Genomic DNA, 72,089 nt, shown 5'->3' on the forward strand with positions numbered 1-72,089 from the left:
TAGACAGCATATATAAGGGTCTTGTTTTTGTATCCATTCAGCTAATCTGTGTCTTTTGGTGGGAGCATTTAGTCCATTTACATTTAAGGTAATTATCGATATGTATGTCCCTATTCCCATTTTCTAAATTGTTTTGGGTTCGTTATTGTAGGTCTTTTCCTTCTCTTGTGTTTCTTGCCTAGAGAAGATCCTTTAGCATTTGTTGTAAAGCTGGTTTGGTGGTGCTGAACTCTCTCAGCTTTTGCTTGTCTGTAAAGGTTTTAATTTCTCCATCAAATCTGAATGAGATCCTTGCTGGGTAGAGTAGTCTTGGCTGCATGTTTTTCTCCTTCATCACTTTCAGTATGTCCTGCCACTCCCTTCTGGCTTGTAGAGTTTCTGCTGAGAGATCATCTGTTAACCTTATGGGGATTCCCTTATGTGTTATTTGTTGTTTTTCCCTTGCTGCTTTTAATATGCTTTCTTTGTATTTAATTTTTGACAGTTTGATTAATATGTGTCTTGGCGTATTTCTCCTTGGATTTATCTTGTATGGGACTCTCTGTGCTTCCTGGACTTGATTAACTATTTCCTTTCCCATATTAGGGAAGTTTTCAACTATAATCTCTTTAAATATTTTCTCAGTCCCTTTCTTTTTCTCTTCTTCTTCTGGAACCCCTATAATTCGAATGTTGGTGCGTTTAATGTTGTCCCAGAGGTCTCTGAGACTGTCCTCAGTTCTTTTCATTCTTTTTTCTTTATTCTGCTCTGCAGTAGTTATTTCCACTATTTTATCTTCCAGGTCACTTATCCGTTCTTCTGCCTCAGTTATTCTGCTATTGATCCCATCTAGAGTACTTTTAATTTCATTTATTGTGTTGTTCATCGTTGCTTGTTTCATCTTTAGTTCTTCTAGGTCCTTGTTAACTGATTCTTGCATTTTGTCCAATCTATTGTCCATTCTATCTCCAAGATTTCGGATCAACCTTACTATCATTATTCTGAATTCTCTTTCAGGTAGACTGCCTATTTCCTCTTCATTTGTTAGGTCTGGTGCATTTTTATCTTGCTCCTTTATCTGCTGTGTGTTTTTCTGTCTTCTCATTTTGCTTATCTTACTGTGTTTGGGGTCTCCTTTTTGCAGGCTGCAGGTTTGTAGTTCCTCCTGTTTTTGATGTCTGTCTCCAGTGGCTAAGGTTGGTTCAGTGGGTTGTGTAGGCTTCCTGGTGGAGGGGGCTAGTGCCTGTGTTGTGGTGGATGAGGCTGGATCTTGTCTCTCTAGTGGGCAGGTTCACGTCTGGTGGTGTGTTTGGGGGTGTCTGTGGCCTTATTATGATTTTAGGCAGCCTCTCTGCTAATGGGTGGGGTTGTGTTCCTGTTTTGCTAGTTGTTTGGCATAGGTTTTCCAGCACTGTGGCTTGCTGGTCGTTGAGTGAAGCTGGGTGCTGGTGTTAAGATGGAGGTCTCTGGGAGATTTTCGCCGTTTGATATTATGTGGAGCTGGGAGGTCTCTTGTTGATCAGTGTCCTGAAGTTGGCTGTCCTACCTCAGAGGCAGAGCCCTGCCTCCTGGCTGGAGCACCAAAAGCTTTTCATCCACAGGCTCAGGATAAAAGGGAGAAAAAGTAGAGGGAATTAGTAGAAGTATGAGGAAAGAAAGAAGGAAAGGAGGGTAGGAAGGAAGGAAGAAAGAAAGAAAGAAACAAAGAAGGAAAGAAGGCAAGAAGGAAAGAAAGGAGGGAGGGAGGGAGGGAGGAAGGAAGGAAGGAGGGAAAGAAGGAAAAAAGACAGAAAGAAAGAAGATACAGTAAAAATAAAATAAAGTATAATAAAGTTATTGAATTAAAAACTTCTTATTTAGAAAAAAAAAAAAAGGGACGGAAAGAACCTTAGGACAAATGTTGGAAGCAAAGCTATACCGACAAAATCTTACACAGAAGCATACACATACACCCTCACTAAAAGAGGTAAATGGGGAAAAATCCTAAATCTTGCTGTCAGAGACCACCTCCTCAATTTGGGATGATTCGTTGTCTAAAGGAGGGAAGGAAGGACGGAAAGAAAGAAAGAACGAAGGTAAAGTATAATAAGGTTATGAAAATTAATTATTAAGAAAAAAAATTAAAAAAAAAACATGGACGGATAGAACCCTAGGATAAATGGTGGAAGCAAGACTATACAGACAAGATCTCACACAGAAGCATACACATACACATTCACAAAAAGCGGAAAGGGGAAAAAATCATAGATCTTGCTCCTAAAGTCCACTTCCTTAATTTGGGATGATTGGTTGTCTATTCAGGTATTCCACAGATGCAGGGTACATCAAGTTGATTGTGGAGCTTTAATCCGCTGCTTCTGAGGCTGCTGGGAGAGATTTCCCTTTCTCTTCTTTGTTCTCACAGCTCCCAGGGCTAAGCTTTGGATTTGGCCCTGCCACTGCGTGTAGATCGCTGGAGGGCGTCTGTTTTTTGCTCAGACAGGATGGGGTTAAAAGAGCCGCTGATTGGGGGCTCTGGCGCACTCAGGCCGGCGGGGACGGAGGGGCACAGAGTGCGGGGTGGGCCTGCGGTGGCAAAGGCCGGCGTGACTTGGCACCAGCCTGAGGCGCGCTGTGCGCTCTCCCGGGGAAGTTGTCCCTGGATCCCGGGAACCCGGCAGTGGCGGGCTGCACAGGCTCCGCGGAAGAGGGGTGTGGAGAGTGACCTGTGCTCGCACACAGGCCCCTCGGTGGCGGCAGCAGCAGCCTTAACGTCTCCCGCCCGCCTCTGGGGTCCGCGCTTTTAGCCGCGGCTCGCGCCCGTCTCTGGATTCCGCGCTTTCAGCCGCGGCTCGCGCCCGTCTCTGGATTCCGCGCTTTCAGCCGCGACTCGCGCCCGTCTCTGGATTCCGCGCTTTCAGCCGCGGCTCGCGCCCGTCTCTGGATTCCGCGCTTTCAGCCGCGGCTCGCGCCCGTCTCTGGATTCCGCGCTTTCAGCCGCGGCTCGCGCCCGTCTCTGGGGTCCGTGCTTTCAGCCGCGGCTCGCGTCCGTCTCTGGGGTTCGCGCTTTTAGCCGCGGCTCGCGCCCGTCTCTGGAGTTCCTTTAAGCAGCGTTCTTAAACCCCTCTCCTCACGCCCCAGGAAACAGAGAGGGAAGGAAAAGTCTCCTGCCTCTTCTGCAGGTGCAGGCTTTTCCCCGGACTCCCTCCCGGCTAGCTGTGGTGCACTAACCCCTTCAGGCTATGTTCAAGCCGCCAACCCCAGTCCTCTCCCTGCGCTCCGGCCTCAGCTCGCAGCCCCGCCCGCCCCGGCGGGTGAGCAGACAAGCCTCTCGGGCTGGTGAGTGCCGGTCGGCACCGATCCTCTGTGCGGGAATCTCCCCGCTTTGCCCTCCGCACCCGTTGCTGTGCACTCCTCCGCGGCTTCGAAGCTCCCCCCTCCGCCTCCCGCAGTCTCCGCCCGCGAAGGGGCTTCCTAGAGTGTGGAAACTTTTCCTCCTTCACAGCTCCCTCCCACTGGTGCAGGTGCCGTCCCTATTCTTTTGTCTCTGTTTTTTCTTTTGCCCTACCCAGGTACGTGGGGAGTTTCTTGCCTTTTGGGAGGTCTGAGGTCTTCTGCCAGCCTTCAGTAGGTGTTCTGTAGGAGCTGTTCCACGTGTAGATGTATTTCTGGTGTATCTGTGGGGAGGAAGGTGATCTCCGCGTCTTACTCTTCCGCCATCTTCCCAAATCAGTTCTTTACTTTAAAACAACCCTTAGGATACATGTGGCAGGACTGTGGAATGGTAAAAATTAACCAAGGGAATAGTGTTATGCAATCTCATCTCCTAGAAAAATAAAATTACATTAAAAATGTACAGTTTTCCTTTTAGAACACTATTTCTACAGAGGGAATTTCACAAACCACTTTTTCTTAATGGAAATTATACTTGTGTTTTTTAAAATGTAGAAGTATCAAACAATCCTACCTTCTGTTTTATATTAAGCAGCCTGGAAAGGTAATATTACTTTCAGAAAATTTTCTATTATTGTTGTTGTTAGTATTATATTTGATAGCAAATAAAGGGGAATAAGGGAAATATTTTACTGATGCACGTAATAGCTCATTTATGAATAAGTCTTTGATTGATTATAGTATGTAAGTGTGCTCATTGAACACATAAAAGATAATTTTTTTTTTTTTTTTTTTTTTTTTTGCAGTACGCGGGCCTCTCACTGTTGTGGTCTCTCCCGTTGCAGGCTCCGGATGTGCAGGCCCAGCAGCCATGGCTCACGGGCCCAGACGCTCTGCAGCATGTGGAATCTTCCCGGACCGGGACACTGAACCCGCGTTCCCTGCATTGACAGGCAGATTCTTAACCACTGCACCACCAGGGAAGCCCCGGTAATTTTTTTTTTTTTAATGTACATGGCACCATTAGCTTAAGAATATTTTACTCTCCATGACACATTTTAAAAAATTCCTTCTTCAAGTCTCTCCATAGTAGAGAAGTTGGCTGTTTGTAATTCTGTCATTTCCAGGGTGTGCAGATTTAAATATATGCTAATACCATTAAAACAATGTGTCTCAGAGAACATAAAACAAATTAACTTTGATACTTGGTGGAATTGACACCCTCATAGCAAGTAAACCTTCTGGCTTCACTGATTTTCAAGGCCCTTTAGCAGATACAAGACTTCTTAGATTTATGAAAATAGTCTTGCATTTTAGTAAATTACATTTTTCTAATTATTGATTTTATTTGAAAATGAGAAAAAATAGTAACATCAATTGCTATTATTGACACCTTAGTATCTAAATATAAATATAGACATGATTTCTTTACTTCCTACAATTCTTATACACAAGAGTAAACAGTGTTCCAGTTACTAATATTAATTCAGAAATGAACAGTATTTTGTCAGAATTTTTAAATGCTAGAACTAAAATTAATGTTATATAATAAATAATCTATATTTATAAATACTATATTTATAAATGATTAAAAAAGGAAAAGTTCACTCAGATAACACTGTTAAATGAAATGTGTTCAGATTATATTGAATGGCATTATCTTTAGGTCTAAAACTAAGTCACTATCAGTGGAAACAGAGTTTTAGAAACCAGAAAATAATTATAAAGTTTTTTTTTAAATCATGACAACTCTCTATCTGTGATACTAACTCAGGAAGGCTTCTGTGGCCATTCCCATTTATATAAGTGTATCTCTGTGTGTATGTGTCTGTATGTGCGTGCCTGCCCACTTATAATGCCAATAGTGACACTTTATTTATTGATATTATTTGTTTAGTTATTATCTTCACTATCCCCCACCTCACATGCACAATGCACACTGGCCGTGAGACTATTATGAACAACCAAGTGATTCTTACCCAATTTTGCGTATTAAAATGCTAATCTCAATGCTTGGCATTATTAAAATGCTTGTTGTACTGATATTTTAAAGAAAAACTCAGCTCAACAAAAAATAGCTTCACATATGTAAAGGTGTAAAGCCTTAGTGACCAATTCATAAATCTCAAGAAGAGTTAGTGGTGAATAATGTCAGTTTAATGGATATGATGCTGCTTATGTCTTCAAAAGTGTTACCATGCAGTAGAGATCCCAACTTTCATAAAAGATACATACCATATCTTGTATCTCTGTATAGATGGAAAACAATACAATTCTTTCCAGAAATGTTAGATGAGATCAAACCCTGTATTTCAGGGTTACATGTGTAAGAAAAGTTACAGTCCTAGATATGCTACCTTTTGCTAAGGAATATTTATGAAATTTATACTGTATGTATTAGATATTAATTTGTAAGTATATTTTGACCATTATTGATACAGTTTAGTTTAGATAAATAAAGTAGGTGATGGTCAGTGAAGAGGAGGCAGTTGAGGATAGAAAATCAGATTAGAATAAACATTAGTTTAGTACAAATAATACATCTTAAGAACTAAAATATCTGGTGCTTAATCCTTATTCTAAAAAATGCTATCTATGAGTTTTAGAAATTTCTTTCAATATTTATGAAAATAACAAAATTTGAATGGTGGTTCGGGAATGAGGATAAATAAGTTCATATTTATAGATGCTCAATAGTTATAATTAGAATCAAAACAAGTAATGATAACCAGAGACATGTCCTGATTTACCTTACATGAAGATACCAATAGAAGGGCATTAACAGCCATTTCTTAGAGAGCCCACCTACCAAATATGCTCACAGTTCAAATCACAGGGTTTCCTAGAAAACCAAACATACCCATAATGCCCATTAAATGGAAACTCTGTGACCCATAGTCTATATTTTTGTTTTCTTATATAAACCTTGCCTTGCCTTTTGCTTCTGTTAGGTGACAGTCAAACCATAAGTCACAAATCTCCTCCTTCATGTACAAATAAATCTCAACTGCATTCTTACCTACCCTAATACCTCTGTGTTAGTTGTTTCTAAGGGTTTCATGCAGGTAAGACTTCATGATTCTCTCCATTAGAGTCACAGAAACAAGCAGCTTAAGTGTACACTTCATCCACACCCATGTCACAGGATGTCTTCTATTGGCCCTGCTGTTGAGTCTCTGTTAAAGGCAATAAAGTGCTTTGGTTTTCATGGTTAATCTGGTTATGTACATGTCTGCTTTCTATGTATCCTACATTTATTACCCCATTAATAGTAGCAAACATAGAAAGTTAGTTTTGATAATCTGACCATCTGATCTCCATCAGGTGGACTAGAATAAGGAATGAATTCTCTGTAACACGTCAATCAACTCAGCATATGGTCTTATATTTTTGTCACTTTGTCTTTCTGTCTTGAGAATTCCTGGAATTGAGTTACCCATTAACAGGCTACTGGGTCACAAAACAATAGTTTAGTTGGACAGTTAACCATTGTCAGCTCTGGGGTTGAAAATTTGTTCATAACAACTTCAGAGATGCTATTTTTGACAATTGATATAATACTCCAGTTGTCTTTTGGTATTTATTTTTGATGGCTTTCTCTTTGTTTGTCTATATATGTGTAAATGAGGGAAGGAGTGTTTCTATGCTGTTCTAAAGGAAAATAAATTATCATTTCTAATGCTACATTTATAATTATGGTCTTTCCTTGTCTGCACACAGCTCTTTTAATACTTTTGGAAATTAATCGATCATATGAATTTGTCAAATGTATATACTATGAGTTACATGATTCAAACATATTTCCTGTCAAAACGGAAGAAAATTTTCTAAAAATTAAAATTATTTTGTAAAACTTGAAAACTTGAAAACAATTATTTTAATTATTTGTGTAACAAATGCGCAGGTGAGACTAAATATCTGTTGGAGTTAGACTATATAGGTGAAGTAGAAAGGATTGCTTTTGGCTCAAGTTTATTTTTTTAAACAGCTTTATTGAGATATAATCAGCATACTATACAATTCATCCTTTTATAGCATAGAAGTCAATGCCTTTAGTGTATTTTCAGAGTTGTTCATCCATCACCACAATCAATTTTAGAACATTTTAATAATCCCAAAAAAGAAAACCATAGTTCTTACCCTACAATTTCTGTATCTATAGTTCTACCAATTCTGGACATTTAATTTAAGGGAATTATAAAATACATGAACCTTTGTTACTGGCTTCTTTCACTTAGCATGTTCTCAAGGTTCATCCATGTTGTAGTATTCCTTTTAATTGCCAAGTATTTTATTGTACCGAAATAACGTTTGATTTCTCTATCAGTTGATGGAAATTTGAGTTGTTGCTACATTTGGCTATTATGAATAAGGCTGCTGTGAACATTAATGTACAGTTTTTTTTTTCATGAACATGTTTTTATTTCTTCTGGGCATGTGTCTAGGAGTAGAGTTGTTGGATCTTATGGTAATTCTATATTTAACCATTTGAGGAACTACCAGACTGTTTTCTAGAGTGTTGGCACTGTTTTACATTTCTACCGGCAGTATATGAGGATTTCAATTTGTTTATATTCTTGCCAACCTCTGTATTATATGATACTGTATATATAATACAGGCAGAAGGACTCCTGTACAGCTAAGGCTGTAAGAAAGATATGCACATAACCAGGTAGGAAGGGAAGAAAAGCCATCAGGACCTGTGTACCTGGGTAGAGACAGAAAAGAAAAGGATAATACATAGGTAGACACCCACCTTGGGGAGTGAGCAGTGAAAGCCAAAGATGGGTCACCCCAGTCCTGGGGTCCTAACAAGGGGAAGACAAGCCCCATTGACTGCTCTGAGGAGCACTGGTACTAACAGGAGGAATGTGGGAAGCAGAACTCCACTCACGAAGACTGTGCCCATGCTCTGGCTTGACCTGGAGGCAGGGCAGAGAGAGGTCTGCTCCAGAGGCTGCCAGGTTTCCTGTGACTTATAATTTTGTTGCATACCTTAAAATTTCCTTTAACCTGGTAGCTGGGATTATTCACCATGTGTGCATGTAGTAAAGCTGACTGCTAAATTAATTGAGACTTAGCGGTAGATTGTCAGTCTCACCTTTCATTACATAGTACCTCCAATTTGAAGAAGCCTTACATCTCTACAAAAAGCCTCAATACTAGTTGGACAGAGGAAATACTACCATTAAATGTGTTTATTGCCTTCTTCTCACATAACTTGAGGTGCTGCTCCAATATAAATCCAGCAACTTTAACATATTGGTAAAGGTCAGTTATCTGTTTAATTAGCTGTGCAAATTTTCAGCCTACCCTATAATTGACTGCTGTTCCTTAAACAACTCTGATACATTTTATATTATTTGTTGATGACATATCTTTAAAATCATCAAGGGATATTACTTCTGGATGTGCGTAAAGAAAGACTCTGATAGAGGATCAAACTTACTAAATTCTTTGAAGTTTTCTCTGAAGAAAGGATGTTTCTAACTTCCTTAAATGCTAACCAATACATAAAATAAAATCATTATTTTTTAAAGTAAAATGAAATAAAATAATAAATAAAAATGATGCCCTATTAGAAGTAATCAAATACCACAGAAAAATCTTAATTATTCATATCAGAGCCCATATAAATATAATATTTTAGAAGTTAAAATTATTGCCTTACAGTCTGCTACCAAGAAGGGATTTTGTCCCTATGCATATTATAATGGCATATACACAATCCAATGTCACAAATTCATAAGAAATTTTGTAAATACAATCTGAATCTACTATAAAATCTATATAAATATATATTTATAGGTCAAATGTTTCTTATGTAGAGGAACAAATTTTGGCATTGCCAGCACAACCACTTGATGAGAGCTAAGTCAATCTCTAGTCCATTAGTGCTCATGTTACATAAAAGCTCCCTCCGTAATGAAGGAGTTTTACTAAATTTACAAACACTGTTGACTCTTGAACAGCACAGGTTTGAATTGTGCAGTCCACTTATACACAGATTTTCTATTCAATAAATATGTACTACATTCTCACACTATCTGTGTTGCATGAACCTCAGATGTGGAGGGCCAACTGAAAGTTATAAGCACTTCTTCAACAGCGAGGTACTCTTGGGTACATCAGTTCATAATTGATGTGACTGTGTATACTAGAAAAGACATTAACAAAGATCAGCCTTTGGTTCTAGCTGCAAAGGACTAAATCAGTTATTTTGAGATATTATTTTTAAGCCAAAGGGATAAGTGTTCATAGATTTATATTGAACAGTATATTTCTTAAAAGATAATTTAGATTTCCAGATATATTGGTGAGCTAACTCTGAGGTTACCTGGTGAACTCCAATTTATTGCTTAAGAAGCAATAAATAAATTAAAATGCATACATACTGACATACATACATATATAAATACATGAATAAATAAATAGAATTTAAAAAAGCTGTCTCTAGAATTTACAGATCAAGATATGACATCAGGTGTATGCAGATTCCTTCTAAGACCTTTGAATTATGTCCACAATTGGGACAAAAGATTTATATTTCATTTGTCTTTTCCTCTTAAACCTTGTGATTTCTTTTCCTTATATTGGATCATAGTATTTTACTGTTAAAATGTCTTTACTAGTCTTTTATTGACTTTCTCTTTGCACCTTTGTTTTCCCTGAAGCCTTTAATCTTCTTAACGTAACATCAACAGTTGCCAATATTGTGACTACTGAATTTGTTGTCTGACTCTAAAACCTCTACTGTGGACCATCCCTAACTTATGTACACACCTGAAGTGGATATAAGAACCCAAAGTACAGTAGTATATTCTTATATTTCTCATATATCCTAGAACCTTGGAGGAACTCAGAGACTGTCAGAAACAGCAAAAAAGTCCTGAGATTAATGATGGAAGATATGGGTGAAAAAAATTTCCAGATACCATTCCATGATTTCTCTTAAAGTCAGTGTTTGTTTCCATGACAAAACCAATTAAATTCATAATGTAATTGATACCAGACATTTATTTTTGTCATGATCATCTAGCCTTTCCAACTATTTAGAACAAATCCTTCACTTTTATTAAGAGTCTGATATGGTAAGTTACCAGATGTAATTGAAGAAACTATCATCTCTCATAGAAAGTTTTCTACCCAAGACTAATGTGTTGACCTGCAATTTATCCACAACTATGTCCCAAATAGTAAATGAAACAACTCAAGTTTTAGATACTCAGAAAAAAGCAACCATTTATTGATTAAAATACACTTAGACAATCATATTGCCTTTGACTATGTATTGGCTAACCAAGGTAAAGCATAATGAATAACAGTTTCTGTTTCAACACATCAGTAAAAGTGGAATAATCAATCAAGAGAAAAAATTCACTGTTATTGTACACAGGCTCATTTTCTTGATCAGGCCTAGTACAACTGGTAACTGAATATAAGGTGTTTTCCAATTATTTACTATGACATTGTGGTTTTCCTTTTTTTTTTTGCCTTCTTCCACCATCAGATATGCAGGTGTTTAAGAGTCAACACAGTTATGATTAGAAATTGACATTCAACTTATAATAATGCATGAACAAAAGACTTAAACTGTTAGAGACAAAGTGACTCCTCTAGGAGTGAGATGGACCTGAAGAATTAAAATAAGGGAGATGGGCAGTCCTGGTTTAACTAAGTGGGTGATGCCAAAAGATGTACAACAGCATTTCTTACCCAGAGATAAACATACTACGTTCAGAAAGAGTTGAAATTGCAAAGTTTCACAGAAAACCCATAAATATCTGCAATTGACTTCCTTGGTAATTGTTTTTGGTCTGCTCCCAGGTACATTGTTCTCTATGACAATTTTCAGCCAGCTCATTTACCAGAGAACAAAATTAAGTTTTCATGGAAGTAAGCCTTCTTCTGTGAATGACCTTTTGTTTTTCTATCATGAGTACTACCTTACATTTTTTCAGTACTAATAGTGTATACATGATTGATCTTCTGTGTGTGTGTGTGTGTGTGTGTGTGTGTGTGTGTGTGTGTGTGTGAAATATTGCAGGATTACCTTTTCTCTTATTTAGATAAAGATTTTTCCATTTATGATCATAAGGGAGATTGACCTGTAATTTTTCTATTCCACTGATTCCTTGCCTAATTTATTTTTTTTGGTTTCAATGTAATATTACCATTCATATTAGTTCCTTTTTTTGTCTATGTAAAATTAAGTGAAAATAGGAATATGTGTTGTTTATATGTTTGCTTATTTTTGACAATAATTTGGGAAGATGGTTTTTCTTTTATGGAGTAGAGGATAATAATTTAAACTTGAATTTTTTAAAGTATATTATATAATTTTGGATTACTATTTTGGCTGGTTGTTTTCAGTAGTTTATATAATGCTATTTTTTTTTCATTTATTCTAAGCTTAAAGTTGTATTGTATAAAATATTTCATAGTATTCCCCCATTATATTTTTTACTTCACTGTATCTGAAATGTTAACTTCCTCTTTGTTACCAATATTGTTCAATGATTACTTTTCTTAATCATTCATGTCTCTTACATATAGTCCCATTTATTGGAATCTCTTAATATGTTCTCCAGTGTATATAAATTTATAATTTCTTTATAGGCTCTGGACCTCAAATTTAGATAATTACAAAAGGAGCATCCTTAACAGATGTTGCCTTAACAATTTATATTTCTAATTGGATAGGCTACATATTAAATTTGCTGAAAATGAGAGTTTTCCAAATAAATAAGTATGCTGTTTAGGTTAAGTGTCTTATTAGTGTAGCATCTCTCTTCAGTTAAAACCTCTAACTCATTTTGCTTATTTTACAATTGTTCTTCTCTTAAAATTTCTTGAATATTTTTCTGTACTATAGTTGGATATAGTTGGATGTACTATAGTTCATGCAATTTTTGTATCCATAGTCCTATGAGTCAGCCTGGACACATTCTTCTCTCTTATTCTCTATGTCTAAACAACAATAAAACTGTTTATTTTTTTTTTTCTAAATTTAACCAGTCTCTTATTTTTCTTTTTCATGGTCTTTGTTATAGTCTACCAATTGCTCTCTGCATTAACTTTGATGCCTCTGTAAATCATGCTAACCAGAAGAAAAAGTGAAATTGTTAAAAAGCAAAACTGATCACATGATTTCTTTCCTTGAAACCCTGCACCGTCTTCTATCTTTGCAAAAAGGACAGCATACTTTACAAGGCCTGTATTCTCCTATATGATGTGAATACTTTCCATTTTCTTACCCCAATATACACATGTATCTCTCCTCTACCAGATCTTTAAACAGTAACTTTCAATTCCAGTTTCCATTTGGAAAACTGGGAAAACTCAGCATTTGCCCATAGGGTGTGCTTAGAGTAACCTCATCTCTTCGCATAGTTCTCAATATTTCTTATTCTTTTTTTTAAGGTTCCCAGTTCAATGCTGTTTGTGGAAGGAAGCCTTAGAACTAGGTAAGACTCTCCCCAAGGCTCTCACCTCAGTGGCAGCTTAGTGTGTAATTATTTTATTATTTAATACATTTTGGTTACACCAGACTATTTTTCTGTAAGTAAGAAGTTCATGTATGTATAGAGTTGTTCTATACCACCTGTATAACAAATGTGTTTGACTAAATAAATCAATGCTTTGTTTCTTTCAAATAATTGAAATTTGATAAATACATTACTTAATTTCTAAAAAGTAACTTGGGAATAAGTTTTTTTTTTTTTTCTATCTTGGAACTACACTGTGTGGGAAAATAAAAATACATAAACAATGGCTATAACTACATAATAATGATGAAAGGAAAATGGTAAGCAGGGAATGACAGTAATCATGAGGTATGTGCTACATTTTATAGAAATTGTCTGTGGTTTATGTTATAGCTTTATGTAAAACTGCAGTTTTAAAAAGTGGTTATTTTAAATTATATCAAAAGTAGTAACTTTATACTGTCCAGAGTTTACATTCAGAACTCCATTTACCATCATGGATAAATTAGCATAAATAAATGAATAGAGACTGGAAAAAATTAACCTATGCACATTATTTTCAACAATGGATGAAAATGCAAAATGGTGCCCCCTTTACACACACACACACACACACACACACACACAACACCATGAGGCAAGGATTCTATAGTCAATTATTTTCATTGCATGAATCTCCTGATTTAGTTCTCAAGGACAAGTATTCAAAGATTTATTTTTTTTATTTTTCTTTACTTACAGCAGATGTGTGCCTGAAAAATTATGCCTGTTGTAGAAAATTTGGAAAGAGTCTTAGAACATCCAATTATGCAAGACTTACAGATCATATAAGGGACACATACTGTTTTAAATGGGAATGTGGGTTTTATAAATTTTTCACAAAGGATGTTCTGTCTGAAAGAGTTACTGGACAGTGTTTGAAGAAAAGATATTCGTTCTCTTGTTTTGTTTTTCTGACACCAGTTTTGTTAACCCCAATTAATTATTAAGTGCCGTGGTGTTTTGGAATCCCAGCATAAACATTTTATTTACACCTTATGAATCAGCCTAAGTAGAAATGTGTGAAGCATTGGATATTTTGCCAGATGTTTATCTATCTCCATCAGTTTTTTAATACTTGGAGAAGGTGCACATTTTTTTTTTCTCATTTACAGAATCCTGTTTTTTAAGAGTAAATTAATTTTAGAAGTTACTGACACATTGTATCATATACTTTCTAGCAGTTAGCTTATTTCGCTTTTATTTGAGTAAAATAATTTTAATAAATGTACCAAAGGATGAGACTCATTTCTTCTAAATAATATCTCTAGGGTCCCAAAGTAATACAATATATAAATGGAAGCCCTTATTTTTCACAGTATATGGTCAGCATAAATGGTTTGAATTAGAGGAAAAGCTGTGGATAGTTTAGAATCAACTTAAAATTAACCACACATTTTTACTTTGTTGAGACTATTTTATCGAGTACATAATGAACACAGTGAAAGCCTGAAATAATTTATTCATTTAAAGTTTTGATTTTTTAAGATAAATTCCCAGATCTTTACAAGCATAGCATATTTCATTAATTAGCTCAATGCTTAATTGTAATTTCAAATTAGATTTTGCTTTTGCTGTTTAGTAATTTTTTTTAGTTTGTACACTCTACTAACTTTATTTTGATATTTTATAAGGTAAGCTTAATTTTAGCATAAAATTTATCTATTAAGCATAGTCATAATATTATATGTGCTATATATTTATTATCATCAGTTCTCTACCAGCGTACAAAACATCTGCTCTGTCTAAACTTTATCCATTGAGGTTAGGAGATGCAGTAAACAGGCCAATAACACTGACTAGTAAGTCAATGACCAGCAATAAATATGACCTCAATGCTATTGTTCTGTTCTACTGATATGCTATATCCAATTATTTTCACTATTTATTCATAAACTTAAATTATCTATTTCAGTAAATGAAGTTTATGTATCATTTTACCAACAGAAATTTACATATGAAAACATAATTAAAATGATATCAATGAGAAAAAGTAAATAAGTTGCTTTTTCAAATAAAAACAATAACCCAAAGGAGGAGGAGGAGAAAGAGTAAGAGGAGGAAGACCACACTGACCACCAGGATGAAGAAGGTAAGGACAAGGATGAAGAAGAAATGGAGAAATGGCAAAGAAGAAATTCAACAACTAAAAGGCAGTTAAAATATAATAAAATATGGTTTCTAGTAACCAGAAATCTATATTTTGAATGACATTTTTTAGATAAAAATATAATAATAAATAGTGTTTGCAATGATATCAATATTTAAAATCTACAATTTCACATTTCTCAGAATACATTTTTTGCTTCCTTGCTTTTATAAATATTATTTTTCCTGATTACATTGTAAACTTCTCAATCTCAGAATTCTTGGGATTAATTATTTTTCTACAACATAAATGTATTAAGGTCGATATTTGAAAGGTTTCCTTGTGTCTCTTTTTTGCTGTATCCATATATTTTCCTTAATACAAATGAAAAAAATCTCCGTATTTAAAATGCATGCCATTTGATGATTTCACCCTTGAACCTCTAACAAAACTCCTATCACACTTCCTTGCTTGTTGATAACTGACCCTTATCTTCCTTTTCCTTTGTTATTCTTTTCTTCTTTTTGTTCTTTTCTTTCCATTTATCTTTTAGATGTAAGTCAGCCATCAGGCATACTGTCTTCAATTAAGGTATGCATAGCTCATCTTTCCCTTCTACCCTTTGGTACAGTGACATTTATATCTTCATTTCACTTCTCTCATAGACCTTAGAGTATTTCTCTGAAATATTCAAATTCAATTCTAATCCTAAATTCAAAAATTTAATACTGTATACCAAATAAGTCCTCTTAATGTCCTAACTCTTATTATATAAACTTTTCCAATATAACTCATCAGGTGATTACTGAAAGTTGATAATTAACATAAATGAAATGTGGATCTAGAGGAGAGGGATAAAGATGGAGGGATAAGAGGACATGGAGCGCACTTCCCCCTCATAAACACATCAAAAATACATCTACATGTGGAACAATTCTTATGGAAAACTAACTAGAAACTGGCAGAAGAATCCTATATAGTCAAGGCTATAATAAAGAGTCCCACTTAACCTGGTAGGATGGGAAAAAACAAAAAGCATTGGGTTAAGACCTGTGCCATTGGGAGGAGTCTAGGAGGAAAAGGAGGTGTACATGGGCAGAGACTGTCACTCTGGGGAGTGAGCAGATTGTGCTATAGACTTGGCATCTCACTGCTGGGGTCTTAAGTGGAGAAGACAAACCCCTGACTGCTGGGAGAACTGCTGAGATAGATATAAGGGCCAGGGAAGCCTAGACACCACTAAAAAGGAGTGGGTGGGTGCTAACTTGCCAACGGACAGGGCAGAGAGACCTCTGCACTAGCAGCTGCCACCTTGCCACACTCCCTAATCTGAGCCAGGCAAACACCCTGGACAATCTTACTCCATGCCATGGGTTGGCATGAGATCTAGGCCAGCTGGGTCTTATGAAAAGACTTGATCTAGCAACACAGAGAAGCTCAGGGGGCCTGGGGTGTGGGCTGGATGGGGTGGTGACAGTCATCATTGGTGCTTACCCAAACAGAGCCACAGAGGCAACCCAGACCTCTAGTGGCAGCACAGCCACTTGAAACTCCATGAACAACACACTAAGGTCCCTACTACCCACTGAGCAAATGTTCTAGCCCCTCCCTGTCTTTGCCATGGACTGGTGCTGGATCTGCGGCAGACAGGTCTTGAGAGAAGACTCAATTTGGGGACACAGAGAAAGCTCAGGGGCCTGGGGTTTTGTCCAGGTGTAGCAGCAGTAACCAGTTTTGGCACTTACTTAAAGAATTCCCCAGAAGCAGCCCAGACTTAAGACCACAGCAGAGCCACTTTAATTCCTGCAACCACAACAGCCCCACCCCCAGTCTCAGCCTAGCCAATGTGCAACACAATCTTGCACCAGATATGGGACAAGGACAACAGGGGAAAAGATGTGACCTTGGCAGCACTTGAGCAGAGCTGCATATACCTACACAGACAGCATATCAGACCTTTGGGAGCACATGAGCCTCACTTACTTCAGCACTTCCCTCCTTGGCAGCAAAGGCCCTAGTATGGCTAGAGGGAAAAACACATACTTAAAAGGAACAGAGTCTACTTGAGCCCAATGCTCAGGGCTTCAGCAACAGGAGAACAGGCCCCACCCCTGACAGTGTAGCAAAAGCCACAGAGCAGAGAGGAAGTCCTGTGTAGGCAAAACTCCTTCAACACAGAGCACACCAACAATAAAAGTGATAGTGGCCAGCACACCATGAGGAAAGACACAGATGCTGTCCATGTCATATCCAGCTCTCACACCAAATACATTGAGCACATGAACTCTAAACAGATATGATACCACATAAAAAGCACCCTTTCAAGACCACAATAGAAAAATTTTCTCCTAAATTCATAGAGACAATAAAATTAAATAAAATGAAAAGGCAGAGGAACTACACCTAAATGACACAGAAGAATACAAAAGTGATTTGGAAGATAGAATAATGGAAATCACACAATCAGAAAACAGAAAGGAAGACAAATTAAAAAAAAATAGAAAGTAACATATAAGATCTAGGGGGTTACAAAAGAAGAAGAGAGAAAGAAAGGGATTGAACATGTGCTTGAAGAAATTATGGCTGAAAATATCCCAAACTTAAAGAAAGAAGCATATCCAGGTACAAGAAGCACAAAATGTCCTAAACGAGATGAACCCAAACAGACCCATACCAAGACATATCATCACTAAAATAGCAAAAGTTACAGATACAGAGAATTCTACAGGCAACAAGAGAAAAACAGTCATGTACAAAGGAATCAGCTGATTTCTCTGCAGAAACTTTGCAGGTCAAAGGGAATGGCATGATTTATTCAAAATCGTGAAAGGGAAAAACCTGAAACCAAGGATAATCTACCCAACAGGATTATCATTTAGAATAGGAAGAAACTGACAATAATACAACAATAGCAGGGAATTTACCACACCACTGTCATCAAAAGACAGATCATCCAGATAGAAAATCAATAAGGCAACAAATGTCCTAAATGACACAAAAAACCAGTTGGACTTAATATCTCCAAGACACTATGTCCTAAAAAGAGCCGAATACACATTCTTTTCAAGCATGCTGGAAGATTCTCCTGGATAGACCACATACCAGGTCACAAAACAAGCCTCAACAAATTTAAGAGGATAGAAATTACATCTAGCATATTTTCCAATGAAGATGGCAAAAATGAAACCAATTACAGAAAGCAAAATGAGAAATAAAAACCAAACAGGTGGAAACTAAACATTCTACTAAAATAACGGTTAAAAAGGGTTAATGATAAAAACAAAACGGAAATCAGAAAATACCTCAATACACATGAAAATGAAAGCACAACTATACAAAATCTATAGGATGCAGCAAAAGTATTTCTAAGGAGAAAGTTTATAGCAATGCAGACCTTCTTGATGAAACAATAAAAATCTCAAGTAAACAACCTAACCTACAACCTAAAACAATTAGAAAAAAAGAAGAACAAACAGAGCCCAAAGTCAGCAGAAGAAAGAAAATAATAAAGATCAGAGAAGAAATAAATAAAATAAAGATAAAAAAGCTATAGAATAAAATAAATGAAAACAAGAGCTGATTTTCTGAAAATATAAACAAAATTGATAAACCTTTAGCCAAGCTCACCATGAAGAAAAAGACAGAGGACACTAATAAACAAAATAAGATGTGAAAGAAAAGAAATAGCAACCAATATATCAGAGATACAAAATATCATGGGAACACTATGAACAGATATATGACAACAAATTGGACAACCAAGAAGAAATGGACAAATTTCTAGAAAGATTCAGCCTGGCAACACTGAGTTAAGAAGAAGCAGACATTTTGAACAGGTCAATCAGGGGAAGTGAAATAGAATCTATTAAAACAAAACAAAACAAACAAAAGAAAAACTCCCTGCAAACAAAAATCCAGGACCAGATGGCTTCACTGGGGAATTCTACCAAACATATAAAGCAGAGATAATACCTATCTTCCTAAGACTATTTTAAAAAATTGAAGAGAAGGAAACACTCCCAAATTCATTTTACAAGACCACCATTACCGTATTAAAACCAGACAAAGAAACTACACACCAAAAGAAGTAAACGACACACCAAAATATTTGAGGAATATAGGTGCAAAAATCCTCAACACAATATTAACAACCAAATCCAACAATACAGAAAGGATCATATATCATGACCAAGTTGGATTTATTCCAGGGATACAAGGTTGGTTCAGTATTCACAAATTAATCAATGTGATACACCACATTAACAAAATGACAGATAAAAACACATAATCATCTCAATAGAAGCAGAAAATCATTTGACAAAATTCAAAATTCATTTATGATAAAAATTCTCAACAAGGTGAGCATAGAGGGAACATATCTTAACATAATAAAGGCCATGGGGCTTCCCTGGTGGTGCAGTGGTTGAGAGTCCACCTGCCGATGCAGGGGACATGGGTTCGTGCCCTGGTCCGGGAAGATCCCATATGTCACGCAGCGACTGGACCCATGAGCCGTGGCCGCTAAGCCTGTGCGTCCAGAGCCTGTGCTCCACAACGGGAAAGGCCACAACAGTGAGAGGCCCGCATACCACAAAAAAATAAATAAATAAATAATAGGGGCCATATATGACAAACCCATAGCCAAGATAATACCCAAGGATGAATAGCTGAAAACCTTCCCACTAAATTCAAGAACAAGACAAGGACCCCACTCTTGCTGTTTCCATTCAATATAGAAATCAATCATTAATGTATATTGTTCTCCCCAGTGTGTGTGGGCATCACCCAATCTGTTGAGAGTCTGGATAGAACATATGTGGAGAAATGAGGAATTTACCCCTTTTTTCCTGCTTTACTGCTTGAAGTGGGTTATCTCATCTTCTGCTCTTGGAGTGGGATTTACACAATTAACTACCTTAGTTCTCAAGCCTTCAGACTTGGAATGAATTACATGGGACTTCTCAGCCTCCATAATCACCTGAGTGAATTCCTCATAATGCATGAGTGTGTGTGTGTGTGTGTGTGTGTGTGTGTGTGTGTGTATTTTGTTTCTCTGGAGAATCCTAAGACAGTTACCTAACCAGACCTCTTTGTGAGTAAAGCTGAAATATGTAGTCATTACTGAACAACTGTGTGTACAGGTAAATATTCACTTAAATGGAAAAAGCACAGGGCAACTTGAAAATTAAATTTAAAGTATATTTAGGGATCTCAGATAAGAGCAGTCATTGCATCCTTTAAGGAAGAAAAACATGATACAATACAATTAGGCAAAAATAAGCAAGAATAGTTTGTATAAAGAAGTAAAGATTAGAAATAACTTAAGTGAACACTACCATCACTCAAAATGTATTCAAATTTAAAAGAAAGGCTAAAATATTGTCTGTACACTCTGAGCAATAACAGATAAAAATTATGAAAGAACCATTTGTGATAAAGAGATCTGAGGGACTATAATATTACTTCAACATCCCATATGTGTTTTTTGTTTTGTTTAGTTTTTTGTTTTTTATTATTTTTGGCTGCATTGGGTCTTCATTGCTGTGTGTGGGCTTTCTCTAGTTGTGGTGAGTGGGGTCTACTCTTCGTTGTGGTGCATGGGCTTCTCATTACGGTGACTTCTCTTTTTGTGGAGCACGGGCTCTAGGCGCATGAGCTTCAGTAGTTGTGGCACTAGGCACACGAGCTTCAGTAGTTGTGGCATGTGGGTTCAGTATTTATGGCTCACAGGCTCTAGAGCGCAGGCTCAGTAGTTGTGGTGCACAGGCTTAGCAACTCTGTGGCATGTGGGATCTTCCTGGACCAGAGATCGAACCCATGTCCCCTGCACTGGCAAGCAGATTCTCAACCACTGCAGGACCAGGGAAGTCTCCCCATACATGTTTTAAAAGAAGGTAGACATCTTATATTTATTTATTTATTTTAATTTTTAATAAATTTTTGAGATAATATCAACAAAAAGCTGCAGAAATAAATGTAGTACAAACATCCATATACCCTTCTTTTATCTAAATTTACCTATTGTTAACATTTATCCCATTTGCTTTGTCATTTGTGCCATCTATCTATATAGCTATAACCATACCTACTTATATGGAATTTTTTCTGTACTATTGGAGGGTAAGTTATATACCCATCATGGTCCTTTATCCCTAAGTAGTTTAGTGTATATTTCCTAGGAGTAGGGATATTTTCATCCATAACCACATCACAGTTATCAACCTGATAAGTTTATACTGACACAATATTTTCATCAATCTACTCTCCATATATAATGTCTTTAAAGGACTTTACTCCCCTTCAATGCAGGATTCAGTTGAGGGTCAGGTACTGCCTTTAATCATCATGTCTCTTTAGCCTTCTTTAATTTGGAGCATTTCCACAGTCTTTCTCTATCTTTTTTTTTTAAAAAAAAATTATATCTTTATTGCAGTATAATTGCTTAACAGTGCTGTGTTAATTTTTGCTATAAAACAAAGTGTATCATCTATATGTATACATATATCCACATACCCCCTCCTTCTTGAACCTCCCTCCCACCCTCCCTATCCCACCTCTCTAGGTGGTCACAAAACACTGAGTTGATCTCCCTGCGCTATGCAGCTGCTATTTATTTTACATTTGGTAGTGTATATATTTCAATGCTACTCTCTCACTTCGTCCCAGCTTCCTCTACATACCCCCCCACCATGTACTCAAGTCCATTATCTTCATCTGCATCTTTATTCCTGCATGCCACTAGGTTCATCAGTACCATTTTTTTAGATTCCATACATATGTGTTAGCATACGGTAATTGTTTTTCTCTTTCGGACTTACTTCACGCTGTATGACAAACACTGTATGACACCTCGCTACAAATAACTCAATTTAGTTTTTCTTATGGCTGAGAAATATTCCATTGTATATATTGCCACATCTCAATTATCCATTCATCTGTCAATGGACAGTTAGTTTGCTTCAGTGTCCTGGCTACCATAAATGGTGATGCAATGAATATTGTGGTACATGTCTCTTTTTGAATTATGGTTTTCTCAGGGTATATGCCCCATAGTGGGATTGTTGGGTTATATGGTAGTTTTATTTTTAGTTTTTTAAGGATCCTCCGTACTGTTCTCCATAATGCTGTATCAACTTACATTCCCACCAATGGTGCAAGAGGTTTCCTTTTATGTACACATTTTCCAGCATTTATTGTTTGTAGATTTTTTGATGATGGACATTCTGACCAGTGTGAAGTGATACTGCATTGTGATTTTGATTTGCAATTCTCTAATGATTGGTGATGTTGAGCATCTTTTCATGGGTTTGTTGCCAAACTGTATATCTTCTTTGGAGAAATGTCTATTGAGGTCTTCTGCCCAATTTTGGATTAGCCTTTTTATTTGTTTTGATATTGAGCTGCATGAGCTACTTGTATATTTTGGAGATTAATCCTTTGTCTGTTGCTTTGTTTGCAAATATTTTCTCCAATTCTGAGGGCTCCTTTTTCATCTTGTTTATGTTTTCCTTTGCTGTACAAAAGCTTTTAAGTTCCATTAGGTCCCATTTATTTATTTTTGTTTTTATTTCCATTATTCTAGGAGAGGGTCAAAAAGGTTCTTACTGTGATTTATGTCATATAATGTTCTGCCTATGTCTTCCTCTAAGAGTTTTATAGTGTCTGTCCCTACATGTATGTCATTAATCCACTTTGAGTTTATTTTTGTATATGTTGTTAAGCAGTGTCCTAATTTCATTCTTTTACATGTAGCTTTCCAGTTTTCCCAGCACTGCTTATTGAAGAGGCTGTGTTTTCTCCATTGTATATTCTTGTCTCCTTTGTCAAAGATAAGGTGACCATATGTGTGTGGGTGTATCTATGGGCTTTCTCTCCTGTTCCATTGATCTATATTTCTGTCTTTTTGCCAGTACCATACTGTCTTGATTACTGTAGTTTGTAGTATAGTCTGAAGTCAGGGAGCTGGATTCCTCCAGCTCTGTTTTTCTTTCTCAAGATTGCTTTGGCTATTAGGGGTCTTTTGTGTTTACATACAAATTGTAAAATTTTTTGTTCTAGTTCTGTGAAAAATGTCATTGGTAGTTTGTTAGGGATTGCATGAATCTGTAGATTGCTTTAGGCAGTATAGTCACTTTCAAAATATTGATTCTTCCAATCCAAGAACATGGTATATCTCTCCATCTGTTTGTATCATTTTTAATTTCTTTCATCAGTGTCATATGGTTTCTGCATACCAGTCATTTGTCTCCTTAGGTTGGTCTGTAAATAGGTATTTTATTCTTTTTGTCGCAGTGATAAAGGGGGGTATTTCCTTAATTTCTCTTTCTGAGTTTTCATTGTTAGTGTATAGTAATGCAAGAGATTTTTGTGCATTAATTTTGTATCCTGCTACTTTACCAAATTCATTGATTTGCTCTAGTAGTTTTATGGTGGCATCTTTAGGATTCTCTATGTATAATATGTCATCTGCAAATGGTGACAGTTTTATTCTTCTTTTCCAATTTGTATTCTTTTATTTCTTTTGCTTCTCTGATTGCCATGGTTAAAATTTTCAAAACTGTGTTGAATAACAGTGATGAGAGTGGACACCCTTTTCTTGTTCCTGATCTTAGAAGAAAAGGTTTCAGGTTTTCAGCACTGAGAATGAAGTTGGCTGTGGGTTTGTCATATATGGTCTTAATTATATTGAGGTAGGTTCCCTCTAGGCCCACTTTCTGGAGAGTTTTCATCATAAATTGGTGTTGAATGTTTTCAAAAGCATTTTCTGCATCTTTTGAGATGATCATATGGTTTTTATTCTTCAGTTTGTTCATATGGTGTATCACACTGATTGATTTGCAAATATTCAAGAATCTTTGCATTCCTGGGGTAAAACCAACTTGATCATTCTGTATGATCCTTTTAACGTGCCATCAGAGTATATTTGCTAGTATTTTGTTGTAGATTTCTGTATCTATGTTCATCAGTGATATTAACCTGTAGATTTCTTTTTCTGTGACATCATTGTCTGGTTTTGGTATCAGGGTGATTGTCACTCATAGAATGAGTTTAGGAGCGTTACTCCCTCTGCTATATTTTGGAAGAGTTTGAGAAGGAGAGGTGTTAGATCGTCTCTAAATGTTTGATAGCATTCACCTGTGAAGCCGTCTGCTCCTGAGATTTTTTTTTGTTGGAAGATTTTTAATTGCATTTTCAATTTCAATACTTGTGAGTTGTCTGTTCATATTTTCTATTTCCTCCTGGTTCAGCCTTGGAAGGTTGTACTTTTCTAAGAATTTATCCATTTCTGCCACGTTGTCCATTTTACTGTCATAGAGTTGCTTGTAGTAATCTCTCATGATCCTCTGTATTTCTGCAGCGTCAGTTATTACTTTTCCATTTTTTTTTCTAATTCTGTTGATATGAGTTTTCCACCTTTTTGTCCTGATGAGTCTGGCTAATGTTTTATGAATCTTTTTTATCTTCACAAAGAGCCAGCTTTAGTTTTATTGATCTTTGCTATTGTTTTCTTCATTTCTATTTCATTTATTTCTGATCTGATCTTTATGATTTCTTTCTTTCTGCTAACTTTGGGTTTTGTTGTTGTTTTTGTCATTCTTCTTTTCTAATTGTTTTAAGTGTAAGATTAGGTTGTTTTTTTCAGATTTTTCTTCTTTCCTAAGGTAAGATTGTAATGCTATAAACTTCCCTCTAAGAACTACTTTTGTTTCAACGCATACGTTTTGGTTCGTCCTATTTTTTTTTTTAACATCTTTATTGCAGTACAATTCCTTTGCAATGGTTTGTTAGTTTCTCCTTTACAACAAAGTGAATCAGCTATACATATATCCCCATATCTCCCTCTTGCATCTCCCTCTCACCCTCCCTATCCCACCCCACTAGGTGGTCACAAAGCACCAAGCTGATCTCCCTGTGCTATGAGGCTGCTTCCCACTAGCTATCTATTTTACATTTGGTAGTGTATATATGTCCATGCCACTCTCTCACTTCATCCCAGCTTACTCTTCCCACTCCCTGTGTCCTTAAGTCCATTCACTATGTCTGTGTCTTTATTCCTGTCCTGCCCCTAGGTACTTCAGAACCTTTTTTTTGTTGTTGTTAGATTCCATGTATATGTGTTACCATATGGTATTTGTATTTCTCTTTCTGACTTACTTCACACTGTGTGACAGACTCTAGGTCCATTACCTCAATACAAATATCTCAATTTTGTTTCTTTTTATTATTAATATTCCATTGTATATATGTACCACGTCACCTTAATCCATTCATCTGTTGATGGGTACTTAGGTTGCTTCCATGTCCTGGCTATTGTAAATAGAGCTGCAATGAACATTTTGGTACATGACTCTTTTTGAATTATGGTTTTCTCAGGGTACATGCAAAGTAGTGGGGTTGCTGGCTCATATGGTAGTTCTATTTTTAGTTTTTTTAAGAAACCTCCATACTGTTCTCCATAATGGCTGTATCAGTTTACATTCCCACCAACAGTGCAAAAGTGTTCCCTTTTCTCCACACCCTCTCCAGCATTTATTGTTTCTAGATTTTTTGATGATGGCCATTCTGACTGTTGTGAGGTGACTCATTGACTCATTGCAGTTTTGATTTGCATTTCTCTAATGATTAGTTATTTTCAGCATCCTTTCATGTGTTTCTTGGCAATCTGTATAATTTCTTTGGAGAAATGTCTATTTAGGTCTTCTGCCTATTTTGGGATTGGGTTGTTTGTTTTTTGATATTGAGCTGCATGAGCTGCTTGTAAATTCTGGAAATTAACCCTTTGTCAGTGTTTCATTTGCAAATATTTTTTTCCCATTCTGAGAGTTGTCTTTTCATCCTGTTTATGTTTTTCTTTGCTGTGCAAAAGCTTTTAAGTTGCATTAGGTCCAATTTGTTTATTTTTGTTTTTATTTCCATTTCTCTAGGAGGTGGGTCAAAAAGGATCTTTCTGTGATTTATGTCATAGAGTGTCCTGCCTATGTTTTCCTCTAAGAGTTCAACAGTGTCTGGCCTTACATTTAGGTCTTTAATACATTTTGAGTTTATTTTTGTGTATGGTGTTATGGAGTGTTCTAATTTCATTCTTTAACATGTAGCTGTCCAGTTTTCCCAGCCCCACTTCTTGAAGAGGCTGTCTTTTCTCCATTGTATACTTTTCCCTACTTTATCAAAAACAAGGTGACCATATGTTTATCTCTGAGCTTTCTGTCCTGTCCATTGATCTATATTTCTGTTTTTGTGCCAGTACCATACTGTCTTGGTTACTGTAGCTTGGTAATATAGTCTGAAATCAGGGATCCTGATTTCTCCAGCTCCATTTTTCTTTCTCAAGATTGCTTTGGCTATTCGGTGTCTTTTTTGTTTCCATACAAATTTTGCTTTTCTTTTGTTCTAGTTCTGTGAAAAATGCCATGGGTAATTTGATAAGGATTGCATTGAATCAATAGATTGCTTTGGGTAGTATAGTTATTTTCACAATATTGATTCTTCCAATCCAAGAACATGGTATATCTCCCCATCTGTTCATATCATCTTTAATTTCTTTCATCAGTGTCTTATAGTTTTCTGCATACAGGTCTTCTGTCCCATTAGGTAGGTTTATCCATAGGATTTTATTCATTTTGTTGCAATTGTTCCCTATGTTCTCTTTTATTTTGCATCATTATTGTATAGTAATGCAAGAGATTTCTATTCATTAATTTAGTATTTGCTATTTTATCAAATTCCTTGATTAGCTCTAGCAGTTTACTGGTAGCATCTTTAGGATTCTCTATGTATATTATATTGTCATCTGCAAACAGTGACAGCTTTACTTCTTCTTTTTCTGTTTGGATTCATTTTATTTCTTTATCTTTTCTGTTTGCTGTGGCTAAAACTTTCAAAACTATGTTGAATAATAGTGGTGAAAATGGACAACCTTGTCTTCTTCCTGATCTTAGAGGAAATGGTTTCAGTTTTTATCCATTGAGAACGATGTTGGCTGTGTGTTTTTCATATATGACCTTTATTATGTTGAGGTAAGTTCCCTCTATGCCTACTTTCTGGAGTGTTTTTATTATAAATGGGTGTTGAATTTTATCAAAAGCTTTTTCTGTATCTATTGAGATGATCATATGTTTTTTCTCCTTCATTTTGTTAAAATATTTTATCACATTGATTGATTTACATATATTGAAGAAACCTTGCATTCCTGGGATAAACCCCTCTTGATAATGGTGCAGGATCCTTTTAATGTGCTGTTGGATTCTGTTTGCTAGTATTTTGTTAAGGATTTTTGCATCTATATTCATCAGTGATATTGGCCTGTAGTTTTCTTTGCTCGTGACCTCTTTGTGTGCTTTTGGTATCAGTGTGATGATGGGTTCGAAGAATGAGTTTGGAAATGTTCCTCCCTCTGCTATATTTTGGAAGAGTTTGAGAAGGATGGGTGTTACCTGTTCTCTAAATGTTTGATACAATTCTTCAATGAAGCCCTCTTGTCCTGAGCTTTTGTTTGTAAGAAGATTTTTAATCACAGTCTCAATTTCAGTGCTTGTGATTGGTCCGTTTATATTTTATATTTCTTCCTGGTTCAATCTCCGAAGGTGTGCTTTTCCAAGATATTGGTCATTTCTTCCAGGTTGTCTATTTTATTGGCATATAGTTGCTTGTAGTAATCTCTCATAATCCTTTGTATTTCTGCAGTGTCAGTTGTTACTTCTCCTTTTTCATTTCTAATTCTGTTGAGTCTTCTCCATTTTCTTCTGGATGGTCTGGCTAATACTTTATCAACTTTGTTTATCTTCTCAAAGAACCAGCTTTTAGTTTTATTGATCTTTGCAACTGTTTCCTTCATTTCTTTTTCATTTATTTCTGATCTGACCTTTATGATTTCTTTCTTTCTGCTAACTTTGTTTTTTTGTTGTTGTTGTTGTTCTTGTTTCTCTAATTGCTTTAAGTGTAAGTTCAGGTTGTTTATTTGAGATGTTTCTTGTTTTTTGAGGTAGTATTGTATTGCTATAAACTTCCCTCTTAGAACTGCTTTTGCTGCAACCCATAAATTTGGGTGTTTGTCTTTTCATTGTCATTTGTTTCTTGGTATTTTTTGATTTCCTCTTTGATTTCTCCAGTGATTTCTTGGTTACTTAGTACTGTATTGTTTAGACTCCATGTGTTTCAATTTTTTACAGTTTTTTTTTTTCCTGTAATTGATACCTAGTCTTATAGCACTGTGGTTGGAAATGATACTTGATAGGTTTCAATTTTCTTAAATTTACCAAGGCTTGACTTATGATCTACCCTGAAGAATGTTCCATGAGCACTTGAGAAGAAAGTGTATTCTCTTTATTTTGGAGTGGATGTCTTAGAAATATCAGTTAAGTCCAACTTATTTAATGTTCTTTTAAAGCTTGTGTCTTCTCATTTATCTTCATTTTGGATGATCTGTCCATTTGTGAAAGTGGGGTATTAAAGTCCCCTACTATGATTGTATTACTGTTGGTTCCCCTTTTATGGCCTTTCGCATTTGCCTTATGTATTGACGTGCTCCTATGTTGGGTGCATAAATATTTACAACTGTTATATCTTCTTCTTGGATTGATCCCTTGAACATTATGTAGTGTCCTTCTTTGTCTCTTTTAATAGTCTTTATTTTAAAGTCTATATTTTCTGATTTGAGAATTTCTACTGCAGCTTCCTTTTGATTCCCATTTGCATGGAATATCTTTTTCCATCCCCTCACCTTCTGGCTTTTTGTGTCCCTGGGTCCACAGTGGGCCTCTTGTAGACAGCATATATACAGGTCTTGCTCCTGTATCCATTCAGCCTCTCTACGTCTTTTGGTTGCAGCACTTTATCTGTTTAGATTTAAGGTAATTATAGATATGTTTGTTTCTCTTACCATTTTCTTAATTGTTTGGAGTTTGTTATTGTAGGTCTTTTCCTTCTCTTGTGTTTCCTGCCTAGAGAAGTTCTTTTAGCATTTGTTGTAAAGCTGGTTTGATGGTGTTGAATTTTAGCTTTTGCTTGTCTGTAAAATTTTTAAATTCTCCATCAAATCTGAATGAGATCCTTTCTGGGTATAGTAATCTTGGTTGAGGGTTTTTCCCTTTCTTCACTTTAAATATGTCCTGCCACCCCCTTCTGGCTTGCAGAGTTTCTGTTAAAAGATCAACTGTTAACCTTATTGGGATTCCCTTATATGTTATTTGTTGTTTTTCCATGCTGCTTTTAATATGTTTTCTTTGTATTTAATTTTTGATAGTTTGATTTATATGTGTTGGCGTGTTTCTCCTTGGGTTTATCCTTAATGGGACTCTCTTCACTTCCTGTATTTGATTGACTATTTCCTTCCCATATTAGGGAAGTTTGCAACTATAACCTCTTCAAATATTTTCTCAGTCCCTTTCTATTTCTCTTCTTCTTCTGGGACCCCTATAATTCGAATGTTGGTGTGTTTAATATTGTCCCAGAGGACTCTGAGACTTTCCTCAATTCTTTTCATTCTTTTTTCTTTATTCTGCCCTGTTGTAGTTATTTCCACTATTTTATCTTCCAGGTCACTTATCCGTTCTTCTGCTTCATTTATTCTGCTATTGATTCCTTCTAGAGAATTTAGTTTCATTTATTGTGTTGTTCATCATTGTTTGTTTGCTCTTTAGGTCCTGTTAAACGTTTCTTGTATTTTTTCCATTCCATTTCCAAGATTGTGGATCATCTTTACTATCATTACTCTGAATTATTTTTCAGGTAGGCTGCCTATTTCCTCTTCATTTGTTTTCTCTGATGGGTTTTTACTCTACTCCTTCATCTGCTGTGTGTTTCTCTCTCTTCTCATTTTGCTTAACTTACTGTGTTTGGGTTCTCCTTTTCACAGGCTGCATGTTCATAGTTCCCATTCTTTTTGGTGTCTGCCCTCATTGGCTAAGGTTGGTTCAGTGGGTTGTGAGGCATTCTGGTGGAGGGGACTGGTGCTTGTGTTCTGGTGGATGAGGCTGGATCTTTTCTTTCTGGTGGTCTGGACCACATCTGGTGGTGTGTTTTGGGGTGCCTGTGACCTTATTATGATTTTAGGCAGCCTCTCTCTAATAGGTGGTGTTGTGTTCCTGTTTTGATAGTTGTTTGGCATATGGTGTCCAGCAATGTAACTTGCTGATCATTCAGTGGAGCTGGTTTTTCACGTTGAGATGGAGATTTCTGGGAGAGCTTTCACTGTTTGATATTATGTGAAGTTGGGAGGGGTCTGGTAGATCAATGTCCTGAACTCAGCTCTCCCACCTCAGAAACACAGGCCTGGCACCCGTTGGGGGCACCAAGACCCTGTCAGCCACACAGCTCAGAAGAAAAGTGAGAAAAATGAAAGAAAGAAGGAAAAAATAAAATAAAATAAAGTTTCAAAATAAAAATTATTAAAAATAATTTAAAAATTAAGTATGAAAAAAAGCAAAAAAGGAAAAATAAAGAAAGAAAGAAGAGAGCAACTAACCCAGAAAACAAATCCACAATGATAACAAGTGCTAAAAAAAAAAAAAAAAAGACAGATGGAACTATAGCACAAATGGTAAAAGCAAAGCTATATAGACAAAAATCACACAAAGAAGCATACACATACACACTCTCAAAAAGAGAAAAAGGAAAAACAAACAAACAAACAAAATATATATATATGTATGTATATAAGCAAAAAGGAAGAGAGCAACCAAATCAGTAAAGAACACTACCAATGATTATAAACTCTGAATTCCAAACTACGATAAACATAAACCAGAAACAAATTAGATGCAGAGAGCAAACCCCAAGTATACCATTGCTCCCAAAGTCCAGTGCTTCTATTTTGGGATGATTTCTTCTATATTCAGATATTCCACAGATGCAGGATACATCAAGTTGATTGTGGAGATTTAATCCGCTGTTCCTGAGGTTGCTGGGAGAGATTTCCCTTTCTCTGTTTTATTCACACAGCTCCTGGGGTTCAGCTTTGGATTTGGCCCCTCTTCTGTGTGTAGGTTGCCTGAGGACATCTGTTCTTCTCTGAGAGAGAATGGGATTAAAGTAGCAGCTGATTAGCATGCTCTGGCTCACTCATGCCTGTGGGGGGAAGGAAGAGGTATCCTATGCATTGTGAGCCTGCAGCAGCAGAGGCCAGCATGGTGTTGCAACAGCCTGAGGTGCACCATGTGTTCTCCTGGGGAAGTTGGCCCTGGATCACGGCACCCTGGCAGTGGCGGGCTGCACACACTCCCAGGAGGGGAGGTGTGGATAGTGACCTCTGCTTGCACACAGTATTCTTGGTGGCTGTAGCAGCAGACTTAGCATTTCATGCCCATCTCTGGTGTCCACATTGATAGATGTGGCTTGCACCCATTTCTGGAACTCATTTAGGCAGTGCTCTGAATCCCCTCTCCTCACGCACCCAGAAAGAATTGTCTCTTGCCTCTTAGGCAGTTCCAGAATTTTTCCAGGACTCCCTTCCAGCTAGCTGTAGCACACTATCCCCATTTAGGCTTTGTTCATGCAGCCAACCTCAGTGTTCTCCCTGGGATCTGAACTCCAAAGCTGGAACCTCAGCTCCCAGCCCCCACCAGCCCCGGCAGGTGAGCAGACAATCCTCTCAGGCTGGTGAGTGCTGGTCAGCACTGATCCTTTGTGCAGGAATCTCTCTGTTTTGCCCTCTGCACACCTGTTTCTGCACTCTCCTCTGTAGCTCCAAGGCTTCCAACCCCCTCACCCACACCCTGTCTCTGCCAGTGCAGGGGTTTCCTAGTGTGTGGAAATTTCCTCCTTCACAGCTCCCTCCCAGAGGTAGAGGTCCCATCCCTATTCTTTTGTCTATGTTTTTTTAATTTTTCTTTTGTGCCACCAAGTATGTGCAGAGTTTCTTGCCTTTGGGGAAGTCTGAAGTCTTCTGCCAGCCTTCAGTAGGTGTTCTGTAGGAGTTGTTCCATATATAGATGTATTTCTGATGTATTTGTGGGGAGGAAGATCATCTCCACATCTTACTCCTCTGCCATCTAGAAGATCTCCCCTGGGTCTTCATTTTTTTTCATTGTCATTTGTTTCTACATATTTTTTTTTAAATTTTCTCTTTGATTTTTTTCAGTGATCTCTTGGTTACTTAGTAGCATATTTTTTAACCTCCATGTGTTTGTATTTTTTATAATTTTTTTCCTGTAATTGATATCTAGTCTCATAGCATTGTTGTTGGAAAAGATAATTGGTACAATTTCAATTTCTTCAGTCTACCGAGCCTTGATTTGTGACCCAAGATATGATCTATGCTAGAGAATATTCCATGTGCACTTGAGAACAAAGTGCATTCTGTTGTTTTTGAATGGAATGTCCTATAGCTATCAATTAAGTCCATCTGGTCTAATGTGTCATTTAAGGCTTGTGTTTCCTCATTTATTTTCATTTTGGATAATCTGTCCATTGGTGTAAGTGGGATGTTAAAGTCCCCTGCTATTATTGTGTTACTGTCATTTGCACCTTTTGTGGCTGTTAGCATTTTCCTTATATATTGAGGTGTTCCTATGCGAAGTGCATATATTCTTACAACTGTTTTATATTCTTCTTGGATTGATCCCTTGATCATTAAGTAGTGTTCTTCTTGGTCTCTTGCAATGGTCTTTATTTTAAAGTATATTTTGTCTGAAATATATTTGTCTGTGTTACTACTCCAGCTTTCCTTTCATTTCCATTTGCATGGAATATCTTTTTCCATCCCCTCCCTTTCAGTTTGTATGTGTCCCTAGTTCTGAAGTGGGTCTCTTGGAGATAGCATATATATGGGTCTTGTTTTGATATCCATTCAACCAGTCTGTGTCTTTTGGTTGCAATATTTAATCCATTTACATTTAAGGTAATTATCTATAGTAAGTTCCTATTACCATATTTTTAATTATTTTGGGCTTGTTTTTTTGGGTCTTTCCCATCTCTTGTTTTTCCAGACTACAGAAGTTCCTTTAGAATTTGTTGTAAAGCTGGTTTATTGGCACTGAATGCTCTTAACTTTTGCTTGTGTGTATAGTTTTTAATTTCTCCATTGAATCTGAATGAGATCCTTGCTGGGTAGAATAATACTGGTTGTAGGTTTTTCTCTTTCATCACTTTAAATATGTCCTGCCATTCTCTTTTGGCTTGCAGAGTTTTTGCTGAAAGAGCAGCTGTTAACCTTATGGGGATCCCCTTGTATGTTATTTGTTGGTTTTCCCCTGCTGCTTTTAATATTTTTTCTTTGTATTTAATTTTTTAAAGCTTGATTAATATGTGTCTTGGCATATTTCTCCTTGGGTTTATCCTGTATGGGACTCTCAATGCGTCCTGAACTTGATTGCCTATTTCCTTTCCCATGTTAAGGAAGTATTCAACTATAATCTCTTCAAATATTTTCTCAGTCCCTTTCTTGTTCTCTTCTTTGGACCCATATAATTCAAATGTTGGTGCATTTAATGTTGTCCCAGAGGCCTCTGTGACTGTCCTCAATTCTTTTCATTCTTTTTTCTTTACTCGGCTCTGTGACAGTTATTTCCACTATTCTATCTTCCAGGCCACTTATCCATTCTTCTGCTTCAGTTATTCTGTTCTTGATTCCTTCTAGAGTATTTTTAATTTTATTTATTATGTTGCTCATCATTGTTGGTTTGCTGTTTGTTTCTTCCAAGTCCTTGTTCAACGTTTCTTATATTTTCTCCAATCTATCTCTGAGACTTTGGATCATCTTTACTATCATTACTCTGATTTCTTTTTGAGATAGACTGCCTATTTCCTTTTCATTTCTTTGTTCTAATGGGTGTTTACCTTGCTCCTTCATCTGCTGCATAGTTCTCTGTCTTCTCATTTTGTTTAACTTACTGTTTGGTGTCTGATTTTTACAGGCTGCATGTTTATAGTTCCTCTTATTTCTGGTGTCTGCCCCCAGTGGGTGAGGTTGGTTCAATGGCTTGTGTAGTCTTCCTTATGGGGGAGACTGTTGCCTGTGGTCTGGTGGGTGGGGCTGGATCTTGTCTTTATGATGGGCAGGCCTGCATCCAGTGGTGTGTTTTCGGCTGTCTGTGAACTTAGTATGACTTTAGGCAGCCTGTCTGCTAATGGGTGGGATTTTGTTCCTGTCTTGTTAGTTGTTTGGCATGGGGCACCCAGCACTGCCACTTGGTGGTTGTTTGGTGGAACTGGGTCTTAGTGTTGAGAAGGATATCTCTGGGAGAGCTTTCACCAATTAATATTACATGGGGTCAGAGGTCTCTGGTGGTCCAACATCTTGGAGTCAGCTCTTTCACCTCAGAGACTCATGCCCAACACCCAGCCAGAGGATCAAGACCCTGACAGCCACATGGCACAGAAGAAAAGGTAGAAAGAAAGTTAACAGACAGAACCGCAAAACAAATGTTAAAAGCAAAACTAAACAGACAAAATCACTCACAAAATCATACACACACACACTCACACACACACACATACACACACAAAAACAAACAGACAGATCCTCAAGACAAATGGTAAAAGCAAAACTAAACAGACAAAATCACACAAAGAAACATAAACATACACACTCACAAAAAGAGAAGAATAGAATCAAAGGAAAAACAAAGGAAGAGAACAAACAAACCAATAAGCAAACTCACAAATGTAAACAAACAATAAAAACTAAACTAAAATGAACAAAAATCCAGAAATAACTCAAATGCAGAAAGCAAACCCCAAGTCCACAGTTGCCCCCAAAGTCCACATCCTCAATTTTGGGAGCAGTCATTGTCTATTCAGGTATTCCACAGATGCAGGTTTACCAAGTCAATTGTGGGAATTTAATCCACTCTCCTGAGACTGCACAGAGTGATTTCCCTTTCTCTTCTTTGTTCACACAGCTCCTGGGATTCAAATTTGGTTTTGGCTCCACCTCTGCATGTAGGCAGCCCTTAGGTGCCTGGTCCCCATCCAGACAAGAGAGTGTTAAAGCAACAGCTAATTAGGGCTCTCTTGCTCACCCAGGCCAGCGAGAGGTAGGGACATGGTAGTCACGATTGGGATGCAGGGAGTGTCTGCGGTGGCAGAGGCTGGCCTGAAGTTGTAACAGTCTGAGGTATGCCATGTGTTCTCCCAGGAAATTTGGCCCTGGATCACAGTACTGTGGTAGTGGCATGCTCCACAGGCTTCTGGGAGGGTGTTGGTAGTGACCTGTGCTTCCACACAGGACCCTTGGTGGCAGTAGTGGCAGTGGTAGTGGTCCATGCCCACCTATGTGTTATGAGATGATAGCCAGAGCTCATGCCCTTCTCTGGAGTTTGCTTAGATGATTCTCTGCAATCTGTGAGCACATGGAGCAGGAAGCCTCTCTCCTCGCACACCTTGAAACAATGGTCTCTTGTCTCTCTGGCAGGTCTAGACATTTTCCTGACTCCCTCCCAGCTAACTGTGGTGCACTAGCCCCCTTCAGGCTGTCTTCACACAGCCAACCGCAGTCCTCTCCCTGGGGTCTGAGCTACGAAGCCCAAGCCTCAGCTCCCAGCCCCCACTCACCCTGGTGGGTGAACAGACAAGGCTCTCAGCCTAGTGAGTGCTGGTCAGCACTGATCCTCTGTGTGGGAGTCTCCACTTTGCCCTCCACACCCCTGTTGCTACACTATCCTCTGAGGCTCCAAAGCTCCACCCCCCATCCCCCCCAGTAAGGGGACTTCCTAGTGTGTGAAAATTGTTCCTCCTTCACAGTTTCATCCCAGAGGTGCAGGACCCATCCCAATTCCTTTGTCTTCTTTTTTTTCTTTTTTCTTTTGCCCTACCCTGGTATCTGGAGCTTTTCTTGCCCTTTTGGAAGTCTGAGGTCTTCTGCCAGCATTCAATAGGTGTTCTGTAGGAGTTGCTCCACTTGTAAATGTATTTTTTATGTATTTGTGGGGAGGAAGATCATGTCCACATCTTACTCCTCTGCCATCTTGAAAGTCCTCTCTCGACACCTTATATTTAAATAAAGAGAAGCTGAGTTTTTCCCTCTATCATAATCATGAGTTTTTAGCTGGAAAGTACACACTAAGAAAATAAATCTTCACCTAACCATATCTAGTGAAATTGCAAGCCATCAAGGATAAAAAAAGAATTATTAAAACTTCTAAAGAGGAAACATAGATTATCTAAAGAAAACAAAGTAGACAATAAAATAATAGCTTCAAATTGTTGAAGGAAAAACAGCAAAATTGTAGTACAACTGAGCAGGTACAACCTTCTTTGATAGCTTCCAATCAACGGACTTCATGAAAGAAATGTTTGAAGATTTACTTCACCAATAAGAAAATGTAAACACAGGCAATAAGTGAGATGAAAGAATATATAGTAAGCAAATACATTGCAAAATATCTGAACATTTGTTGTAGGCATTTCATCTGTTACTTCAAAACATTTAAATAACATTGTGGCTAAAATTCTCCATAACTGAAATAGTTTTCTATTGCTGCTCTAACAAATTCTACAAATTTAGTGGCTTAAAACACTAAATATATTATTTTACAATTCTGTTGATCAGAAATTTATTGTCTTGTTGGACTAAATTCAAGATGTAGTGGGTCTGTGCTGTTTTCTAGAGGCTTTAGGGGACAATTCATTTCCTAGTCATTTGGATTGTTGCCAGAATTTAATTCCCTTAAGTTGAGGACTAAGGTCACCACAGTTTTTGCTGGCTGTCACCTCAGCACCGTTTCTGACATTTAGGCCGGTAATTCCTTTGCTTGTGCTCCCCTTCCTCCATCTTCAAAGTCAATGATGGCTTGTTGAATTCTCACATTACGTTGCTCTTACCTACTCCAAAGTCTATTTATATTTGACTTCTCCCTTCTTACTTTCTCTTCTATTTTCAAAGAACTCATGTGATTATATTCAATCCACCTCAATAATCTAAAATAATTTCCCTGTTTTAAGGAGGTGATTAATAACTTTGATTGAAGCTTCATTCTGGTATCTGATACTGAACAGCTATTTACTGAATGATGAAGGTGATAGCAGTCAATGATTTTGGAATTAAAACCATGAAAATAAACATAATCTAGAGTGTGATCGGTAGCAAAGTGTCATTCCTCACAAAAAAGTGCCAAGATTCTTGACTAAAAGAAAACAAAGTAATTGATTATAAATCATGAATAAATAAAAACTCATGAGTTCTTAGAGATGAAACTTGTGCAATATATTCTAATAGTGGGTACATGAACCTATATCATTACATCAAAAACAGTGAATCAATGATTTCAATTAAAATAATCATTTTAGGAAGTTGGAGGATCACAAGGTGTAATGCAAAATGTGAATAAAATTCAACAATATTACAAATGTAAACTGAAGGGAGTAGGGAAAATAGGTGCTGGCTTAAGCAACTTTGGAAATGAGTGGAGTCTGTAAGACTAATGGCAAATAACTTGACATAAGCACTATATTCTAGTTGATAAAGTTGTGTTGCACAGGAATAATAGTTAATAATTCTGATACTATATTTGTATATTGGACATGAATGTTAAGTTAAAGGATGGTGTGAAGTTTTCTGGAGTGGGAATTTATAGATAATCAGATAATCAAGGGAAGGAGATATCAAGGGAAAGAGGCTAGAATGATATGTGTGATGACAGATTAGAGTTAGAGACATTAGGATGAACTCACATAGTGTAATATAGACAGTGTTGGAGACATAAATAAACTTGTGTAGTTACGTGTTAATAAGTGTGTTGGTGTATATACATTTATTTTTACTTTGTTGGTCACACTGGAAACAATGACACTGTAGTAGTAACAACACTCCTTTGGCTTCTAATAATATTCTCCATAAAATAAACTAGAAGTAGCTGATTCTAAGCTTGGTACAGAAAATAGAGAAGATGAACTTTGTAGTTCCAGAAACTAAGGAAGTGCTCAAAACACAAATACACACTACCCCCCTACCCAATGAAGGAGTTATGTCAAGGGGACAAAGAAGCCAGATGAAAACCTACCAATAGATAAAGCTGGAATAAATTGAGCAACAAATTAAGTATTTTACTGCATTTTATTATAACCCAAAATATAAAATAAATTCCATGAGTCCCTACTGATATAAATAATTGAATAAATGAATGAATGAATGAATAAATAAATAGGGAAAAGATACAAGTCTCATCTTCAGATGAATTCCAAACAAGTTATGTAGATATTCCACCCTTAATGAGAGGGGAACTTAATGCCCCACTATGAACAGTGACCAAGAGCACAGAATAAAAAGGGGGAAGGAAAAGAGTAACTTTACAATGGGGAAACATTACAAACACTATTTCTGCCATGATTAAGGTCAATATCAGCAGTAATAAGTAATATTAAGCAGTATGTAATATTAAACTTAATAGGATATGTTGAAAATAGCACTTTGCCTTTGTGGTCGTTCACCTGCAAACTCATAACACCAGTATAATCACTATTAAACATCAGATAAATTCAAATTGAGGGTCATTCAGTAAAATATCTGGTCAGTAAGGCTCAAAGCTGTCAAGGCCATCAAAAACAAGGAAAGTCTGTGAAGCTGTCACAAGCAATAGGAGGCTAAGGGAAATAGTGAATAATGTGCTGTGGTACATAGGATGGGATTCTAGACAGAAAAAATACATTAGGTAAATACTAAGGATATGTAAATAAATTACAAGCTTCAGCTGATAATGTGTCAGGGTTGGTTCATTAATTATATCAAATATACCATGATAATTTACTATGTTAACAATAGGGGAAATTGAGTGTGTGATTTCTGTTGGGAGGGGACAAGAAGCCTCAAACAATCCTTATAGAAAAAGCTCCAAAAATATGAGTCCATATACATAAAAGAGTATTACAAACAAAATAGGTTATAGAAACATAGAAGGAATAGGCAACAAAAATATCAAAATACATAATAAGTATAAATACAGATAGAAGTTATTGAAGATAAGACAAATGAACACCAGACTATCAAAATGACCAGAGACTATGGAAGAGAAACAAATGTAACTTTTATTAATAAAAAATAATAATACTTTTAACTAGACTTCAATGGAGTTATTTAATTGATTAAACATATCTGAATAGAAACTTTAATCTGAAGAGATAGATCTGAGGAAATTACACATAAAATATTACAGATAGACATAAATAGAATGTAGGAAAGATGAAAATAAGATTCATGGGGATAGAGTGAAAAATTTTGATACATGTTTTGTTTATAGAAAGAGAAAATACTGGAGAGGAAAATCAATACTTATATAATTTCTATAATTTATTATGAAAGACACAAATAGCCAGATTTACACAGAAGATGTAAAAGCATATGAATCCAACTATGACCTTTTGGGGTAAAACCACAGAACACAAAATTTAAAGCAAAAACCTTAAAAACAATCAGAAGAAAACAAACATTACCAAAAGAATAATAAATACTAAACTGACATTACACTGTGACATGTATGTTTAATCCCAATCACATAGTGATAGTTTAACTTCCTTAAGTCTACAGATGTTACTTTACAGTATTAAAATACTAAAGAAGACAAGCAATCACGTAATTCCCTGTTAAGATATAATTTGATGATGCTCAATATATTTTCTATGACAAATCTCACTTAAATAGAGATAGATAGCAACTTGCTCACTTATAAAGAGTATCCACTGAATAGATTTTAAATAATATATATGTGTCTATACACACATATATATACATAACGGGAAAAGTTTAGATTCACTTTATTTATAATTCAGTAGTAAGACATGAATAGGTTTTATTACTGTTATTCTTTAGTACTGTATGAGAGAGTATAATCAATGCAATAAAATTAAACAGAAACAAGAGAGACAAATTTTGTAACAGGGTAGATAAACCTATTTTTCTTTGCAGATGCTGTACACAGAAATAAATTAACCAAAACATTGTGTTAATAAAAGAGCTCAACATAGTTGAGATAAATATATATATATATACACACACACACACACACATGCATATATATATTCTCAATAAAATAGTAACATTTTTCTATCACAGTAACAAATATAATGGAAAAATAATCTATTCACAATACAAATAATCACTGTTTAGAGTTTAGAAATTGATCTTATAATAAAGCCTGTTAGTTTTATAGAAAATATTATATTTCAATTATAAAAAAGTGTAAATGATAGAAATAAATGAATATATCTATTTTGTCAATGGCAGAATGACATAATATAATAAAATATTATATAACTCAAAAGTAATAACAAATATAGTACAATTCCAATTAAAATCCCTATTACATGGTTTCAGACTGATTCTAAAAGTTATGTTTGTAGAATTTCAAATAAGAATTATATAACTTTGGCCAAGAATAATAAAGTGAGGAGAGCTTATTTAATGTTGTAGAACATATGAATCAACTAAACTAAGGAAAGAACTTGGAAACAAATTTGGAAGCAAGAAGTTTGTGGAGAAATTATGCATTGCTAATAGGTGTTTTGGGAAAATATAGGTCAGTAGAGAAATGTAGACCATATCCTTACTTTAGACCAAAGGCAAAGGTGCACTATAGTGGATTAAAATATCAAATATGAGGGCCAAAACTATATATCACAAAAATAATATATTTCAGAATAACTTTTAAAAATAAATCCAAAAACCTAAACAAGAGGAAATCCTCAATGTATTTCTTGAAATTAAGGAAAATCAGGGTTTAGAATAAAGTAAAGGGATTATAGACTGAAAGGATACACAGGTGTCATAGTTTCTATTCATATTTAAATATTCCATAGGAAACATGGTAGAATACACAACAAGAATCCTAAAATCTGTCATCAGCATCATCAACAACATAAATGGACATTGTTTTGAAAATAGATAAAATTTATGAATGAATATGCATGTGACAGAAGGGGTATTCCAAGTGAATAAAAAGTATTATATCTATATATAAAGAAAGAAAAACCTCTCTAGTAATCAGATTGATGCAAATACAAAGTATATATGTTCCTGTTTATGTTTTATGTCTATAAATGCAAAACTTTAAAGCCATTACAATAGCTAAAATAGCAAAATTGTGAATTACTAAATATTTCCTTAAATGTGAACAAAGGAAGAAATGTAGACTTTTTAATTAGGTCAGAAGTGTGGAGAGCAATGTAGTAATTTGAAGAGCAATACACACAATTAGTTAAATTGAGTACATATGTGTCAATAAAAAATATGAGGAGCTTTGCCATTTATGTTGTAAACACAAACATAATTGTCTAATAATGAGTATAATATTTACTCAAGTTTTGGATCTAAACCACAAAATGAAATGTACAGGTGTAAAGGAAATGACATCTAGTCTTTCCAAATCAGTATAAGAAGGAGGCTTGAATAAAGACATTTTATATAGATTCAGCATAAGTCAGGACAAGAGGGAAAACAAAGAAGTAAAGACAAAACAGACCAAAGAGAAAACTCAAATTAAGATGGCAGAAATATGTAAAAATATGTCAATACTCATAATAAAAGAAAAATGATTTATCTTTATCTATTAAAAATAAGTGACTATCACATTTTTTAAATCTTCACATGTAGAACTTATAAAATATAATCTTAATACCTCATGAGTAGAAGAGAAATTATAATGGAAATTATAAAACATTTATCAATAAATAAAAATTTAAAATTACATATAATAATTTATGGGATGCAAATGGAAATACAAATTTATACGTTCATTCATTCATTAAAATTGAAGAACGATTGAAAATAAACAATTTAAGCAAGCAGGTTAAGATGTTGGTTGGGAAAGCTATAGAAAGACACAAAGAAAGTAAAAGGAATAAAATAATAAGTATAATAATATAAACTAATGATATATGCAAATATATACAATTAAACACTTCGAGGTTTCAATTTGGCAGTAGAAAAACTGTCTCATCCTAGATCCAAATTTTCCCATTTGGTCATTTAACATAAAATCAAAAGAGAGAGAGAGAGAGAAATAGAGAGGGAAAATGAAAACTTCCAAAACGTACACCAAAAATAAGTTAGAGGGCCATCTCATGCACATTCTTTATAAGGTATAAGTTGTTGATAGTAGTGAATTCACATAGCATCAGATTCAACTTTACTAAATAATGTATAGTAGCTGCAGACTGGTGAATACAGTTGGTGAAAATTCCTTAAATGCCAAGAAAGCAGAACACAGGAAAAAAAGAAAAAAAAAAAGGAAAAAGTTTTCTTTTCTAGCAGTAAAAGTCTCACCTTAATTGGGGACCACTGTGGACACATCAGAGATATAGTATAGCAGCACAGAGGCACTGGAAGAAACTGAAAAGAAATGTGTGAAAAGTGCAAATAAAACAAAGGAGGTAGTATACACTTTCTTTTTCCCCATTGAATAGAAGAGTCATTGATTGTAATACACATCATTATTTTAAAAGACATTATTATTTATAAATTACTAATTAAATAATGATGCAATCTTAAGGACAGCATGTGCAGCTCATGAGCAAACTCTTCTGAAATATGGAGATTAACAGCCAAAGAATCTTTTAAAAAAACACAATATAATAGTATCTCATATATATATACACATACACACACACACACACACATATATATATATATATATATGATGCTGACTCAGCCTCGAATAAATGTGAGCTGCCAATAGTAACAAATTTCCTAAACTATATATGTACAGGTATCAGTCATCATTTGTTTTTTTCTGGTTACCAGCAGGAGTACCTGAATTCTCCACCATAAATAAATAAATAATCACATTGCAGACCAGTGGGGTTCTGTCACTGGCTCTGACCAACAGGGCCAATCATTAAATTTTCAGGAATTTCATGAGTCAGTTGTTAAATATAGCCATTATTAAGAAGTAAATTATATAGCTTAAAATTAAATAAATGATACAAAAACAGAGGTAATAAATACTAAAAAAATCAATTTCTAATTATTTAACTAATTTTACTAATTTCTATGCTCTTAAGGTTATTTACATCCATGTGTCTGCAGGGTATAAATATTACATAATAGTGTTCTATGGCACATTTCTGTCCTTCTGTATGTTTAATGACACCTAATTGTTAGCCTCCATTGTCCAGAGTAAGAGTCTTTACACACAGGGATAGACAAAATCTATCAATTGGGATATTATTTATAGTTTTCTGTCTTGTCTAGACTTAAGAAAGTAATGGTAAAATATTAATAGACAAATTTAACTTAAAATGCATATTTGTACCTGTTAGAATGGGAATAGCACAAAAAAATTGAAAAGCTATTCTTCTAATTTTTGAAAACTATGCATTAACCAGTTCAAAAAGAAGTGGCTGACATCACTGAAAACAAGTGGAGAAAAACATGTATCATCATTGTTTCCTTTTGTCTTACCCTTTAATGTTAAAAGAAATCAACCAAGGTTCATGTTGGGACTACACTCATTCATAAACTGCAACCATAATTTTGTTAAGGATGCAAGTATTTGGCAAAAATCAATCAAAGTCTTCTATGAGAGACAATTAACAAAATGGAATTCACAATATAAACTATTGCATACTTTATCATATGGAAATTGCGTGCTGCACATCATTTATATCAGAAATATATATAATGATCAATATACGATAATCTTTTGAAGAGACAGTTTTTAAGTTTTCTCCAGCCTGCTACTGATTCTGAGGCATTCAATTTGTTTTATTATAATTCTTACAAATAAAAGAAAAAAACAACACTTCTGATGTGAAGAAATTTACTTCTTGATACATGTTAGGTTAATTTGGTGGTGGTGGTGGTGGTGGTGGTGGTGTGTGTGTGTGTGTGTGTGTGTTTCTGTGTGTATTAGCTACTGATTATTTTTCATGTGCAAATCTCCATTCTACCACACTCTTTGACTTTCAAAGAAAAAGTATTCATTCATTCTGATTTTTCAAACAACATAATTATCCAGCACAAGAAAGCACGTCTGCCAAATTGTATATTCCAGACACTTCAGTTGATCTTTTCAGATACTTAGTGATACTCCATTTATAATGTAAAAGTATAAACAAGCTGCTCCTGGAGCTTCCTGTGTCAAAAGTACATTAAGGTCACTCATAGTTGAATGTTTCTTTCAACATTTGTGTAAAACTTGAGGATTACAAAGAAAGGTATTTTTTGTGGCTGTTGAAAATCAATGATGAAGAATTTTCCTCAAAATGATTTAACTAAACATATATTTCAAATATGGTGACATTTTTCAGTAAAGGTTTTGCAACTCTAACCTAGTAGGAAAATACAATAACACAACTCTAATGTCACTTTCATAATTATCCATTTAGGGTCTCTGTGGATATGTCATATGTAAGTATGACATATCTTTTCCTCAGATTTAACAGTCATACTTTCAGTAGATTTTAAAATAGTAAGTAAGTCACATTTTTAAGCTGATTGTAAAATGGTGGTCACATACATTAATAGAATATGGTTTCACTACTGTATGTTTCATATTTCTTTATTTGAAATTGTAATCATCCTTTAGTAGGTTTGTTCTGTCAAAACCATATAATGGTGCCTTTTGATTGTTCAAATCTAAAATATGTTCAGTCAGGACTTAAAAAATCTTAACAAATACACGAAAGTTTTACTGAATAATTGCAGAGAGAGAAAAAATATATATGTATATGTGATGGCTCTAGTAAAATCAGTGATCAAAATTACTTCAGATTTTATTTTTATGTTTTGTTACTTGTATGCTCTCTGCTATCATGCATATCACTTACACTTAATCTTCAGAGATTTTAAGTATTAACTTTCAGATCACCTATACTTTATTAATATAGTAACTGAAACACTCCATTACGAGTCTGCACCCTATCTATTTTATTTCAATCTCCCACAATTGTTTTACTTAATCCTTCCACAGTACACCTCCTTAAATTTTAGTTTCTCATAGCTAAGCCTAGGTGGCTCTACTTCTTAGCAATTTTATGTCTGAATCCCTAGGGTAGTCTGAAATATGGTCATTAAACCCTGTACTCCTAAAGGCTTCTTCTATTCCACTTAATTTATGGACAATGTTATGACTCTAGAGAATAATCATATCATCTTACCTTCAAAATTTATCTTATCCATTTTTTTTTCTTTTCCATTATTTAGTCCAGTGGGAAGTGATGCTCTTTATCTAATTGATCCCTTCCATTCCTGGACTCCAAATTGCAAGCACTTACCTGCCAATGGCATGGGAGAAAATGTCACTGGAAAGAGAATATCAGGATTGCTTGGTGATAAAATGCCTCAGAGGAGGGTGGAAGTGTCTCTTTCTGCAAGAAGAGCAAGTGTCAATTGGGAGAGAGGAGAAATGGGTGGCGACTGAGTAAAAGGACATGATAGTCTCCTCTTCATAAAATAAGCACCAATTCAGCATCAAAACCACAGGGTTAACAGTAGTATGGTTGGTAAACTCCAAAGTGATGGTGCATGGTAAATATAGACCGAGCTCTTGATTGCAGAATTATAAAACATACAGATCCCCAACTGAAGTTTCCTTTGTTCATCAAGTTAGCCAGCAATAAAGTATGCTCTTAGTACATAAAAGGAAAGATCATTCAAAGCTCATTTCAAAGAAGCAAAGAAATAAACACTCAAAAATCGAGAACTTTTGTATGAGGAGAGAGGTATCTAGTTTAAATTTATAAGCAGAAAATGTTGATATTTGTTATTTTCTTTTAAATTTCTTACCATAATTCTCTGACAAGAATGATTCCATAACATATAACACACCCACGGAAAATAAAGTAATGTATATTTTTTACCAGCTTGTCATTTTGAGCAGCCAATCCTTGATATAACTTTGTGTTGCATGTTTATGCTTCAATGTATTATTTATCAAGTTTACATCATGTCTATTTTCCCCAGTAAGAAAAATGCATTTTCAATGTTTTATGTCATTCCCTACTTTTTTTCTCCCCCACTTGTTCCAATATTTTAGAGCAAATGGCATTTTTTCCCATTAGTTGCATTTCAGTCCTACAATATTACTATTAACCTCTGTTCAATGTTCTATTAACATTTGAGAGTATCTGTTAATTACATGAAAGTGGAATATTAATACCCCTGACTTTCTGTTCACATGGCTTCCCCCAGTTCCACATCCCCAAACTTGTCATCTATTGATTTAATTTTACATTTTTCACTGCAACCTTATTCCAACATTTATTTATACTATCTATTGGTGGATCCTAAATATTGAAATCAAAATATAGGTCTTTACACTGCATTAAATATATAATATTTGTAAAGGCAGTGTAAATATCTTGTTTCCTATGCTATTTGTATGAGAATATAGCCAGTGTCTAGGTCAAATGAGTTTTTTTTTTCTATTCTCTACTAATAATTAAAATCCATGTAACATTTGATTGATTTCATATTTTAATCACATTATAAAAGAACCGATAATTTTTCTAGTGCATTAATTGACTTACTTTTCTGTTAAACAATAATTTGCCTACATCATTTCACTCTCTCATGGATCTTATTTGTTGTATTACTCTATTATACTAGACAGCTTTTTTTTTTTTCAAAAGAAAATGCTTGCTTGCTAACTCCTTTGAAAATTTATAACACTCCTGTTTTAAGTCCACTCATGGTGACTTTTTAATTCCCACTCTTCGTTGATTTTTTCTGTTTCTTTTTCTGAAGTACATACCTAAGTTTCCTCAGAAAAGATGGGTTTAACATTTTCTGGTTCATTCATACCTGAAAGTGTCTTAGTTTACCCTCATATTTTGTTCAGATTGATAATTTCTACATTAAAAATAATTTTCTTAGTATACTGTAAATATTTTTCAATTGTTTTCTCTAACATGCAGGAATTCTCATCAATAGATTGATACCAGATTCCACTCATCTTATAGATTAACTGTTGGTGTTTTTTGTTTTTGTTTTTTCATTTTCTTCCCGAAAATGTTAATCTGAAGTGTCTAGGTAGGTATATACCTTTACCTTGATCAGCATGGTATGTTCCCTTTCGTTCTAAAACCTTTTATTTTCTTCAGCTTTATTATTTCTGTGATAATTTTCTTCTTAGCCATACCTTTACTAATTTTTTTCTTTTTCTTTTTTCTTTAGGTCTTCTTTTCAGAATCCTTAATTGAATATTGACCCTCCTCCATTTATTTAATTTATGTGGTGTATTATTTCAAACACTTGTCAATTTGCTTTATCCTCTGATAAATTAATTTAGGTTTAAATTCACACTCTAGCATTTATATAGATTTTGTCATTGTAGAAATCATAATTTGTATTTCCAACAAATGTATCTCCTCCTTCTTCTTATCCTTCTTTCCTGTTTGTTCCTGTGGAATTATTTCCAAAATCTCTCTGCATAAGATATTTTATTCTTCCCTTTCTTCTAATTACTTGTCTTCTAATTAGTTGTAGTTTTATCTTGACTTTCATCTTTCATGCTTTCAGTGTTTCTCATATAGCTGATGATTGTTTATGTTTAAATTTAAATTTTAAAAAAGATAATTATTTTTGGTTGATGTTATTGACTTACTGTGTTCTTTCATTAGAATTGCTCTACCAGTAGACGTCCCCACTGATAAAAAAGACAACATTTTCACTTTCATTTTAAGAAAAAAATTTCACATATCACAATAAATGTTATCTTTTAAATTTCTTTAATATTAGTTATTTGTAATAGAATCCACCAGCATCTCACTTTAAAAATGTAGGGCTCAGGGCAGAGGACTGCTGCTGGCTGTTCAGAGACAGCCTGAAGGAATGGTAGTGAGGAGCACTGCAACCAGAAATGCTCCTGGAGGGAGCCCGGAATGCCTTAGAAGTGAAATGCCATTTTTGAGTGACATTCATAGGGAGGACCTGCCACCACAGTCTCTCTCCCCATGCTTCGGCCCTCACTTTCACAGGCACTAGGAGGGGCTCCTGCCAGAGTGGGTTCACGCACCTCAGTTGGTTGCTGCCTCAACCCCTCTCACCTGGGCAGGCATGACTGCCCCAGTCAGTCTAGCTTTAGCAGCTGTGGACTTTGTGGGCATGTACACATGGTGATTGGGCCATGTCAGAGTCTGAGCTGCCCACATAGCACCCACAGCAGGTCCAGATCCATGATTACTGCAATCCTGGGACCTGACTTCAGTGGATCTATGCTGGTGGCCCAGTGAAAATGCCTGAGAGGCACCAGGGCAAATTGCTAGCATACCCATGGTTAAGGAGAGGCTGAGAGCAGTGCCAACAACAGAGTAACTTGTGAGCTCACACAATGGGTGAAAGGTGACACAACAGAATATGTTCACAGGTAAACAGCTGCAGAGGAGGAATACTCAGTGGTTTCTGTCTCAGTGGAAGGGCTCTAATGCCACTTACCTCATACTGCAGATCAGAAACACAGTTAAGAAACAGATCTGGAGCCCTCTACTCCAACAGCTAAGGAGCAGACTGACAGGGCACTGACAACCACAGAGCAAAGGGGAGACACCACTCAAAATCCAGGGCAGGCTCTGGTCACCACAACACCAGCAGCCAGCATCTTCTAAGGAAAAAGTTGGTAGTCATCCATAGAAAAAAACTTGTCATACCAAAAATAATCATAATATTAACCCATGCAACCTACACAGGGACATTCCCACATAAAAATAGCCCTCCAAGACAATGTGAGGATCTGGCATTGAGAGGAAGAACCCCCAGAGCATCTAACCTTGAAGGTCACTGGGGTTTGGTGCAAGAGTTCCACAGGCATAGGGGAAACAGAGACTCCACTCTAGGAGGTCACACAAAGGTCACATGAGCACTGGGACATAGTACAAAGCAGTAACTCCATAGGAAATTGGGTTAAACCTAATGAGGAGTCTTGGAGTGATTCCCGAGGAGGTGGGGGTTGGATGTACCTCACTGTGGGGACAAGGACACTGGTAGCAGAGGCTCCAGGGAATATTAATCAGTGTGAGCTCTCCCAGAGGTCCCCAACTGGCACAGGGAACAAGCCCCACCCAAGAGCCGGCAAGCTACAGTGCTGAAAAACCTCAGGCCAAACAAAAAACAAAATAGGAACACATCCTGACCCATCATCAGACAGGCTGCCTAAAGTCATGCTACTCCCACAGCCACCCCAAGACACAACCCCTGGCACATCCTGGCCTCCCAGAGGGACAAGACCCAGCTCTGCATAACAGAGGGCAGGCACCAGTGCTTCAGAATAGGAAGCCTGCACAAGCCCCTGGACCAGCTTCACCCAACAGAAGGCAGAAGCCTGCACAAGCCCCTGGACCAGCTTTACCCAATAGAAGGCAGAAGCAGGAGGAAATATGCTCCTTCAGCCTGCAGAAATGAGAGCATAAACACAGTAAGTTAGGCAGAAGTGATATGAGAGAGAAAAATTTTGCAGAAGAAGGAGCAAGATAAAAACTCACAAGAACAACTAAATGAGGAGGAGATAGGCAGCACCTGAAAAAGAATTCAGATTAATGGTAGTAAAGATATCCAAAATCTTGGAAATAAAATGGAGAAAATACAAGAAACATGTAAAAAGGACCTAGAAGAACTAAAAAGCAAACAATGATGAACAAAACAATAAATGTAACAAAAAAATCTCAAGAAGGAATCAATAGCAGAATAACTGAGGCAGAAGAACAGATAAGTGAACTGAAAGATTAAATAATGAAAAAAACTACTGCAGAGCAGAATAAAGGAAAAAGAGTAAAAAGAATAGAGAACAGTCTCAGACAGCATTAAATGCACCAACATTTGAATTGTAGGGGTCCCAGAAGAAGAAGAGAAATAGAAAGGGACTGAGAAAATATTTGAAGAGATTATAGTTGAAAACTTCCTTAATATGGGAAAGGAAATAGTCAATCAAGTCCAGGAAGCACTGAGAGTCCCATACAGGATAAATCCAAGGAGAAAAACACCAAGACATATTAATCAAACTATCAAAAATTAAATACAAAGAAAAAAATATTAAAAGCAGCAAGGGAAAAGCAACAAATAACATACAAAGGAATCACCATAAGGTTAATATCTGATCTTTCAGCAGAAACTCTACAAGCGAGAAGGCAGTGCCAGGACATATTTAAAATGAAAAAAGGGAAAAACCTACAACCAAGATTACTCTACACAGAAAGGATCTCATTCAGATTTGGTGGAGAAACTAAAAACTTTATAGACAAGCAAAAGCTAACAGAACTAAGCACCACCAATCCAGATTTACAACAAACACTAAAGGAACTTCTCTAGGCAAGAAACACAAGGGAAGGAAAAGACCTACAATAATGAACCCAAAAGAATTAAGAAAATAATAATAGGAACATACATATCAACAATTACCTTAAATGTAAATGGATTAAATGCTTCAACCAAAAGACATAGACTAGCTGAATGGATACAAAAACAAGACCCATACATATGCTATCTACAAGAGACCCACTTCAGATCTAGCTACACATACAGACTGAAAGTGAGGGAATGGAAAAAGATATTCCATGCAAATGGAAATAAAAAGAAAGCTGGAGTAGCAATTCTCATATCAGACAAAATAGACTTTAAAATAAAGACGACTACAAGAGACAAAGAAGGGCACTACATAATGATCAAGGGATGAATCCAAGAAGAAGATATAACAATTGTAAATATGTATGCACCCAACATAGAAGAACCTCAATACATAAGGCAAATGCTAACAGCCATAAAAGGGAAATCAACAGTAACACAAAAATACTAGGGGACTTTAACACCTCACTTTCACCAATACACCAGTCATCCAAATGAAAATAAATAAGGAAACACAAGCTTTAAATTTCATATTACAGAGATGGACTTAATTGATATTTACAGGACATTCCATCCAAAATGAACAGAATACACTTTCTTCTCAAGTACTCATGGACATTCTCCAGGATAGGTCATATCTTGGATCACAGATGAAGCCTTGGTAAATTTAAGAAAATAGAAAACTGATCAAGTACCTTTTCCTACCACAACACTATGAGACTAGATATCAATTAAAGGAAAAATCTGTATAAAAAAAAATACCTGGAGGGTAAACTACTAAATAACCAAGAAATCACTGAAGAAATAAAAAAGGAAATCAAAAATTACCAAGAAACAAATGACAGTGAAAATATGATGACCCAGAACCTATGGGATGCAGCAAAAGCAGTTATAAGAGGGAAGTTTATAGCAATACAGTCATACCTCAGAAACAAGAAACATCTCAAATAAACAACCTAACCTTATACCTAAAGGAAATAGAGAAAGAAGAAGAAGAAGAAGAAGAAAAAAAACAAAGTTAGCAGAAGGAAAGAAATCATAAAAATCAGATCAGAAATAAATAAAAAAGAAATGAAAAGTAACAATAGCAAAGATCAATAAAGCTGGTTCTTGAGCAGATAAACAAAATTGATAAACAATTAGTGAGACACATCAAGAAAGAAAGGGAAAAGATTCAAATCAACAGAATTAGAAATGAAAAGGGAGAAGTAACAACTAACACTGCAGAAGTACAAAGGATCATGAGAGATTACTACAAACAGCTATATGCCAATAAAATAGAGAACCTGGAAGAAATGGACAAATTCTTAGAAATGCACAACCTTCTGAGACTGAAACAGGATGAAATAGAAAATATAAACCAACCAATCACAAACACTGAAATTGAAACTGTGATTAAAAATCTTCCAACATACAAACGCCCTGGACAAGATGGCTTCACAGGCAAATTCTAGCAAGCATTTAGAAAAGAGCTAACACCTATCCTTCTCAAACTCTTCCAATGTATAGCAGAGGGAGAACACATCCAAATTCATTCTACAAGGCCACCATCACCTTTATAACAAAACCAGAAAAAGGTACTAGAAGAAAAGAAAATTACAGGCCAATATGACTGATGAACATAGATGCAAGAAACCTCAAGCAAATACTAGCAATCAGAATCCAACAGCACATTAAAAGAATGATGACCCCATGATCAAGTGGGGTTTATCCCAAGAATGCAAGGATTCTTCAATATATGCAAATCAATCAATGTGATACATCATATTAACAAATTGAAAGATAAAAACCGTATGATTGGGGGGCGGGTGCTGGGAAGGTGACAGAAGAGTAAGACGTGGAGATCACCGTCCTCCCCACAGATACACCAGAAATACATCTACACGTGGAAAAACTCCTACAGAACACCTACTGAATGCTGGCAGAAGACCTCAGACCTCCCAAAAGGCAAGAAACTCCCCACGTAACTGGGTAGGGCAAAAGAAAAAAAGAAAAAAACAGAGACAAAAGAATAGGGATGGCACCTGCACCAGTGGGAGGGAGCTGTGAAGGAGGAAAGGTTTCCACACACTAGGAAGCCCCTTCGTGGGCGGAGACTGTGGGAGGCGGAGGGGGGAGCTTCGGAGCCGCGGAGGAGAGTACAGCAACAGGGGTGCAGAGGACAAAGCGGAGAGATTTCCGCACAGAGGATTGGTGCCGGCCAGCACTCACCAGCCCAAGAGGCTTGTCTGCTCACCCACCAGGGCGGGCGGGACTGTGAGCTGAGGCTTGAGTTTCAGTTGGAGTGCAGGGAGAGGACTGGGGTTGGCGGCTTGAACATAGCCTGAAGGGGTTAGTGCACCACAGCTAGCTGGGAGGGAGTCCGGGGAAACGTCTGCACCTGCCGAAGAGGCAAGAGACTTTTTCTTCCCTCTTTGTTTCCTGGTGTGCGAGGAGAAGGGTTTAAGAGTGCTGCTTAAAGGAACTCCAGAGACGGGCGCGAGCTGTGGCTAAAAGCACAAACCCCAGAGAAGGGCGTGAGCCGCGACTAAAAGCGCGGATCCCAGAGATGGGTGAGAGATGCTAAGGCTGCTGCTGCCACCACCAAGGGGCCTGTGTGCAAGCACAGTTCACTATCCACACCCCTCTTCTGGGAGCCTGTGCAGCCCGCCACTGCCAGATTCCCGGGATCCAGGGACAACTTCCCCCGGAGAACGCACGGCGGGCCTCAGGCTGGTGCAACGTCACGCCGGCCTCTGTAGCCACAGGCTCGCTCCACACGCCGTGCCCCTCCCTCCCCCCGGCCTGAGGGGGCCAGAGTCCCCGAATCAGCAGCTCCTTTAACTCCGTCCTGTCTGAGCAAAAAACAGACTCCCTCCAGTGATGTACATGCAGAGGCAGGGCCAAATCCAAAGCTGAGCCCCCGTGAGCTCAAAGAAGACAAAGGGAAATCTCTCCCAGCAGCCTCAGAAGCAGTGGATTAAAGCTCCACAATCAACTTGATGTACCCTGCATCTGTGGATTACATGAATAGATAACAAATCATCCCAAATTGAGGAAGTGGACTTCAAGAGCAAGATCTATGATTTTTTCCCCTTTTCCGCTTTTTGTGAATGTGTATGCTTCTATGTGAGATCTTGTCTGTATAGCTTTGCTTCCACCATTTGTTCTAGGGTTCTATCCGTCCATTGTTTATTTATTTTTAATATTTTTCTTAATAATTAATTTTAATAACTTTATTTTACTTTATCTTTCTTTCTTTCTTTCTTTCTTTCTTTGTTTCTTTCTTTCTTTCTTTGTTTCTTTGTTTCTTTCTTTCTTTCTTTCTTTCTTTCTTTCTTCTTTCTTTCTTTCATTCCTTCCTTCCCTCCTTTAGACAACGAATCATCCCAAATTGAGGAGGTGGACTTTGAGAGCAAGATTTATGATTTTTTTCCCCTTTAACTTTTTTTGTGAGGGTGTATGTGTATGTTTCTGTGTAAGATTTTGTCTGTATAGCTTTGCTTCCAACATTTGTCCTAAGGTTCTATCCGTCCCGTTTTTTTTTTTCGTTTTTTTTTTTCGTTTTTTTTTTTCTAAAAAATTATTTTTTATTCAATAACTTTATTATACTTTATTTTATTTTACTGTATCTTCTTTCTTTCTGCCTTTTTTCCTTCCTTCCCTCCTTCCTTCCTACCTTCCACCCTCCCTCCCTCCTTTCTTTCCTTCTTGCCTTCTTTCCTTCTTTTCTTTTCTTTCTTTCTTTCTTCCTTCCTTCCTTCCCTCCTTTTTTCTTTCTTTCTTTCTTTCTTTCTTCATATTTCTACTAATTTTCTCTACTTTTTCTCCCTTTTATTCTGAGGTGTGTGGATGAAAGGCTCTTGGTGTTCCAGCCAGGAGTCAGGGCTCTGCCTCTGACGTGGGAGAGCCAACTTCAGGACACTGGTCAATAAGAGACACCCAGCTCCACATAATATCAAACACCAAAAATCTCCCAGAGACCTCTATCTAAACACCAGCAGCCAGCTTCACTCAACAACCAGCAAGCTACAGTGCTGGACACCCTATGCCAAACAACTAAGAAATATGCCAAGACACATATTAATCAAACTGTCAAAAATTAAATACAAAGAAAGCATATTAAAAGCAGCAAGGGAAAAACAACAAATAACACACAAGGGAATCCCTATAAGGTTAACAGCTGATCTCTCAGCAGAAACCCTGCAAGCCAGAAGGGAGTGACAGGACATACTGAAAGTGATGAAGGAGAAAAACCTGCAACCATGATTACTCTACCCAGCAAGGGTCTCATTCTGATTTGATGGAGAAATTAAAACCTTTACAGACAAGCAAAAGCTGAGAGAGTTCAGCACCACCAAACCAGCTTTACAACAAATGCTAAAGGATCTTCTCTAGGCAAGAAACACAAGAGAAGGAAAAGACCTACAATAATGAACAGAAAACAATTTAGAAAATGGGAATTGAAACATACATATCAATAATTACCTTAAATGTAAATGGACTAAATGCTCCCACCAAAACACAGAGATTGGCTGAATGGATACAAAAACAAGACCCTTATATATGCTGTCTACAAGAGACCCACTTCAGACCTAGAGACACATACAGCCTGAAAGTAAGGGGATGGAAAAAGATATTCCATGCAAATGGAAACCAAAAGAAAGCTGGAGTATCAATTCTCATATCAGACAAAATAGACTTTAAAATAAGGACTATTAAAAGAGACAAAGAAGGACACTACATAATGATCAAGGGATCGATCCAAGAAGAAGATATAACAATTATAAATATTTATGCACCCAACATAGGAGCACCTCAATACATAAGGCAAATACTAACAGCCATGAAAGAGGAAATCGACAGTAACACATTCATAGCAGGGGACTTTAACATCCCACTTTCACCCATGGACAGATCATCCAAACTGAAAATAAATAAGGGAACACAAGCTTTAAATGGTACATTAAACAAGATGGACCTAATTGATATTTATAGGACACTCCATCCAAAAACAACAGAACACACATTTTTCTCAAGTGTTCATGGGACATTCTCCAGGTTAGATCATATCTTGGGTCACAAATCAAGCCTTGGTAAATTTAAGAAAATTGAAATTGTATCAAGTATCTTTTCCAACTGCAGTGCTATGAGACTAGATATCAATTACAAGAAAAGATCTGTAAAAAATACAAACACATGGAGGCTAAACAATACATTACTTAATAACGAAGTGATCACTGAAGATATCAAAGAGGAAATCAAAAAATACCTAGAAACAAATGACAATGGAGACACGACGACCCAAAACCTATGGGATACAACAAAAGCAGTTCTAAGGGGGAAGTTTATAGAAATACAAGCCCACCTTAAGAAGCAGGAAACATCTCAAATATAAAACCTAACCTTGCACCTTAAGCAATTAGAGAAAGAAGAACCAAAAAAACCCCAAACTAGCAGAAGGAAAGAAATTATAAAAATAGGATCAGAAATTAATGAAAAAGAAATGAAAGAAACAATAGAAAAGATCACTAAAACTAAAAGCTGGTTCTTTGAGAAGGTAAAAAAAAATAGATAAACCATTACCCAGACTCATCAAGAAAAAAAAGGAGAAGACTCAAATCAATAGAATTAGAAATGAAAAAAAGGAGAAGTAACAAATGACACTGCAGAAATACAAAAGATCATGAGAGATTACTACAATCAGCTCTATGCAAATAAAATGGACAATCTGGCAGAAATGGACAAATTCTTAGAAATGCACAACCTGCCAAGACTGAATCAGGAAGAAATAGAAAATATGAACAGACCAATCACAAGCACTGAAATTGAAACTGTGATTAAAAATGTTCCAACAAACAAAAGCTCAGGACCACATGGCCTCACAGGCGAATTCTATCAAACATTTAGAGAAGAGCTAATACCTATCCTTCTCAAATTTTCCAAAATATAGCAGAGAGAGGAACACCCCCAAATTCCTTCTACGAGGCAACCATCACCTGATACCAATACCAGACAAGGATGTCACAAAGAAAGAAAACTACAGGGCAATATCACTGATGAACATAGATGCAAAAATCCTCAACAAAATACTAGCAAACAGAATCCAACAGCACATTAAAAGGTTCATACACCATGATCAAGTGGGGTTTATTCCAGGAATGCAAGGATTCTTCAATATACGCAAATCTATCAATGTGATAAATCATATTAACAAATTGAAGGAGAAAAACCATATGATCATCTCAATAGATGCAGAGAAAGCTTTTGCCAAAATTCAACACCCATTTATGATAAAAACCCTGCAGAAAGTAGGCATAGAGGGAACTCTCCTCAACATAATAAAGGCCATATATGACAAGCCCACAGCAAACATCATCCTCAATGGTGAAAAACTGAAAGCATTTCCACTAAGATCAGGAACAAGACAAGGTTGCCCACTCTCACCGCTCTTATTCAACATAGTTTTGGAAGTTTTAGCCACAGCAATCAGAGAAGAAAAGGAAATAAAAGGAATCCAAATTGGAAAAGAAGAAGTAAAGCTGTCACTGTTTGCAGATGACATGATAATATACATAGAGAATCCTAAAGATGTCACCAGAAAACTATTAGAGCTAATCAATGAATTTGGTAAAGTAGCAGGATACAAAATTAATGCACAGAAATCTCTGGCATTCCTATATACTAATGATGAAAAATCTGAAAGTGAAATCAAGAAAACACTCCCATTTACCATGGCAACAAAAAGAATAAAATATCTAGGAATAAACCTACCTAAGGAGACAAAAGACCTGTATGCAGAAAATTATAAGACACTGATGAAAGAAATTAAAGATGATACAAATAGATGGAGAGATATACCATGTTCTTGGATTGGAAGAATCAACATTGTGAAAATGACTCTACTACCCAAAGCAATCTGTAGATTCAATACAATCCCTATCAAACTACCAGTGGCATTTTTCACAGAACTAGAACAAAAAATTTCACAATTTGTATGGAAACACAAAAGACCCTGAATAGCCAAACAATCTTGAGAATGAAAAACAGAGCTGGAGGAATCAGGCTCCCTGACTTCAGACTATACTACAAAGGTACAATAATCAAGACAGTATGGTACTGGCACAAAAACAGAAATATAGATCAATGGAATAGGATACAAATCCCAGAGATAAACCCACGCAAATATTGACACCTTATCTTTGATAAAGGTGGCAGGAATGTACAGTGGATAAAGACAGCCTCTTCAATAAGTGGTGCTGAGAAAACTGGACAGATACATGTAAAAGTATGAGATTAGTTCACTCCCTTACACCATACACAAAAATAAGCTCAAAATGGATTAAAGATGTAAATGTAAGGCCAGGAACTATCAAAATCTTAGAGGAGAACATAGGCAGAACACTCTATGACATAAATCACAGCAAGATCCTTTCTGACCCACCTCCTAGAGAAATGGAAATAAAAACAAAAATAAACAAATGGGACCTAATGTAACTTCAAAGCTTTGCACAGCAAAGGAGACCATAAATAAGACCAAAAGATAACCCTCAGAATGGGAGAAAATATTTGCAAATGAAGCTACTGACAAAGGATTAATCTCCAAAATTTACAAGCAGCTCAAAAACAAACAACCCAGTCCAAAAATGGGCAGAAGACCTAAATAGACATTTCTCCAATGAAGATATACAGACTGCCAATGAACACATGAAATAATGCTCAACATCATTAATCATTAGAGAAATGCAAATCAAAACTACAATGAGATATCATCTCACACCAGTCAGAATGGCCATCATCAAAAAATCTAGAAACAATAAATTCTGGAGAGGCTGTGGAGAAAAGGGAACATTCTTGCACTGCTGGTGGGAATGTGAATTGGTTCAGGCACTATGGACAACAGTATGGAGGTTCCTTAAACAACTTCAAATAGAACTACCATATGACCCAGCAATCCCACTACTGGGCATATACCCTGAGAAAACCAAAATTCAAAAAGAGTCATGTACCAAAATATTCATTGCAGCTCTATTTACAATAGCCAGGAAATGGAAACAACCTAAGTGCCCATCATTGGATGAATGGATAAAGAAGATGTGGCACATATATACAATGGAATATTACTCAGCCATAAAAAGAAACGAAATTGAGCTATTTGTAATGAGATGGATAGACCTAGAGTCTGTCTTACAGAGTGAAGTAAGTCAGAAAGAAAAAGACAAATACCATATGCTAACACATATATATGGAATTTAAGGGGAAAAAATGTCATGTAGAACCTAGGGGTAAGACAGGAATAAAGACACAGACCTACTTGAGAATGGACTTGAGGATATGGGGAGGGGGAAGGGTGAGCTGTGACAGGGCGAGAGAGAGGCATGGACATATATAGACTAACAAACGTAAGGTAGATAGCTAGTGGGAAGCAGCCACGTGGCACAGGGATATCGGCTCGGTGCTTTGTGACCGCTTGGCGGGTTGGGATAGGGAGGGTGGGAGGGAGGGAGACACAAGAGGGAAGAGATATGGGAACATATGTATATGTACAACTGATTCACTTTGTTATAATGGAGAAACTAACACACCATTGTAAGCAATTATACCCCAATAAAGATGTTTAAAAAAAAAATGCTCCTTAGAATAATTTCAGAGAATAATAAGTCCTATGCAGAAAATAGTAAAAGTTGTCTCTATAGCTAGAAAACAAAACAAAACAACAACAACAAAAAACGTATGATCATCTAAATAGAGTCAGAACAATCTTCTGACAAAATTCAGCACACATTTATGACAAAAACTCTCCAGAAAGTGGGCATAGAGGGAACCTACCTCAACGTAACAAAGGCTATGTATTACAAACCCACAGACAACATCATTCTCAATGGCGAAAAACTGAAAGCATTTCCTATAAGATCAGGAACAAGACAAGGTTGCCCACTCTCACCACTATTATTCAACATAGATTTTGAAATTTTAGCCATGGCAATCAGAAAAGAAAAAGAAATAAAAGGAATCCAAATCAGAAAAGAATTAAAGATATCACTCTTTGCAGATGACATGGTGCTATACATAGAGAATCCTAAAGATGCTACCAGAAAACTACTAGATCCAATCAATGAATTTGGTAAAGTAGCAGGATGCAAAATTACTGCACAGAAGTCTCTTGCATTACTATATAATAATGATGAAAAATCTGAAAGGGATATTATGGAAGCACTCCCATTTACCACTGTAACAAAAAGAATAATATACCTAGGAATAAACCTACCTAAGGAGACAAAAACCTGTATGCAGAAAACTATAAAGCACTGTTGAAAGAAATTAAAGATGATATAAACAGATTGAGAGATATACCATGTTCTTGGATTGCAAGAATCAACATTTTGACAGTTACTATACTAGCCAAAGCAATCTTCAGATTCAATGCAGTCCCTATCAAATGACCAATGCCATTTTTCACAGAATTAGAAAAAAAATTTTCACAATATGTATGGAAAAATAAAAGACCCGGAATAACCAAAGCAATCTTGAGAAAGAAAAATGGAGGTGGAGAAATCAGGCTCCCCAACTTCAGACTATACTACAAAGTTACAGTAATCAAGACGGTATGGCACTGGCACAAAAACAGAAATATAGATCAATGGAACATGATAGAAAGCCCAGAGGTAAACTCACGCACATATGGTCACCTTATCTTTGACAGAGGAGGCAAGAATATACAATGGAGAAAAGAAAGCCTTCTCCATTGGTGTTGGGACAACTGGACAGCTACACATAAAAGAATGAAATTAGAATACTCCCTAACACGATACACAAAAATAAACTCAAAATGGATGAAAGACCTAAATGTTACATAAGACACTATTAAACTCTTAGAGGAAAACATAGACAGAACACTCAATGACATAAATCACAGCAAGATCCTTTTGACCCACCTCTTAGAGAAATGGAAATAAAAACAAAAATAAACAAATGAGACCAATGAAACTTAAAAGCTTTTGCACAATAAAGGAAACCATAAACATGATGAAAAGACAACCCTCAGAATGGGAGAAAATCTTTCCAAATGAAGCAACTGACAAAGGATTAATCTCCATAATATACAAGCAGCTCATGCAGCTCAATATCAAAAAAGAAAACAACTCAATCCAAAAATGGGCAGAAGACCTAAATAGACATTCCTTCAAAGAAGCTTTACAGATTGCCAACAAACACATGAAAGGATGCTCAACATCACTAATCATTTGAAAAATGCAAATCAAAACTACAATGAGATACCATCTCACACCAGTCAGAATGGCCATCATCAAAAAATGTTCAAACAATACATCCTGGAGAGGGTGTGGAGAAAAGGGAACCCTCTTGCACTGTTGGTGGGAATGTAAATTGATACAGCCACTATGGAGAACAGTATGGAGGCTCCTTAAAAAACTTGAAATAGAATTACCATATGACCCAGAAATCCACTACTGGGCATATACACTGAGGAAACTATAATTCAAGAAGAGATAGGTACCACAATGTTCATTGCAGCATTATTTACAATAGCCAGGACATGGAAGCAACCTAAGTGTCCATCAACAGATGAATGGATAAAGAAGATGTGGCACATATATACAATGGAATATTACTCAGCCATAAAAAGAAACAAAATTGTGTTTTTTTTAATGAGGTGGATGGACGTATAGTCTGTCATACAGAATGAAGTAACTCAGAAAGAGTAAAACAAATACCATTTGGTAACACAAATATAATGAATATAAAAAAATATATATATGGTTCTGATGAACCTAGGGGCTGGACAGGAATAAAGACACAGACGTAGAGAATGGACTTGATGTCATGGGGAGGGGTGAGTGTAAGCTGGCACTAAGTGAGAGAGTAGCATTGACATATATACACTACCAAATGTGAAATTGAAAACTAGTGGGAAGCAGCCACATAGCACAGGGAGATCAGCTCTGTGCTGTGTGACCACCTAGAGGGGTAGATAGGGAAAGTGGGTGGGAGATGCAAGAAGGAGGGGATATGGGAACATATGTATACATATAGCTGATTCACTTTGTTATACAGCAGAAACTAACACAGCATTGTAAAGCAATTATATTCCAAAAAAGATGTTAAAAAAAAATTACCTATTGGATGCAGCAAAAGCAATTCTAAGAGAGAAGGTTATAGCAATGCTATTTTACCTCAGGAAGTGGATAATGTCCAGTATACAACCTAACCATTCCCCTAAAGCACCTAGAGAAAGAACAACAACAACAACAAAAACCCAAAGTTAGTAGAAGAAAAGAAATCATAAAAATCAAGACAGTAATAAATGAAAGAGAAATGAAGAAAACAATAGCAAAGATCAATGATACTAAAAGCTGGTTCTTTGAGAAGATAACCACATTGATAAAACTTTAGCCAGAGTCATCATGAAAAAAAAGGGAGAATACTCAAATCAATAAATTTAGAAATGGTAAAGAAGTTACAAATAACAGTACTAAAATACACAGTATCATAAGTGTGTACTACAAGCAAATATATGCCAATACAATGGAAAATCTAGAAGAAATGGAAAAAATCTTAGAAAGGTACAACCTCCCAAGGTTGAAACAGGAAGAAATGGAAAAATTGAACAGATAAATCACAAGTACTGAAATTGAAACCGTGATTAAAGAACTTCCAACAAACTAAATTCCAGGACCAGATGGCTTCACAGGCAAGTTCTATCAAACATTTAGAGATGAGTTAAACCTTCACTTCTGAAACCCTTCCAAAAAATTACAGAGGAAGTAAGACTCCCAAGCTCATTCTATGAGGCCATCATCTCCCTAAGACCAATACCAGACAAAAATATCACACAAAAAAGAAAATTACAGGCCATTATCACTGATGAAAATACATGCAAAACTCCTCAATAAAATACTAGCCAACCAAAACCAACAATTTAAAGGATCATACATCATGATCAAGTGGGATTTATCCCAAGGATGAAAGTTTTCTTCAATATATGCCGATCATTCATGGTGATATACCACATTAAAAAAACCTGAAGAATTAAAACTATATGATCATCTCAATAGATTCAGAAAAAGCTTTAGACAAAATTCAACACAAATTTGTGATAAAAACTCTCCAGAAACTGAGCATAGAGGGAACCTACCTCAACACATAAAGGCCATATATGACAAACCCACAGATAACATCATTCTCAATGGTGAAAAACTGAAAGCATTTCCTCTAAGATCAGGAACAAGACAAAGATATGCACTTTTATCCGACATAGTTTTGGAAGTCCTAGTGATGGCTATCAGAGAAGAAAAGGAAATAAAAGGGAACCAAATTGTAAAAGAAGAATTAAACCTGTCACTGTTTGCAGATGACATGTTACCATATACAGAAAAATCCTAAAGATGCAACCAGAAAACTACTAGAGCTCATCAGTGAATTCAGCAAAGTTGCAAGATACAAAATTAATATACAGAAATCTTTTGCATTCTTATACACTAACAATGAAATTTCAGAAAGAGAAGTTAAAGAAACAATCTCATTTACCATCACGTCAAAAAGAAAGAAACCTAGGAATAAGCCTAACTAAGATGGCATAAGACCTGTACTCAGAAAATTATAAGATACTGATGAAAAAAATCAAAGATGACACAAACAGATGAAGAAGTATACCATGTTCTTGGATCGGGTGAATCAGTATTGTGTTAGTGACTGTACCACCCAATGCAATCTACAGATTCAATGCAATCCCAATCAAATTTTCAATGGCATTTTTCACAGAATTAGTACAAAATAATTTACAGTTAGTATGGAAACACAAAAGACCTCTAACAGCCAAAACATTCTTGAGAAAGAAATGCAAAATGGAGCTGGAGGAATCAGATTGCCTAACTTCAGACTACACCACAAAGCTACAGTCATCAAAAGAGTATGATACTGGCACAAAAACAGAAATATAGATCAATGGAACAGGATAGAAAGTCCAAAAATAAACCCAAACACCTATGTCACCTAATCTATGACAAAGGAGGCAAGAATATAGGATGCATAAAAGACAGTCTCTTCAATAAGTGATGCTGGGAAAACTGGTCAGCTACATGTAAAAGAATGAAATTAGAACACTCCCTGTCACAACACACAAAAATAAACTCAAAATGGATTATAGACCTAAATATAATGTTGGATACTATGAAACTCTGAGATGAAATCATAGGCAGAACAATCTTTGACATAAATCACAGCAAGATATTTTTTGACCCACCTCCTAGGGCAATAAATATAAAAACAAAAATAAAAAAATGGGACCTAATTAAACTTAAAAGCTTTTGCACAGTAAAGGAAACCATAAACAAGACAAAAAGACAACCCTCAGAATGGGAGAAAACATTTGTAAACAAAGCAACGGACAAGGGATTAATTTTCAAAATATACAAACTGCTCACACAGTTCAATATCAAAAAACAAATAACCCAGTCAAAAAGTGGGTGGAAGATCTCAGCAGATATTTCTCCAAAAAGATGTACAGATGACCAAAAAAGCACATGAAAAGAGGCTCAACATCACTAATTATTGGAGAAATGCAAATGAATACTACAATGAGGTTATCACCTCACACTGGGCAGAATGGCCATCATCAAAAAATCTACAATTAGTGCTGGAGAGGGTGTGGAGAAAAGGGAACCCTTGTACACCATTGGTGGGAATGTAAATTGGTACACCCACTATGGAGAACAGTATGGAGGTTCCTTAGAAAACTAAAAATAGAGCTACCATATGATCTTTCAATCTCAGTCCTGGGCTTATATCCAGAGAAAACCATAATTTGAAATGATACATGCACTCCAAATTTTATTACAGTACTATTTACAATGGCCAGGGCATGGAAGCAACCTAAATGTCCATAAGATAGGAATGCATAAAGAAAATGTGGTACATATATACAATGAAATATTATAAATCAGCTATAAAAAGCATGGATAGACCTAGAGATTGTAATACTGAGTGAAGTAAGTCAAAGACAAACATGATATGATATCGCTTATATGTGGAATCTAAAAAAATGATACAATGAACTTATTTAAAAAAAAGAGTCACAGATGTAGGAAACAAATTTATGGTTACCATGGGGGGAAAATGGGTGAGGGGAAGGGATAAATTGGGAGATTTGGACTGACATATACATACTACTATATATAAAATAGATAACTAATAAAGACCTACTGTATATCATATGGAACTCTTCTCAGTATTCTTTAATGACCTATATGGGAAAAGGATCTAAAAAAGAGTGGAGGGACTTCCCTGGTGGTCCAGTGGCTAAGACTCCTTGCCCCCAATGCAGGGGGCCTGGGTTCAATCCCTGGTCAGGGAACTAGATCCCACATGATGCAGCTGTAGATCCCTCATACCACAACTAAATATTCTGCATGCTGCAACTAAAATAAAAATGATCCTGCAGGCTGTAACTAAAGATCCCACTTGCCACAACATAAACCCCACACACAGCAATGAAGATCTCATGCACCACAACAAAGACCTGCTGCAGCCAAATAAATAAATAAATAAATTTTTAAAGTAGTTATTTATATAAGTGATTCATTTTGCTGTACATCAGAAATGAACACAACATTGTAAATCAACTATACTCCAATAGAATTTTTTATAAAAGAAAGGAAGTAGGTCTCAAATGCTTTCTATTACTCCTCCATTAATTTATTAACTATTTTTAAAAATCCAGATTTTACTTCTCCCCTTTGTTGGTTGTTATTAAATATATATCTTTCTTTGAACTTGGAATGGATTTCAATAGCCACCTCTAAGATCCATGAAATAAGCCCAGGACCTGAGTGATCATATGAATTTTTATGAAAATTTTACCCAGTGAAGTATGAGATAAAATTTATCCTCACTGAGGCAAAGCAGATGACATCTCTCATCTGGCAGAGTAGAATCTATAAACTGTATACAAGAGGAATGTAGTATGAAATGGTACAAAAAAAGAACTTTCCAGTGTTTAGTATAATCTTTGTTACTATATACACATGTTCTATACAAATCATTTCATGGAATATTTTCTTTATTATATACACTTTAAGTTACTTTAAACCTAAAGTGAAATATAATTTTTAGGAAAATGAACATTTAAAATATTATTGTAAGATACTCATTAAAGATAGCATCTTGCCCATAAAATTATGATTTATTAGTATTTTTACAGTATACATACAGAAATGACCTTGTAAATAAGCAGGAAGAAGATAATTGTAGAGAAAAAATGGCAATGTGATTTGTTACTAAATTGGTGTAGCAAAGAGGTATGTTATGTAATGTGCATTTTATTGTGGGTTTGCAAAAAAACCTGAGTATTTATTTGAATTGTAATTCATTTTTACCATTAAGGTTTTCTTACAAAGGAGTCTGTGCAAGTAGTCTATTATGAGATATTTTGTCACTAAAGTATTAATATAAAATCTTAGATAAAATTAAGATATTATCAGGTCAACTAGTATATGTTTTATCTATGATAATTTAAAGCAAGTTATTTTTCTTTAAATATTCTTTGAAATTTTACTATGAATTTTATAAAACCCCGATCATTTAATTAATTAATTTATTTACTTATTTTTATTGAAGTGTGGTTAATTTACAATATTATGTTAGTTTCATGTGTGCAACATAGTGATTCAATACTTTTATACATTATAGTCTATTTAAAGTTATTACAAAATAATGGCTATAGTTCCTTGTGCTGTACAATATATTCTTATTTCTTATTTATTTTATACATAGTAGTTTGTGTGTGATAAAATATAATGATATAATATATCATTACCATGTAGTTGGGGATCTTAAAGGTCTTTATTAAATTCCCTCCTAATACCTAAATCCCACCTAGAGCATCTAAAACATTTCCTAGTGAGGAAGATTTATCTGTGTTTTTCATTTTTTTCATATGCCTTTAAAATTTGACAAGGTAAAATATGTTTTATTTCAAATTATGTTGTCAGTATATTATTTTACTATATTTTTATGAAGAATATATTCACTTATTAACTTCTGTCCCTCAACACTTAGATCTGTTTTGGCTACTCAATATAATTATGATGCATGGATGAAGACATATAAGTATTAAGAGGTATAGAATACTACTTAAAATGGTTAGAATATCTGTAACTGTTATGGTATCCTGTTATTTTGTTGATAAAAATTTATTAATAGTAACTAATAAATTATGCTATATAATTAAGATTGCAGCTATCAATTACTATGGTAGATTTACAAATATGAATGAGACCATTGCTTTGTTTTGGGCAATATATTATTCAGAGTAACTTGAAATTATCATATGTAATCAGACCATTACTCAGAAAATATTTATGCAGACCCATTATTTGCCTTGCACCTTATAAGTTGCATTCTGAAAATAAAGTGTAAATTACTGATTTGTCTCAACCCTATTGGGGAAATTTTAGAGAAATCATCTATACTAAAACTATCTCAGCTTATTTATGACTTGTCAGAGAAGAAGAAAATTGAAGTGGATTCTCTTTTCAATGATAGCCAACATAAATTTGCTAACTTTCAATTAATATTGTACAACATGTAATATTGGAAGATATATTTGTAGTGATTTACATCATATGACACTTTATAAAATAGTTACTAATACCTCTCTCTACATTCAGTTTACAGTTTTCATTTTATGTGGATTTTCTTGTTCTTTAATAGGCACTTTACTGAGATCTAGGGGATTGATTCAGCACATTTTCAACACAAGTAGTTGTGTCAAAAAATTGAAGAATAATATATAAAGTTATTATATATGTGTATATATATGTATATATGTGTATATATATATACATATACATATATACATATATATATACACATATGACAAGTCATGAAGTACAGTATACTGAGATGAGGTTTTTTTGGCATACAACACTCTATTTATACTGGGCCTCTGGGGCATGTTTTTTTTTCTTATCAATGTATAAAAGGAATTTGCTAAAGATATATATTTGTCTTTTTGTTTGTTTTTTCCTTGAAGTTCAGTCCAGCTGCTGGTTTGAAAGGGAGCTAGAGTAGAGACAAATGAAGACTCAGATACTCAAATTAGGGAAATAAAACAGTAATCTATTCAAGAAAATATGATTGCTTGCATTGTTATGGAAGCCATTAATTTTCAGGTAAATGGACAGATTTAAGACATATTTTCAGGTAGGATCAATAGGCATTTAGATTCGTGGACACCGTAATTTATGTAAATTCACACTAATCATTGAATTGCAATGCCTGGAAGTGTGTGTGTATATATGTGTGTGTATGCACATGTACACATGAAGAATGGAAAGTCTAGACTGTCTTAATGGATATTTTAACTTGCATAAGTCTGTGAGACATCCAACAGGATATGCTAACAATGTAGTTGAAAATATGAATCTGAATTCAAATCAATAGAGATTTGAATTCAAATCAATAGAGAATAAAAACTCATAATTTTCAAAATAGAGATGATATAAAAAGCAGTAAAGATAATAATACCTTTCAAAGAGAAGGTCAGAAAAAAAAGAGATCTCAGGGTATTTAGAGTTGTGTAGAGGTAAAAGATACATAAAGAAAATGTAAATCATCATGAGAGATAAGTGTAAAAACAGTAGATTGGGGCTTCCCTGGTAGCGCAGTTGAGAGTCCGCCTGCTGATGCAGGGGACATGAGTTCGTGCCCCAGTCTGGGAAGATCCCATATGCCATGGAGCAGCTAGGCCCATAAGCCATGGCCGCTGAGCCTGCGCGTCCGGAGCCTGTGCTCCACAACAGGAGAGGCCAAAACAGTGAGAGGCCCACATACTGCAAACAAAAACCCCAAAAAACAGTAGATTGTACAATTAAAGAATCAAGGGAGGAGAATTAATTAAGATAACAGAAATGTGTCCATGAATTTGGTACAGCAAAAAGAGTGGTACCTTAGAGAAGTGCAATATAGGTGGCATGTCAGAAAAAGTAGTAAATTTATAGTGTGTTGAGGAGTGAGAATTGTAAAAACGGAGGTAATGTGTACAGATATATCTTTCAAGTAGGAGGAAAAAGGAATTTTGTGATAAATGAAACTGAGGAGATAACCAAAGGAGTGACATCCTTGAATAAAGGAGAGAAGATGAGATCTAGGGAAAAGTGAGGATGGTACCTTTGAAGCTGGATGAAAACATTGATGTAATTTTATTATTGGTTGTGATAAGAATGAGTAAAATGTGTTTTTTTTTGTAAGTGTGAATATAAATATACATCATTTGCAAGTGGTGATACAGGATTTTGATTACGTGTGAAAAAGAGAAAAGGTGAGCTTCCCTGGTGGCATAGTGGTTGAGAGTCCGCCTGCTGATGCAGGGGACACGGGTTCGTGCCCCAGTCTGGGAAGATCCCACATGCCGCGGAGCGGCTGGGCCCGTGAGCCATGGCTGCTGAGCCTGTGCGTCTGGAGCCTGTGCTCTGCAATGGGAGAGCCCACAACAGTGAGAGACCCGCATACCACACACACAAAAAAAAGAAAAGGTACAAAGTCATTTCAGAAAAAAAAAGTCATTGTGCTTTCCAGAAATGTAAAAGCAGAGTCGTCAGGCAGGTTATGCTTTTTGGTTAAAAACATGTGGAGCAGATGTGTAGATAGGCTCGAGTGGCCCTGAAGATTTTCCAGGTAAGATAATTGGAAGGTGTGGGAGAGAAAGTGAGAAGATAAGATGAGAGGAAAGAAGAGAAGAAAGGGAAGAGGGGAAGGAGGGAAGGAAGAGGAATGGAGGGAAGGGAAGAGAAAGGAAAAGAGAAAATGTGAAGGGAAGGGAGGTGAAAGAAAGGGAAGGAAAGAGAGATTATGAGTTTTGGACCTTTAAAGGTGAAATGTTATGAACAAACCATGTTGGATAAGAAGGAGAGTGAAAACCCACATTGTGTCTGTGGCAGTTTGGAAAGCATTCAATTGAAGTGCTCGAGAAGGTCCTATAGGATTGGTGCACAAAAGTATATGAGGAGAAAGATTGGAATTGGAGGTGTATTCTATAGCAGAATGTGGAAAACAACAAATTAGAGGTTAAACAGTTTGGGTAACAACAAAGTTTAGATAATTGAAGTCCAATAGAAACACAATGTGTACCACATATGTTATTTTAATTTCTTTTAGTAGCCACATTAAAAAGCAAAAAGAAAAGGTGGAATTAAAATTTAAATGTATTTTAACTAATAGATCAAAAATATTGTTTCAGCATTCAGTCTATATAAAAAACAATGAGACTACATCCTTTATTCAAACTAAGCCTTAAAAATCCATTCTGTTTTTTACATTCACATCATCATTAAATTCAGGTGCTAAAATCTTACCACAAATACACTCCTGTATGTAGATTTTGTAATATTAAAGTTGAAAAAGTAGATTTACATGCCCAAGTTGCTCTTAAAGGTTGAAGCTAGTATGATCACTGAATTGGCTATCAGAAACATTTTACTTTAATATTTATATCCATATCCCATTTTTTCATCTATTTGGAAGAAATGGTTTAACTTTGGGGGAGATGCATACATGTTTCAAAATTATGTTTTATTTTTTCAAATTAATTAAATTCACTATATTTTGTGTAATGTTAATATTATAAACATTAAAATCAAGTATTTCATAAATTAAACATTATAAAAATAAATTATTCAAATTTTTATTGCAGTTTTTGGCAGTCAGTTTAAATAACGTTCTCCATTAAAATTAAAATCTCCTGAATATGGATTCATGCTAGAAACTATGTAAAATTACTAATGATTTTTATAATGGAAGGTTTCGATTTTAACAGAACTTTTAATTTGCTTCCAGCTAGGTCACATATAAAAAAATTATTTTCCTGAAGCTCCAAATATAACACACTTTAATGCAGTATATCAGTTAAGAAAATGTAAATCACACTGACTACTTGTCTTTGATTATTGAATATTTGGCAAGAATTTCTTTTGTTTCAAGAAAAACTTGAATTGGGTTTAGCAGTACATAAATTGTAAAATGCTTCTATAACTCAACCAATGGGGATTAGCAAAGAATACCAAATCATTAAATTCATTTTCTTCCATTTTAATAGTTCCATAAACAGGAAGTAATTTATAGTATTTATGCGAGCATACTGAAAGCTGTAACAATTGTACCCATGATGTTTTTCACTGACGTCACTTCAAAAACCAAAGCAAAAATATTTTCAGGGTGTTTCATAGAGTGTAATGAAGCCATGAGAGAAATATCAAAACACGAGTCACTTGTTTTGAAATCCCACTAAATCTGAATGCTTGACTTACTGTATCTAGAATATACTCCATCAGTATCAAAACCAATTTTTTAGTATATATATATTTAGTATATATATTTAGTATATTTTCTATCTTTGAAAAATGTAGAAGATTAAAAATAAAAATCTATGTCATTAGTTTGATTTTTAAGCCACAAAAACACACTTCTTCATGAATTTGGAAGTCCTTTGCTACAAAAATCCCACACACACAAATTATTAATCGTATAATGTATAATTAATTTTAGTATATAATTAATTTAATTGTATAATTGTTATAGTGTATAATAAATTATAATTAATTGTATAGTGTATAATTAATAATAATTGTATAATTTATACCACATGACATCTAAAACTAAAATAATTTGAAATTTTTCAAATTTTAAATTAATTGAACTTTGATGTTATTAGAAAGTTTTGAATTCTGTGAGCAATTGGTGACAATTCAAGAGCTTTCATCTTTTGTAAAATACCATTTTATTGTTTGCCATAAATTTCTAACAAAATTTCAGTCATGGAAATTACAATTTAACATGTTTCCAACTAAAAATATGTGTGTGTGTGTGTCTGTGTGTGTGTGTGCATGTGTGTATGAAAGAATCCAAGTTCATTTTATAACTGGACATTTGCAAGTTCAGAGCCTCTTAAAACTGTTTAAAATTATTTTGTTGAACATTTAGTTCTTATTTCAAATGACGAACTTCATTGAATATTTTTTTTAATTTTGAGAAGAAACATCTGATCAAATTCACTATAAATTTACTGTAAATGTTCTTAATGTTGTCTGCTTCATTCTTTTAATATATTTTATAAAATAATAAGTTTTTATTTGCTTTGTTGCAACAGAGTACAGATGTTGTACATTGAGAAATTTGCAAAAAAAAATTATCTTCTATTCTTTTTTTTTTCTTTACTGTTATTTATTTATTTATTTTTGGCTGCATTGGGTCTTCATTGTTGTGTGTGGACTTTAGTTGTGGCAAGAGGGGATTACTCTTTGTTATGGTGTGCGGGTTTCTCATTGTAGTGGCTTCTTTTGTTGTGGAGCATGGGCTCTAGGCACGCAGGCTTCAATAGTTGTGGTATGCAGGCTCAGTAGTTGTGGCTTGTGGGTTCTAGAGTGCAGGCTCAGTAGTTGTGGTAGATGGGCTTAGTTGCTCTGCAGCATGTGGAATCTTCCCAGACCAGGGCTCAAACCCATGTCCCCTACATTGGTAGGCAGACTCTTAGCTGCTGCACCACCAGGGAAGTCCTTTCTTTACTATTCTATTAGCAGTAGCAGCTTCTGCATCTCCAGTCTACATTATTAGTGTGCTTTGATTTTACACTGAAAAATATCTATAAGATGCCAAAGTCACCCAAATGGGGAAAGGACAGTACCTTCAACAAACAGTGTTGAGAAAACTAAGTATTATTATACAAAAAGAAAAAAAAATGAACTCTATCCTTATACCACATATAAAAATTACCCCAAATGGATTAATGACTCTAAATAAGACTTAAAACCATAAAACACCTAGCAGAAAACAAGGGAGTAGCTTCATAACATTGGACTTAGTGCTTTATTTGATATGACACCTCAAAGCAACAGACATCAAAAGCAAAAGCAGACAAATGGGAATACATAAA

Source organism: Pseudorca crassidens, chromosome 18 (genome assembly GCF_039906515.1).
Source record: "Pseudorca crassidens isolate mPseCra1 chromosome 18, mPseCra1.hap1, whole genome shotgun sequence".
Lineage (NCBI taxonomy): Eukaryota > Metazoa > Chordata > Mammalia > Artiodactyla > Delphinidae > Pseudorca > Pseudorca crassidens.